Source organism: Dendropsophus ebraccatus, chromosome 3 (genome assembly GCF_027789765.1).
Source record: "Dendropsophus ebraccatus isolate aDenEbr1 chromosome 3, aDenEbr1.pat, whole genome shotgun sequence".
Lineage (NCBI taxonomy): Eukaryota > Metazoa > Chordata > Amphibia > Anura > Hylidae > Dendropsophus > Dendropsophus ebraccatus.
In genome coordinates this window covers 85,350,975-85,423,063 of record NC_091456.1, presented here as the reverse complement: position 1 = coordinate 85,423,063, position 72,089 = coordinate 85,350,975, and the positions used below count along the sequence as shown (strand labels likewise).

The following is a 72,089-nucleotide window of genomic DNA, read 5'->3' as shown; positions in this document are numbered from 1 at the left end:
TCTATTTTCCGGAACGGACACCCTTCCGGAAAAATCCGGAGGGTGTCCGTTACCAATTAAAGTCTATGGGTCCGGAAATCCGGATGGTTTTTCCAGACGTGTGAAGGGGGCCTAATAAGTTCAAGATAACACTGCTGCCATAGGCTCTGTATAAAGTCTCTTTCAGCAGTTCCTAGAAGATTCCAGATCTGATCCCCTACAACAATGTGACTGATCTGTAAGACACAGTAATAATGCTCAAATAATGCCAAATAATAATGTCCCCTTTCCCAATAATATATTCCCCTACCCCAGGAACAATCCCCCCTGTGGGCAGTAATAATGCCCATCCTTTAGCTAGATGCAGTGCTTCCTGTAGCCAGATTTGCCTCCTTTAGGCAGAAATTTCCCATGTGTTGGTATTTAATTACAGGGAAGGCTTCTACACATTTTTATGTAGATGTGGCCTTGAGTATGTCAGTTCACACCAATAACAACAAATTCATCTTTTTTGTAAAGGCCCCATTACATTGAACGATTATCAGCCCCATTTGCTCGATTACTGACCGTTCAGGCCAATAATCTTTTAGTGTAATAGCCAGCGCCGTATTTACCACTAGGCTCCCGTGGTCCGGTGCCTAGTGAAGCACCTTGCAGGGGGGCAGCACCAAGGGGAAGGAAACAACTTTTTTTTTTTTTTTAAGTGTCCCACCTGCCATGCAGACTTGGCAGTTAATCTTGAGTCTCTTCAAGAGGGGAAGGGAATAAGATGGTATGGTGGTATTTGTCAGGTCTGGTATGGCGGTATTGGTCAGGCCTCCCGAAGATTACATCATTGTCGCAAGATGGCGGACATGGGATTGACACAGGAAATTTCATGTGAGAATGAATCTGTGTCTTCCCCCTGGCATACGTAAATGTGCCCCCATGTGTTTAGTCTCTTTTTTTCATCAGCACACAGCTAAAATCTGCCTTCAGGAGACTGGACCTGGATTTCAGATGCTTATAGCTGGTTTTTACAGCATGATAACTAAAAAAAATAAAAAATGTATATAGCGAACTTTCTTTATTTCACATCTCCTGTTGATTTACATTTTGAAAGTTTTAACAACAGGTACACTTTCACCCTCGATTCACACGTTGTAAGAGTGCGGCTGTATTTGCGGCTGTAATTGTGCGGCGGTATTTTTGGTGGTTCGTGTGTATGCTGGGAAGTATAGGATATGCGGCTGCACAGTGCACACTATGTATGAATCTACGGCCCTATCGTAAACGGACCCGTAAAAAATGAACAAGACCATTATTTGCGGCTGGACATGCGGCCGAGGATTGACAGGCGGTCCGTACGGAGTACTTCAAAAATAGCCGGCAATGATGCCGAATGCCGATGCCTCTAATAGTTACTATATTAAATTAATCAAAGACATTTTATTTGTAATCAAGACACTTTCGTTGATCAATAATTTATTTCTAACGAATCCATCATTTTGCAATTAAATATACTGTTAAAAAAATAGATATATAAATAAATGTATATTTATCTATATATTTATTTTTTGACAGTATATTTAATTGCACAATGATGGATTCGTTAGAATTAATTATTGACAAACGACCGAACTGAATTTATTTCCAGAAAATGTGTTTTATTCATTAAATATTAATTAGTACAGGAGCTCTATAAGCCGGTAATTCATATGCCGGCAATAGAGCATTCTGTACTAATCATCACTTTACTTTAATGAAAACATCAAATGTTTCTTCTAATTATGTTATGACAATAACATTATTAGAAGAAACATTTAGAATTATATGTGCGCTCAGCTGATTGGCTGTTCGGCTGAGCGCACATATAATGAGCCGGTCCGCAGTACAGTGACTTCATTGTGCTGCGGACCAGCGAAGAGGACACATCGGGGTGAGTATAGAGCTCTCCCCACCCCCTCCCCGGCACTGCACCCCTCCCAGCAAGGAAGGGGGGTCAGTTAACCCCTTCCTTGCTGGGATGGGTGCAGTCTGACATCAGTCTGGCCCCAGGGGTTAAGGGGATGCAATACATCCTCCCTTAACCCCTTGGGGGCCAGACTGTAAGCAGCGATCTGTAAAGATGCTGCATACTGTAAGGTGCACAACACCGCTCACAATGATGGGTGTTGTGCTCCTGTTTGTGTGTTTTTGGTGGTTTCTCCCTTTTTGTTTTTCAGATATCGGTATCCTGTGGATTACGTCGGATTCCGTGGACTACGTCGATGACCAGCGGTTGTTCTTTGAATTTTTTAAATAAAATGGAAATGAGGGTGTGGGGGTATTTTTATAAAATAAAAAAATTTTAAAACATTGTGTTTGTTTTTAATTTGAATAATTAGTAATTAAATAAATAATAATTATATATATTATATAAATTGCATTCTAATATTATCCTTAAAAATTTTTCCTACTTTAATAGTATATTATTTACCCACCTAATATAATCCCATTATGCCTACCAGGGGTATAATAAATGGGAAGAGCTAGTGTTAATAAACAATTTCAAAATTGTGCTCCTGAATGCTGGATGGTAAGAATATTACCTAGTGCCCTAAACCCATATTGTCTTCCCACCCTACCAGCTACCCTCCATGGTACTTTCTTTTTAGACCATAGCTTATAAACAAAAGACCTCTTATGCTCATTTTCATTTTTAATTGTATTTCAATTTAATTAACTAAATTCGCATAACACATCCCTTTGTTGCACCTTACACATCTCATAGGCATAACATTAATTAATACCACACCGCACAAGGGTAACTACCCACGCATGAATGGAAGCCTAGATGCCTCCAGGCTTTAAAATGTACCCCTTTCTATACCAGCCTGAAATACCTCTACATCTACTCTCAAATCTGGTGTCTCTGGGACCACTGGGAAACCGGTGTCCATTACTTACCCTGCTTCCCATGTATATCCCTTATATGCTATCCTCTGCCTCTTCTTTTTCCGGCTTTACTCTTATCTCTATTAATAGATACTATCCAATTCTTTCTTCTTAGATTGTACCCCTCTATTGTTTACTCAACCTTTAGTTTAAAAATTTCCATAAATACCCCTTGTAAACCACCTAAGTACCATTTCCCTTATATCTTCCCTCCCACTCCTACTAATTATCTTCCCTCCTAGTCCACGGCTTCCGTCTCACTCCACGGGATGCCCTATAATTACACCGCTCGAACAAGGAGCAACCTTCCCCACTCTGCATCCGCGTGCTCAACTACCCTACCCATGTTTTTCAGATCTTCTCTTATTGTTCGCTCTGTGATCAGGGGTTAAGGGAGATGTATCCCATTTCTATACCCCTGGCCAACTGATGTCAGACCTGCACCCTCAACTACCTAACCTGTTTGATCTAACCTTCACTACACTGCTGGGAGCTGTAACTACCTCTTATTATCATTCTATACTCTGGTCCTCTTCGCTGGTGCCTACAGATGAAATTACTCACTCCTTACCGGCTCATTATAATGCGCTCAGCCGAACAGCCAATCACCTGTTCGCACATAATTCTAAATGTTTCTTCTAATAATGTCTGTAATGAAACAATACATTTGAGCTTTTCTCTGTTTTGATTATTTCAGACACCTGTCATTATTCTACAATCAATGTATTGTATCTAAATAATATCTTCTATAACTCCTTGTCTATTGGAATACGACTTTTTCATAAATACAGTTCTTGTTCCTACTTTTGTCTCTAAGTCCATCATTTGCAATTTCTCTTGTCAATAAGTTCTATAAAATAATAAATTTATTACACGATACTATCATACTACCTTTATATTATGGTTGTTGGGGGTGTTTTTATTTGCAAATTTGTAACCTTGTGTCTTTCTTTATTTCTTTTTATTGACTTAGTAGGGAGCCTTATAGATGGAATCCATTACTGTGGGGTTGTATTAAATGTCTATATATTAACCATGAGGGGTACCTCGGCCGGGTGCTTCCCGCAGAGGTGCTCCTGACCGGGCCCGCAGGTGTATTTAGGCTGGCGGCCTCATGGCCTTCCCACCCTGTGTTACCAGGCTGCTGTCGTACCCGATGGTTATCCCTAAGGACCCTGGCGTTTTTTTCACTTTCTTAAAAATTCGCATGGTCTTTTTTATAGCCTGGTTAAAAACCGATTGGTACACCAGGGTGGGAGAGCATTGGTTTACCCTCGTAATCTTACCAGCCTTCTGCCGCCCGTCCAGGAGCTTGACGCTCCGGACGGCCCCGGCTTTTCCCAGTCACCTGGTGCATTGGTACTGGGTAATGGGGTTTATTAGCCATTGCCGGCTAACACTAGGCCCCAACTTAGTATGGTTCCATCCAGACGGCTTACTAAGTCTAGTAGATAAGCCATTTAAAGTTTCTTCAAATAAACACCCCCACACCCCTCTTGACCATTTTATTAAAAATCAAAGCACCGCTGGTCAGACGTAGTCCACGGCAGCCTTCCACAGATACCGATATCGAAAAACCAAAAGGGAGAAACACAAAAAACACCCAACAAACAACTGTTGTGCACCTTACAGTATGCAGCTCTTGCCAGCTGCTTATTGCTTAGGAGGATGTATTGCTTCACCCCGAAAGCTGCACCTCCGCATTTCCTTGCAAGTCCATGTGGATCTATACATCTCGCTTGCGCGCACAAGTGTGCTGCGGCTCATTCTATGTGTGCCGACCAGCTACATATAAGTCTAAATTCTAATAATATTGTGATCTAATTAGAAGATACAGTTTGTTTCATTAGAAGTTATACAGAAATTATTGGCCAGAATACAATAGCTTTGTCCTACATTTTCATTCACCAACACATTCTTTAACTAATACAGTTCTTTGTTCAATTTTTACGCTTGTGCAAAAAATATACTGACATATATATCTAGATATACATTTATTTATATATATTTTCTTTTAACAGTATATTTAATTGCAAAATGAGGAATCGTTACATTTAATTATGGAACTAAAAGGGACTTTATTAGACAGAAAATGTGTTTTTAATTCATATATTACCCATGAGAGACATCGCTAGTGCAGAGGATCGCAAACCCCGGTAATAGCGATTCATGTAACTGTGTTCCCTGCTTTCCCAGATGCATCCAGAGGTGTTTGCATCACTTTCTTAACTTTTATTTGTTATTTTAGTTGAACACCAAGTAAATGACCGTAGGTTTTGAGCCGCATGTCTATTTTTTCCCACGCCGGAGTTTCACCCGCACATTTACAGCCGCATAAAAAATACAGCCGCCAGTTACAGCGTGTGAAACAGCCTAAAGATGTACTCCAGCTAAAGTAAAAAAAATAAATCCAGCTGCAGAAGTATATAGCATTGCTACCTGTGTGACCCACTTCTGAAACTACCAAAATCCATTTGTTTTGGGGGCCTAGTTCTGTATTTTGGGCTGTACTTCTGGTTCAGCAGTTGCTCAGACTACCCCCGACATGAAATGCTTTCCCTCAGCTGTTCACCACAGTCTTCTACCCTGCCCAAAGCTGTTGCAGACATCTAGGCTGTGTTCACACATTGCAGTTTCTGAATTATTTGCAGTACTTTATCATTTAATTGTGGTCCCACCCACACAGCATGCTGTTACTACCTGTAACACCACACACCACGCTGTATTCTCTACCTGTAACCCACACAGCACCTGTATTCTCTACCTGTAACCCCACACAGCATGCTGTATTCTCTACCTGTAACACCACACAGCATGCTGTATTCTCTACCTGTACACCACACAGCATGCTGTATTCTCTACCTGTAACACCACACAGCACGCTGTATTCTCTACCTGTACCACCAAGCACGCTGTATCTCTACCTGTAACACCACACAGCACACTGTATTCTCTACCTGTACACCCACAGAGCACGCTGTATTCTCTACCTGTAACACCACACAGCACGCTCTGTATTCTCTACCTGTAACACCACACAGCACACTGTATTCTCTACCTGTAACACCACACACCACGCTGTATTCTCTACCTGTAACACCACACAGCACACTGTATTCTCTACCTGTAACCACACACCACGCTGTATTCTCTACCTGTAACACCACACGCACACTGTATTCTCTACCTGTACACCACACAACCGCTGTATTCTCTACCTGTAACACCACCCAGCACGCTGTATTCTCTACCTGTAACACCACACAGCATGCTGTATTCTCTACCTGTACACCACACAGCACGCTGTATTCTCTACCTGTAACACAACACAGCACGCTGTATTCTCTACCTGTAACCCACACAGCACGCTGTATTCTCTACCTGTAACACCACACAGCACGCTGTTTCTCTACCTGTAACACCACACAGCACGCTGTATTCTCTACCTGTAACACCACACAGCACGCTGTATTCTCTACCTGTAACACTGACACAGCACACAGTTACTACCTGTAACAGTACACTGTATTCTCTACCTGTAACACCGACACAGCACACTGTATTCTCTACGTGTAACACCACACAGCATGCTGTATTCTCTACCTGTAACACACACCACATGCTGTATTCTCTACCTGTGACATCGACACAGCACACAGTTACTACCTGTAACACCACACACACATGCTGTATTCTCTACCTGTGACATCGACACAGCACACAGTTACTACCTGTAACAGTACACTGTATTCTCTACCTGTACACTGATGTTGAAATAAAGTAATGATCTTTTTTAATTTAATTTGTACCCTTTTTTCTTTTCATCTTCACACACTTATTATGATCAAGTATCTTTTATCTTTGAAGTTGAGCCCCACAATAAGGACTTTATTCGATATTATCTTACATGGGATATACTGTTTATGCCTTGTTGCAGCAGCTGCTCCTATGACTCCTTGTCTGCTGCTCAGGTGTCGGCTGGGGGTGGTGGTCAGAGATGTTGAATTGGTGATCCACCAAGCCTCTGTGACATCAGAGATGATGCGCTGACATGGGAGAGAGAAGCTGGGGGTCAATAAATGTATTGTAGTCCTTTCCATTTCCTGTCAGTGGTGAAAAGACAGAAAAGCCTCTGAAGTGAGGAATATTGGTAATAACACTATATTAGAAAGTTGTATATATTGGGGTGATTGTTTTATTTAAATACAATTTACAATATCTAGTAATCCTTTAACTGTTTTTATCTTATCACCATTCCATCTTAAAGGTCCCCATACACCTTATACTAGGGGTCAGCATGATAAAGGTTGAGCTCTCTGACTGTGGCTTACCCCTCCCCTGCCTATAGAGACCACAGGAATGGTAGGCCGTGCCAAACGTTACTGTGTATGGAGAGAGAACTGGTGGCTGAATGATTATTCAGCCATCAGTTATTGAAAGTGTATAAGGACCTTTAGTTTCCTAATTAGCTCCAGGTCATATGAACATTATCTTTCCCTCCTATATATATGTTTCCAAACTTCTAGCTTTTCCCAAAGCACAGCTGCACCGTCCGCATTTAGGTGCAGCCCATCCTTACGTAAAAGCCTGTAGCCAACAGAAGAAGTTGTCCCAGTTCTCCAAGAATATAAACTCCTCCTTTTCACACTACGTCTACAGCCAACTGTTTACTTTCCTAATGTCCTGCTGCCTTTCTGGTGTGCTAGGTGGTACAGATAGCGGGACATTTTTTAAGACTGGCGTACAAATACACCATTCTTAAATGAAGCCCGACCCCATTTCCCCTTAGTACAGCCTGCTGGCCCTGTGCCTGGCACAGGCATTGCACGGCGATCTACAGCTGCTTTGGTGACTTTATTTTTGCCTGTTTTACGCCCGTTTCCAGACATAAACCTTGATAAGTTAGACATGGGAGGAGGCTTCAGGCGAGAGGGGTTAGGCAAGAACGTGTAATGCCTGTAATGTTTAAACAATTACTACAATTAAGGTCCTTTCCCTCAGCTTACGGCCTAGGTCTATAAAAGCATTTTTACTGGTGCCGGTTTGTACCATGATCTCTCAATGTTCAACAACACCCCAGTAAGCAATATGTTAAAGTGCACCTGTCAGTATAACTTTCAAAATCTAAATCAACAGTAAATGTAAGGTAAACATGATTGCAAATTAACTTCTTTAGGGTACAAACCCACTTGACGTATTTGCTGCGTGAATCAGTCTTAAAAATAAGCAGGCAAAACGCAGGTTGGCTTGATACGATTGTTCTGCGTTAAAATACGCAATTGCGTATTTTTGAAGCGTGAAGCTTGTTGTTAGCAAAGCATCAGTTGTTAACAACCTGTGCGAAAAACGCATGTAGCTTCACACTTCAAAAATACGCAATTGCGTATTTTAACGCAGAACAATTGTATAAAGCCAACCTGCGTTTTGCCTGCTTGTTTTTAAGACTGATTCACGCAGCAAATACATCAAGTGGGTTGTACCCTTAAAAAAAAAATTAGATTCACCTAGGTTTTAGAGAAGGAAAATGCGGATGCTTGTTTTCGGCTTGCGGATGCTTGTTTTACCATGTGGTGTCCCACCACGGGTTTGCTATTGGTTACACCCTTCACAAAGCCTGTTCTTATTGTAGGTCAGTGGTGATGAAGTAGTGATAGAGCTTCACCACTAGATGTCGCTATTTTAGATGTATGTGCTCAGATGCTGCACGGCTGAAGTATGGAGGGGGTTGTTTGTTTGTGTGTCACGTGGACCTGTGAACCTATGGTAGTATCTTCTGTCCTATCATCTTTCTCCTTACTTCTTCTTTATGCACTCTTCATCCACTCAGCACACTTTAGATACGTGGAGGTAGGAAGTCACATGGTGTACGCCTGGAGTAGTGGATCCACTGAACCGTCACTAGCGATGGCACTAACCTCACCAGGAGCGGAGTCTAAGGGGCCGCTGGTTTTCACCAGAGCCCGCCGCAAGGCGGGATGGGCTTGCTGTGGCAGGCGACCCCCAGGTCGCTACCCTGGCTTGGTTGCTAGTGACAGCAGGCGAGGCGTGGCAGGAGCAGGAGGCAGGAGATAGTGCAGGCAGAGGTCTGTAGGCATGATCGCAGGTGGCGGACAGGACTCAGGAACAATGGGAAGGCAGCGGGCAGGGACAAGGGACATGGACTGCGGACAGGAACAAGGACTAAGGTCAGGAACAACAGGGAGCTGGGCCAAACGCTATGGGAAGCATGCAGAGGCTCCAACACCTGTAGTGGGGCAGGGCTGGAATTAATAGGGAGTGATTAGTGCAGCTTCCAATTAGGGGCGGACTGGCCCTTTAAATCTGAGACAGCCGGCGCGCGCGCGCCCTAGGAGGCGGGGACGCGCGACGGCCGGCACGGACGGAGACAGGAGCGGGGCGAGGTAAGGCGCCCCCCGGGGCCGAACAGGTAGCAGCGCCGGGTCCCTGCACAAGGACCCCGGCGGCTGCAAGGGGCAGATAGAGGTCACGGCGGCCCGAGCATGGGACGCCGCCGCGGCCGTGACAGTACCCCCCCCTTTGGCCTCCCCCTCTTTCTTGCCTGCAGGAACCTCTTGATGAGATCTTGGTCCAGGATGTTAGCCTCGGGTTCCCAGGACCTCTCCTCAGGACCAAATCCTCTCCAGTCCACTAGGAAGAACCGTCTCCCTCTGACAGTTTTCATGGCCAGAATGTCTTTAACGATGTAGACGTCGTCAGAGACGGCTTGTGGAGCAGTGAACGAAGACTTATTGGAGAACTGGTTGAGGACCACTGGCTTTAAGAGGGAAATATGGAAGGCGTTCGGAATCCGCATAGTAGGTGACTTTGTCACCTGGGAGAAAATTCGTGGCAGGTCTTCTTCTCTTGTCCGCCTGGTCCTTCATACGGTCAGATGCCTTGAGCAAAGATTGTCGATTCTGTTCCCAGATCGACTGCAGGTCGGATAACAATTCCTCCATGGCTGGGACCTCAGAGGATGGAGAGAGAGGCAGAGGAGGACGAGAGTGATGCCCATAGACCACATAGAAGGGTGACTTGCCTGTGGAACTCGAGTCCAGATGGTTGTAGGAGAACTCCGTCCATGGAAGCAGACTGGACCAGTTGTCCTGGCGAGCGGAGACAAAGTGTCGAAGATAATTGCAAAGGACCTGATTGACCGTTTCCACTTGCCCATTAGTCTGGGGATGATAGGCCGATGAGAAGTCCAGCTTCACTTGGAGTTGAGAGCAGAGAGCACGCCAGAATCTGGAGACGAATTGTGAGCCTCTGTCAGACAGTATATGAAGAGGAAGACCATGTAGGCAGAAGATATGCTGAAAAAACAGCTGGGCCAGGCGAGGAGCTGATGGTAGTCCAGGAAGAGCCACGAGGTGGGACATCTTGGAGAAGTGGTCAGTAACAACCCAAATGACAGTGTTACCGCAGATGGAGGCAAGTCTGTGACAAAGTCCATGCCTATATGGCACCAGGGGCGGTCTGGAACTGGCAAGGGCTGAAGTAGGCCGGCAGGTTTTTGACGGGAGGACTTGTTTCTGGCACAGGTGGTACAAGGAAGCCACAAAGTCCTTGACATCTTGGAATAGGCTAGACCACCAGTAGTGGCGGGAGATCAGTTGCCCGGTCTTTAGAACTCCCGGATGCCCGGCCACCATAGAGGAATGACCCCATTTCAAGATCCGTCTTCGAAGAGCAGGGCGCACATAGGTCTTATCGGGAGTCAATCTTTGAAGAGTGGATGTGGCAACTGGCACTAGGCGATCGGGAGGTATAATGTGGCGAGTAGAGTCCTCTTGTCCCATGATGTCAGATGCTCGGGAGAGAGCACCGGCTTTCACGTTCTTCTCAGCCGGACGGAAATGGATAATGAAGTGTGAAAAGACGTGAAAAGAAAAACGTGAAAAGAAAAGCGACCACCTGGCCTACCGGGGATTGAGACGTTGGGCCGATTGGAGGTAGAGAAGGTTCTTGTGGTCTGTGTAGATATTTACCGGATGCCTAGCCCCCTCTAGGAGATGACGCCACTCCTCCAGTGCCAACTTAATCGCCAAGAGTTCTCGGTCGCCAATAGTATAGTTCCTCTCGGCAGGGGAGAAAGTCTTTGAGAAGAACCCACAGGTTCGGGTTTTGCCTGATGCGTCTCTTTGCGAGAGAACAGCTCCAGCGCCTACTGAAGATGCGTCGACCTCAAGTGAAAACGGCTTGGTGGCATCTGGGCGAACTAGCGCAGGAGCAGAAGCAAAGGCTGACTTTAGGTGGCCAATGCCTGGGATCCGCCTTCTTAGTGAGAGCCATGATGGGTGCGACCAGGGTAGAGAAGTGTGGGATGAACTGCCGATAGTAGTTGGCAAATCCTAGGAGGCGTTGGATAGCTCTGAGTCCCACAGGACGTGGCCACTGGAGAACAGCTGAGAGCTTGGCCGGATCCATTTGTAGACCCTGGTCGGAGACGATATACCCAAGAAACGGAAGACTGCGCTGATGGAAAACGCACTTCTCTAGTACAGATGATTTGCCCGTAGTCTTCGTAGGACCTGACGTACTTGTGTCACGTGAGTCTGCTGGTCAGGGGAGAAGACCAAAATGTCGCCAAGATAGACAATGACGCAGACATAGAGGAGGTCTCGGAAGATGTCGTTAACGAATTCCTGGAAAACCGCTCTCGTCTCCTTCACGAATACGGATTAAATTGTACGCTCCCCTGAGGTCCAGCTTAGAGAAGATCTTGGCTCCACGGAGACGGTCGAATAGTTCAGGGATAAGTGGAAGAGGATAACTGTTCTTGACTGTCACCTTATTTAGGCCCCTTTAGTCTATGCATGGGCAAAGAGAACCGTCCTTCTTCTGCACAAAGAAGAATCCTGTGCCAGCAGGGGATGTGGATTTGCGAATGAAACCCTTCTGTAGGTTCTCCCGGATGTAGGAAGACATGGCCTCAGTCTTGGGCACGGAGAGAGGGTACACGCAACCTCGTGGAGGAGAAGTTCCAGGAAGGAGGTCTATGGGACAATCATATGTCCGGTGAGGGGGTAGAGAGTCCGCCTCTTTGGCAGAAAAGACGTCAGCCAAGTCTTGGTATTCTGCCGGTATGCCGGGTAGAGGCTTGACGGAGTCAGGTGACGTCACAGAGCACTTGGGCTGAGGTAGCTTCAGACATCGGTTAGGACAGTCTAGACCCCAACTGAGAATCTCCCCGGTTCTCCAGTCTAGCTTAGGGGTATGTAATTGCAGCCAAGGTAGACCCAGCAGGATGTCGGAAGAGGAATGGCGCAAGACGTAGAAGGAGATCTTCTCCTGATGTAAAGCGCCCACCTGGAGGACTAGAGGTGCAGTCTGGTAGAGCACAGCTTCAGCAAGAGTCTTGCCCGTGACCGAGGAGATAGACAGGGATCAGGCTAGCTGAATCACGGGTAGCCGCCATCTTTGGACCAAGGTAGCTGCAATGAAACTGCCCGCAGACCCGGAGTCGATGAAGGCAGTAGTCTGGTGAATTTGTCCTGAGGGTGTCTGGATGGAAACTGGCATAGACAATCTTGGAGAGGTGGCATTCACACCTAGGGAGGCCTCTCCTCCCGGACCTAGGTGCGAGCGTTTCCCGGACACTGAGGACGTTGGGGACATCTCTGCCGGAAGTGATCAGAGCCACCACAATAGAGACAGAGATTCAGCTCTAGTCGGCGAGCCCTCTCATGAGGAGTCAGGCGAACTCGTTCTACTTGCATTGGAACCTCAGGAGTCGACTGGGGTACAGGAGCAACAGGATTCTGGAAAACAGGTGCTAGGCGGTGGATGGCGACAGGGCAGGTTTAGTCGCCGTTCTTGCCGGACCTCCTCTTTCGGAAAATCGGTTATCGACTCTGGTAGCCAGTAGGATTAGATCGTTCAGAGATGTAGGGAGGTCGCATGCGGAGAGCACGTCTTCCACCCGACTGGATAGGCCCTTCTTGAAGGTGGCTATTAGAGCGGCCTCATTCCAGTCTAATTCAGCTGCCAGGGTGCGGAACTGGATGGCATAGTCACCAACAGAGGAGCTCCCTTGAGAGAGGTTGAGGAGAGCAGTCTCAGCTGAAGAAGCACGGGCAGGTTCCTCAAAGACGGAGCGAAACTCGGCCAGGAAGATCCGGAGATTGGCAGCAACAGGATCATCTCGGTCCCACAGCGGCGTGGCCCAGGCCAGAGCTCTATCCTCCAATAGGCTGATGATGAAAGCCACTTTAGAGCGCTCGGTAGGAAACTGACTACTTAAGAGTTCAATATGCATGGTGCATTGAGTCAGGAATCCCTGCACAACTTGGGATCGCCTCCATATTTACTCGGGAGAGCCAGTCGAAGTCTCGAAGAGGCTGCAGGAGGTGGTGAGCGCTGAGCTGTAGTATGGTGCTGTAAGGCGGCAGTCAGTTGCTGGATCTGCTGCGACTGTTGCTGGATTTGTTGAGCCTGTTGAGCGACCACTCTGGCTACGTCACAGAGATCAGGCACCTCGCCGGGATCCATGGTTGGAGCCTACTGTAACGTCTGTAACAAGTAGTGGATCCACTGAACCGTCACTAGCGATGGCACTAACCTCACCAGGGAGCGGAGTCTAAGGGGCCGCTGGTTTTCACCAGAGCCCGCCGCAAGCAACCCCTGGCTTGGTTGCTAGTGACGGCAGGCGAGGAGTGGCAGGAGCAGTAGGCAGGAGATAGTGAAGGCAGAGGTCTGTAGGCGTGATGGCAGGTGGCGGACAGGACTCAGGAACAGTGGGAAGGCAGCGGGCAGGGACTAGGGACAAGGACTGCGGACAGGAACAATGAACAAGGACTAAGGTCAGGAACAACAGGGAGCTGGGCCAAATGCTATGGGAAGCATGCAGAGGCTCCAACACCTGTAGTGGGGCAGGGCTGGAATTTATAGGGAGTGATTAGTGCAACTTCCAATTAGGGCGGGACTGGCCCTTTAAATCTGAGACAGCCGGCGCGTGCGTGCCCTAGGAGGCGGGGACGCGCGCGCCGGCCGGCACAGACGGAGACAGGAGCGGGGCGAGGTAAGGCGCCCCCCAGGGCCGAACAGCTAGCAGCGCCGGGTCCCTGCACAAGGACCCCGGCGGCTGCATGGGGCAGAGAGAGGTTGCGGCGGCGGCCCGGAGCACGGGCCGCCGCCGCGGCCGTGACACATGGTTGAGAAAGTGTAGATGTCTTTCTATGTTGGACATTGTAGGGAAAGGATGCAAGCTAGAACGCTCCCTACAGTGATCCCTTTGGGCCCTGGCCCTCTGCAAGGTCCCCCTACCTTAAAGGATCAATCTTAGTCAGGCTCCTTTATGGTGAGGAAGCAAGACAAGACGCACCTAGTAGTTTTTCTTCAGTAACCTCATTAGAAATTATCCGGATAGAGCAAAGTTGCTCAGAGCCTAGGAACTCTATCTCGCAGTGCGATTATCAGCAGAAAACCATCAGCATTCTGCTCATCCCAGGTAACAAGGTCTGGTGCCTTGTGTCACCCCTATGTTGGTGCGAAGACCCAAAGGTCAAAACACGGGTACAAGTATTCTCTTCTTCTTAAGTATCTCTCTACCTCATCCTCCAAAATCCCGGCAGAGCACAGTACTACTTGGGTTGGGACTCTCACAACATCCTCCTCTGAAGGCAACTCAGTCAGCACGACTGTACTCTTCACTGTACTCCTACTGCAGATCTGGATCCTGTATTGTCAAGTGTGTTACCAAGTATATTATGAAGTGTACCATACCCTGTCAAAGCAAAGTTGTATGTTCTGCTGCACACAAGTACTTTCGGAGTAAACAAGAGACCAGCACAGTATACACACACTCCTTGGGACGTCTCCCCTTTCTGTGGGTGGCAGTACCGATAGTCCAGGAGGGTCACTATAATACTCCGGCCCACCGTGATAGCATCCCAAGGGACCCCGTAGCAACCCAGCAGGACACTGTCCACAGGGGAACAAGGTACAAACTGGCCCTCTAAACTAAAAGCAGGTGTGCCACCATACCTGTGTGCCCAACTGGCACTGGTGCCACGACATAACATCCGTGGGCCCGGCGGTTTTTTGGCCAGCCACCACTGGAGTGGCATCACAGTCTACCATCTAGCAAGTGACTGGCCATTCCTTCACCATAGCACCACGGGGGCTTACCACACCCAGGTCATCTGAGCGCTCACAGAGAGGGCAGTCATTAATTGATGGAAACAATAGAACCGTGACACTGTGTACTAGCCGGACTACATGTGTTTAGTCTTTTCAACCAGCACAAGACTAAAAATCTACCTTCAAAAGACTGGACCTGGATTTCTGGTAAGTATTACAGCATGATAAAAAAAAAAAATAATAAATATAAATTGCAAACTTGCTTTATATCACTTCTACTGTTGATTTAGATTTTGAAAGGTTTAAGTGACAGGAAAACAACAAACTTTTGATCCTTGTCTTTATAGCAGATCGCCCTAGTTGTTCCTGTAATAACTGACTTCAATTAAACAGTCCATTTAATATACTGTTTCAATGAAAAATATAATCAAATGGATAGGTCTACATATTTAAAAACTTTACACAATGGGGGAGATTTATTAAACATGGTGTAAAGTAAAACTGGCTCAGTTGCCCCTAGCAACCAATCAGATTCCACCTTTCATTTTTCAAAGAGTCTGTGAGGAATGAAAAGTGGAATTTGATTGGTTGCTAGGGGCAACTGAGCCAGTTTGACTTTACACCATGTTTGATAAGTCTCCCCCAATGTGTCCTTACTTTTTTGTATAAATGTGTCACAGACCAGCATAACACAGTGTAACACAGTAATAAAACCTTTATTATCAGCATAGTTTACAAACAAGACAATTTTGGAAGGTGGGGATTAGAAACTCGCAATATTAAGAAAAAGCTGCAAGAAATTTAACAATACAAAAGAATGTATGCACAGGGATACTGCAGAAGAAGAATCATATACAGTGGTAAACACATGCTGATGACTGAAGGTCACTAATTTTTTTATGTGAACTGCATTACACCAAACTACTGACATACAGTATGGTATGTCAGCATGACTCTGCAAGCTGAATACTTTCTCTGACTAGGCAGATGTATTGGCACAAGCTCAATGATGGCTTTGGCACTTTCACTACATGAGGATTTTCACACCATTCAGTAACAGTAATGCAAACAGATTCTAGTGAAATCCACGTATACATGTATTCAGGTGTAGGCCTTATATGCTCAGACATTTGTGTCAAGTGTTCATAAATAATACTGACATAAATTTCTTTTCAAATGACTTCTATAACATAAAGATAAAAGACTACTAAGCTCTTTACTGCCTCTGCTACTAACCTACACCACTAATCCATGGAAAAACGATGATGGTCCACAAAAAGAAGTCCACGTCTACACCAGCCAGGGAGGGACCCAGCGTCAAAACACACTTCTTTGGCTCCTCTTCCTTACAGTCTACGCCAGCCATTTGTTTCAGGATGACGTTGGCGTTTTTTCATCCTCCACACAAGGCGACAACCTGACCCACTCCAACTTATCCTTGACAGACAACCGTGCAGGTAGACACGCCACTTTATGAAAAAGGAATCTGCAGCCTCTACATTAAGCAAAGGAGTCGCACTATTGAAGACTTATATGCAGTCAATCTAGCTTTCTAGGAATTTTGGAATGACTTACAATTGAATTATGGCATGTCACGATACATATAGTTAGCAGTTTACTATCAGCTCCGGTCATAGTATATACAAATATGAGAGCCCAATCTTCAGTCTACGCAATTATGATTGGAGAATTGGCTATTGTTGCGCTACTGGCGCATGCCAGGCAGAAGTTGCAGATTTGCCTTCTTTCCACGGTGTACACCTGCCGTGTCCCCTGCTTACCTGATGGGCAGGTAGGGAGGCGCGGCAAGGCTTAAAGCAGGTAAGCAGGCTGGAACCAGTGCCTGCGCCTGGTGCAGGCACGGTCTAGTTTACTAAGAGGCATGCGCCTCTTATTAATCCGAGTGAGAAAAAGGGGAAGGGGCTTTAAGACCAGCATTCTCTGGTGCCTCTGTTCACACTGTAGGTTGCATGCTGCATGTGGCTTAAAGCGTAACTGTCATGTTTTTTTTTATTGCAGAAATCAGTAGTATAAGCGATTTTAAGAAACTCTGTAATAGGTTTCATCAGCCAAAAAAGCCTCCTTCTGTACTCAAGAAGCAATCTCCCAGCCTCCCCCTGACTCTTATCTGTGCATTATCAGGCAAACACGTCTTCATTACAGAGAAGCCAGTGAAGACGGGCTCTGCTCTCTCCATTGTAAGCCTATGAAGGGGGGAGGGGCTGAGGGAGCAGGAAGAGGTGACATGAAGGTCAGCTGTTTGTAGACTCTCTGGGCACCTAAACCGCAGGATTCTGGGGTCAGAAAGGTCAGTGCTTATCTATGAACTTACTGAGAGAAGATTCCAGGGTGTTGTGCTGTGCAGAAATCCTCCGTGCTCAGTCACTCCTAACAGCCCCTCCCCTCTCCATAGCCACATAATGGAGAAAGAAATCCTGCTTCATTTGATGTGAGGGGGGAGGCTGGGAGATTGCTTTTTCACTACAGAAGGAAACTCTTTTAGTACATAAAACCTATTACAGAGTTCTTACAATCGCTTGTACTGTTGATATTTAATGTTTTCAGAAAAATGACCCTGAAATGACAGTTACGCTTTAACCCCTTAAGGACCGGGCCTAAAATGGCCTTAAGGACCGGAGCAAATTTTATGAATATGACCTGTGTCACTTTATTCATTAATAACTTCGGGATGCTTTTACCTATCCGGCTGATTCTGAGATTGTTTTCCTCGTGACATATTGTACTTCACATTTCTTGTAAATTGGAGTCGATACTTATAACGAATCTTTATGAAAAAAAACCAAAATAACGTGAAAAATTGTAAAAAAAATGCCTTTTTCCAACTTTAAACCTTTTCTGCTTATACAAAAAATGGTTATGCCACATAAATTATATATTAACTAGCATTAGCAACATGTCTACTTTATGTTGGCAGCATTTATTAAACTATATTTCATTTTTTTTTAGACAATAGTAAGCGTAAAACATTAGCAGCAAATTTCCAAATTTTCAGTAAAATTTCAAAATCAGATATTTTTAGGGACCTGTTCAGGTTTCCCAAGTGTATTTGAGGGGCCTGTATGTTAGAAAGCCCCACAAAGCACCCCATTTCAGAAACTGCACCCCCCAAACTCTGCAAAAGCAGATCCAGAAAGTTTTTTAACCCTTTAGGGGAGTCACAGAAATAAAAGCTAAGTGTGTAAGAAATTAGAAAATTTTAATTTTCTGTGCAGATTTTATTGTAATCCAATATTTTTCATAATTATAAACTTATTACCAGAGAAATGCACCCCAATATTTATTGCCCCGTTTCTGCAGTTTATAGAAATACCCCATATGTGACCCTATTGCGCTATTTGACGCAACCACAAGCCTCAGATATAAGGGAGCGCCTAGTGCATTTCAATGGCTCCGTTATATTTGGTCATTTCTGACTGTATCACTTCAGCTTGGCAGAGGCTCTGGGGTGCCAAAACCTAAAAAACACCACTAAAGGGACACCATGCAGAATACTACACCCCTCAAGGAATGTAACTAGGGGTGCGGTGAGCATCTGGACCCCACAGGTGCTTCACAGATTTTCCCAACAATATGGCGTGAAAAAAGACAAAAGTATTTTTTACACTAAAACGTTGTTCTAGACTTCAATTTTTCATTTTCACAAAGGGATAAAAGGAAAAAAAAAACACAAAATATGTAGCGCAGTTTCTCCCGAGTACGGAAATACCCCACATGTGGACATAAAGTGCCAAGCGGGCGCAGGGCAAGCCTCCAAAGGGAAGGAGCGCCAATTGGCTTTGGAAGCTGGATTTCACTGGAATGGATTTCAAGGGCCACGTCGCATTTACAGAGCCCTCGTGCTGCCAAAACACTGGAAACCCCCCACAAGTGACCCCATTCTGGAAACTAAACCCCTCAAGGAATCTGACAAGGGGTGCAGTGAGCATATGGACCCCACTGGTGACGGGCACAAATGTGGAACAATGTGATGTGAAAGTGAAAAATGTCATATTTTCACTTTCACGGCACAAATGTGCCCGTCATCAAGGGGTCCATATCCTCACTGCACCCCTTGTTAGATTCCTTAAGGTGTGTAGTTTCCAGAATGGGGTCACTTGTGTTGGGTTTCCACTGTCCTGGCAGCACAAGGGCTCTGTAAATGCGACATGGCGTTCATCATCATCATCAGCCAAATCCAACCTCCAAAATCCAAATGGCGCTCCTTCCCTTGAGAGGCTTGCCCTGCACCCACATGGCGCTTTATGTCCACATGTGGGGTATTTACGGACTCGGGGGAAATTGCTCTAAACATTTTGTGTGTTTTTTTCTCTTTTAACCCCTTGTGAAAATGATAAATTCAAGGCTAGACCAACATTATAGTGTAAAAAATGTAATATTTCATTTTCACGCCACATTGCTCCATATTTGTGCCCGTCACCAGTGGGGTCCATATGCTCACTACACCCCTTGTTACATTCCTTGAGGGGTTCAGTTTCCATAATGGGGTCACTTGTGGGGGGTTTCAACTGTCTTGGCAACACAGGGGTCTTTTAAATGCAACATGGCCCCTCGAAATTCATTCCAGCCAAATCCAGCCTCAAAAAACCAAATGGCGCTCCTTCCCTTTGGAGGCTTACCCTGCACCCGCATGGCGCTTTATGTCCACATGTGGGGTATTTCCGTACTCAGGGGAAATTGCTCTACAAATTTTGTGTTTTTTTTAGTTTTTAGCCCCTTGTGAAAATGAAAAAATCAAGACAAGATCAATGATTTAGAGTAAAAATTTAAAACAAATTACACCAAATGTTGGTCTAGCCTTGATTTTTTTCCATTTCCACAAGGGGTTAAAAAAGAAAATAAACACAAAGCCTGTAGGGTAATTTCCCCTGAGTACGAAAATACCCCACATGTGGACATAATGTGCCATATGGGCACAGGGCAAGCCACCAAAGGGACAGAGCGCCATTTAGAGGCTGGAATGGAGGATGGAGGCCATGTCGCAATTACAAAGCTCCTGTGCTGCCAGGACAGTAGAAATCCCCCACAAGTGAGCCCATTCTGGAAACTACACCCCATAAGGAATCTAACGAGGGGTGCAGTGAGCATATGGACCCCACTGGTGATGGGCACATATGTAGAACATGTGCCGTGAAAATAAAAAATAATTTTTTTTTTCATTTTCACGTCCCAAATGTGGCCGTCACCAGGGGGCCATATCTCCGCTGCCCCCCTTGTTAGATTCCTTATGGGGTGTAGTTTCCAGAATGGGGTCACTTGTCGGGGTTTTCTACTGTCCTGGCCGCACAGAGGCTTTGTAATTGCATCATGGCATCCTCTAATGGGAATGGCGCCCATACCTATTTAGCTGGGGAAAAAGGGACAATTCTAATTTATTTGGGGGTATTAGGCCAATTATTAGTTTATAAGGTTGAAAATGACAGGTGTCCATCAAATTCAACCTGTGTTGATCCAGAGCAAGGCAAAAAACCCTCGTAAGGCAGACGACAGTAGCCTCATCACAGGGAAAAAATTCCTTCCCGACTCCATAATGGCGATCAGAATAATCCCTGGATCAACGTGACCCCTGAAATAGGAATAAGGGACAGGATTTAGATAATGTAGAACTCCAATGACGTGTGGTACGCCTTGAAGCGATCCAGTATGCAGAGGCCGGGGTGATCAGGACAGGCGTCACACTGGAAAATGTTGTCCTTCCTGATCCCCTGTTACACCACACTCTGCACTTCTTCTGGGGTCTCCTGTTTTCCAGTGTGGGGGACGTCACCTGGAAAATGTTGTCCTGGTGCGATACGGGGTCCTTTATATCCAGAAGCGCTGGGTCCGCTCCATGGCTGCTAAATATTAGGGCTCTATTACTACTTCTGATATTTTCGGATCGTGCCGCAAGCTACAGGGCAGCGAGGGACCGGAAGATGGGGTGCTGGTATAAAAGTTATCCCTGTACAGGTGGTAACCTTTATCCAGCAGTGGGAAGATCAGTTCCCGAACGATCTCCCCACTAACTCCGAGGATGGGGGGGGGGCATCTGGGGGCAGGATTCGGGTGTCCCTTCCTTCATACACTCTAAGTGCACGTGCACACTGCGGAATGGCGAAGGATAACCCTTTGTGCATTCCGCAGCTGGCACCCACCGGCAGATGCGGGCGCGCGTCTCCGTCCGTGTCATAGACTCCATTCTATGCACGGGCGGATTCCGCTCTCCGTCAAATGTGTTCATTCTTTGGACGGACGATGGAATCCGCCCAAGCATAACATGGAGTCTATGACACGGGTGGAGACGCGCGCCCGCATCAGTCTGCCGGTGGGTGCCAGCTGCGGAATGCACAAAGGGTTATCCTTCTCCATTCCGCAGTGTGCACGTACCCTAAATCTGTAAGTGTACCCTGAGGTACTCTCACAGAGTTTGTAGAATTTCACGCCATACCGTGATCTCTTATTGGGACGGTACTGGCGGAAAAGACGTGTCTGGGGGGCAGCGTACGCTACGCTACCCCCAGATACGTCATTGGATGATGAGGATGAGGATGAATGGAGGAACGAAGGACCCCCCATTCATCCTCACTGGCTGTTTCGGTGTCGGAGGCAATAATAGCGTATGCGTCCGACACCGAAAACACCCTGGGGGCCATCTTTATACGGGGATTGGTATATGGGGTATGTAGTGGTGTAGTGTAAAACTTTATTCCGTGTAGTGTAATTGTGTTTTTTACATGTTTTTTTAACATTAAGTATAAAAAAAAAAACTACGCCAAGAAAGGAGTTGCTGATAAATGCCGCACTTATGTGCAGCACTTATAAGCAGACCGTGGCTGTAGGATATAGGAAAAAAACACTCTACGCCAAAAAGGAGGAGTTGCTGATCAGCGGCGCACTTACGTGCGATGCTGATCACAACTCAGCGACGATAGGGTGCGGAAAATAGAAAAAAAAAAATTGGGGAAAAAAAAAAAAAATCTTTCTTCAACCCTATAGCTACTGATATGTGTATTATATACACTTATCAGCCGCTAGGGGGCAGTAGAACGCCAATTCCAGAAAAAGCCGAAGTTTGATGACGCTGGAGCCGATGATTACCGATGGGGACCGCCGGAAAAAGACGAAGACGCCGACGAAGACGAAGACGCGTTCGGAACCCGGAAGACGCGATCGGGACGCTGGATCCGGTGAGTATGGGTCAATACCTGCTCTGGACACCTCAGCTACCTAGCTGAGGTGTCCACAGCAGGTATTTAACCCTTTCATGGGGTACTTATATCGCTCCTAGCCGGCCGGTCCCGGCGATCGGGACGTGGCACCGTGGCCACCGTTACTTTTAACAGTAATGGCGGTCGGTGTCGTCCTCGGACAGCACCGACCGCCATTGCTTTCCGGGCCATCGGGTCACCGATGACCCGGAAAGCTGCAGATCGCCGCCATATGCTGATCTGAATTGATCAGCCAATAGCAGCGATCGTCAGCACGGGAGGGGTTAATCACCCCCCATGCCGACAAGCAGGGATGGCCTGCTATACATTATAGCAGGCCATCTTCCCCGATCGCTGCGTGTGTAAATGTACGCCAGTTTGCGTTAAGGCACGGGTTTTGGGGGCGTACACTTACGCCCGCGGTCGTTAAGGGGTTAAATACAGAAATACAGATCAAACTCTGATCAAATAGTTTGCTAAGATCCTCATCTATAGAGCAGGTTTTTATCGTGTGTACGCCGGGGGGGAGTATGTATGATAAGCCTTTGCACTTTCTGTTTTTTTTGTCTTTAAAGAGACAGAGAAGCTGAACAAAATGATGTATCACTTACATTGTTCTGTGCATCTGATCTAGAGATATCCTTCTGAATAACACAGACATTACATAGCCCTCTCCATGTGCATGAGCCCAGTAGTCCTAAATATTCATGAAAAGCAGAAACCTCCACCCACCAGCTGCTGGTTGGTAGTTATCTATCCATGCTGTGTATAGGCAGTCACCTGTCAATCAGCAGCTGAAGACCGGGGGGAGGGGCGTGGCAAGAATCCTATTCTACATTTGAGGAGAAGTAGTACACCAATCTGTTCAGCCTTTTTGTCACTAGTTTATGTACTTATTTAAGATGGAATAAACCTAGTGACAGATTGCCTTTAACAGTTATTATCCTTTAACTACACCACACTTTCTAGATTAAGGGGACAAAATCACTTGCCGGATCCGCAGCGAGTCCTCTCGCTGCGTATTTGCAGCTAGACTCGCTGCAGATCCCGGCCCTATTCTTTCAATGTTAGACAAAATCGCAGCAGGGATGTACATCACCGCTGCACGTTTGTCCCCAGCTCGCCCGGTTAACCCCCCGGCCGCCGGAGCATATACTTTACCTGATCCCGGCTCCGGCTTGCTTCAGCGGTTCCCGAAGGGGGTTGATCAGGCGGCCGGGGCTGCGGGGGGCACTGTAGCAAGCATATACTTTACCTGATCCCGACTCCGGCTTGCTGAAGACTCCGGGAACCGCCGAAGCAAGCCGGAGCCGGGATCAGGTAAAGTATATGCTCCGGCGGCCGGGGGTTGACGGGCGGGCTGGGGGTTAATGGGGCGGGCTGGGGACAAACTCGCAGCGGGGATGTACATCCCTGCTGCGATTGTGTCTAACATTAAAAGAATAGGGCCGGGATCCGCAGCGAGTCTCGCTGCAAATACGCAGCGAGAGGACTCGCTGCAGATCCGGCAAGTGTGTTTGTCCCCTTAGGACATATATAGTGGTCTTGAAGCTAGTAAATTTGTGGAGGGCACTATAACTATAGCCCACAGCAGTTACAGTAGGTTTGATTACCTTTTTATTTTTTTTCTAAAACCTCTAGAGAGGGATGGTCAGTATTTAATCCACTTGCCAGTATATTGGATGCTGGGTGCCTGAGGAATTCGACCTAGTGCCATACTTGTTGATTTATTAAACCACAAGATGTACCAGGCAGAAAATGATCCCCTCTATATGGCAATTTCCACACAAATTCAATCCATGTTGATACAAAGTTAAGTACAAAAGTGCTAGCCCTTTGGTTTTCTCTACATTCCTAAGAGCCTTTTTACATGGGCTGATTGTCAGCAAAAAAACATTGTTAGAAACTATCATTCGGCTGATAATCGGCCCCTGTAAATTGCCCACTTGTTGGCTGATGGCATCTTTTGTGCAGGTCTATAAATTATTGTTTATTGCCCGCACATCTCCCTGTGTGGCCCATAGCATTGCAACAAGATTAGTTGTGCCGTGTAAATGCTTCTCACTGATCAGTACTGAATTGTGCCTTTGGGCGACCAACAATCTTTATATGTAAAAGGACCTTAACCTCATACACAAGAAACTGGTGGTATTTCTTGGAGGATGTGAAGCCGTGTGCAGTAAAATAAAAAATAAATTACCTATCCTCGTGCCCCATAGCACCGCTCCCAGGTCCAGCTGACAGCAGCCAGTGTCCTGCAGCTCCTCCAGCTGCAAAGTCACATACCTGGCTGACCGGTGGCTGACCGGCTAAGCAGGCAAACGCAAAGCTAGTCTTTGACGTTACAGCTGGAAGAGCAGGGTATGTGATCTACCCCAGTTTCCAGCAGAAAATGACATACGGCAGCCGTCAGCGTGAATCGGAAACGGAAAGTGAGCGTCAGGATCAAATTCCCCCTTGCCCCTGCCGGCTGACAGATTTGAAAAATGCCCGGACTTCTCCTTTAAGTGCTATATCGGACTTCTCCTTTAAGTGCTAATCGTCTAGTACAGGGGTAAGAAACCTTGGCTCTACAGCTGTTGTAAAACTCAACTCCCATCATGCCTGGACAGGCAAAGCTTTAGTTATGGCTGTCCAGGCATGATGGGAGTTGTAGTTTTGCAACAGCTGGAGAGAAAAGGTTCCCTACCCCTGTTCTAGTACATAGGCAGATTGTAATAAATAAGCAGCTTGAAAGTACACTGCACTACAAGCCATCAAAGGTTTTCTTGATCAAGTCTTCTATGGGAACTAAAAATGTAACACTACGGCTGGGTTCACACTATGTATATTTGAGGCTGTATTTGTGAGGCTGTATAGCAACCAAAACCAGGAGTGGATTGAAAACACAGAAAGGCTATGTTCACATAATGTTGTAATTGAGTGGATGGCCGTCATTTAATGGCAAATTTTTGCTGTTATTTTAAAACAACGGCTGTTATATTGAAATAATGGCAGTTATTTACCGTTATATGACGGCCATCCACTCAATTTCAACATTGTGTGAACAGAGCCTTTCTGTGTTTTCAATCCACTCCTGGTTTTGGTTGCTATGAGAACCTGACTTGAGGACCAAATACTGCCTGAAGTATACAGTGTGTGAACCCAGCCTAAATGTGAAAATGTAAATTGGTAACACTGTATGTGAAAATTTTCAACCTATGAAAATATTATTTATCCAGCACATGAATTGCTGTTTAAAAAAATTATGGAAAATGAAGAACATCAGTACAGTGGATAGCTACCTGTATGTGGTGAATATATGTGAGAAACATTGGTCTGTGTATAATGGTTTCTATTCAGTAGCAGTTTGCTGGTATTATTCAGTAATTATGTGGTGGTAATATGTGGTCAGGCTGTGGTGGTATTATTGCTTCTTGTATGGTGGTATTATTGGTAATATAGGTCTGGGTATACTGGATTTAGTCAGAAACAGTATGTTGATGATATGTATGTGAAAATATCTGTTCATTCTGTACTGTTATGTGGTAACTGTATGATGTTATTAGTTTAAAAGTTTACAGTATTTTATTTCAGAAACAGAAGATTGTCGTACAGCTATGTTGCCTGTGTTATCTCTATATATTCTTTTTGGGTAAAAGGGGGTTGCAAAACAGGCCACTTGGTGGTCAAAATCTAGCAGACAAATGCAGCTCTACGAAATATGCAGAGAGGTCACACTGAATCACATTATGATTTATGCAATCTCTGATTGTCTGGTGTCTGTAACTGATAGTAGGGATCATCTGTAATGAATGATGTGTTGACATTACAGCCCCTATTGGAAGAATTAGAAGAAAATGTTATTGATACCACTAGAGGGTGCTGTTGCACTAATTGGGTTGTAGATTTTGTGTGTGTGTTTGTGTGTGTGTAAATTGTAAATATTTTTAGAATTTAAGAATACAAGATAAAATGAATGCTAATTCATGCTTATATATGAATGTACCTAACCTCTTTTTATTGTATTTTAATTAAAATGATAATAGTTGTTTAATGGCATGAGTGTGAAGAATAAAAAATATCTGCAAATTTAGTTTAGATACAGCTAAAAAAGGGGTTTGTATAAGCCAAAGCATGACTTACAACTGAAATGAATAGAAAAATAATTGTTGTATGCTTTAAAAGGCTATGTTCACACGTAAAAAAAAAACAACAACATTTGCTATTTAAAATGACCTCAGTTTTTGCTGCGATTTAATTGACTTGCAATGCATTGAAGTCAATGGGATATCAGATGTCCAGTGCACACAATGTATTAAATAACGGATGTTGTTTGCGCGGATGTCAAAATAATGATCATGTCATTTATTTTCGTACATCTACTGCAAACAGGGGGCGTTATTTTTTGTTGGTCACACACAGTTTTTCTTTTGTCACCGTCACTGGGACTAGCCAGATATCCCTCCAGGTAAGGTGACTTCTGTAATAGGACCACTAAAACCACCATAATAAGTTGTCCTTTTAGTCAACATCCTACTCTATTACAAGTCTAAGGGCCCCATTACATGGGACAATTATTGTGTGAAAATTCGTTATATCGTTTGAATTTAAGCGATAATCGTTCTGTATAATTGCAGGCAACGATCCAAAATCATTCGTATTTCGTTGATCGTTGATTTAGATCTGAACCTGAAATTATCGTTGATCGTTCGCTAATCGCTTGCTGTAATTTCACATTCGTTCGCTGAAGTCCCGCATTTTTTTCACTAATTGTTCACTGTAATTGCACATTGTTTTTCTGGGATCAGAAGGAGTAAACGATCATAGTAATGATCTCAATAACGATCGTATTAACGACCATCATTCTGTGTAATATGGTGATCGATTTCAGGTTAACGATAAATAATCTGGTTTGCGATCGTTGATCGTTAGTCGTTAATCATTAAAAATCGCTCCGTGTAATAGGACCCTTAGTCTAAGCAAAATATACTTATATCGTTCAAATTAAATCATTTCCTTGTGTATGCAGGCAACAATCAAATGACTAACAAAAATTTGCTAACATCTGGTCATTGATCGCATCTTTTGAGCTGACTATAAAATCATTGGTATTGTTCACAAATCTTTTGGTGTAGTTAAAAATGATTTGTTCGTGATTACGAACATTCGTATACGAATGATTGTAATTGCAATTGTAACTAACGATTATTGTTCCATGTATTATAATGAATGATTTCAGGTCCTTCCCAAAAATGCTTGCAATTATTTAGCAGTCATCAGTGGAAACGAAAAAATCTCTTTATCTAATAGGACCCTATGGACATGACAAGCGAAATACCAAAGCCAGGTATCCAGCCACAGACAGCTATTTTGGAGTGTTGTCCCTCATCAGTGTGGTGTAGGATTTTGGCTAGGTGGGAGCAATGACTAGGAGACCACCATGGCTAAACAATCACTGACCACAGGGAGACCAGCCAAAGAAGACACTGTAAGCTGCTAGGTAAAGCGCTCAACACAGTTAAATCATCCAGGCAGCCTATAGAAGATAGGTGGAGCGACGACAGCAGAAAAATATAAAAAAATCTATTAACATTGTGCATGTCGCCTGATCATTGCCTTTTATTGCACAAGTCATTATCTGCCGAATGGGGGATAATCGGCCAAATACGGCCAATAATCACTTCTTGTAATAGCCTTTAGTAACCAAAAAGCATTTCCTGTTTTGCTTCTCCTCGTATTCTAAGTAATTTTTTCCATCTACAGAGCCATATACTGTAAATACTTGATTTTGGCAGAGTCAATTGTACTTTGTAATAAAATCTTTCATTTTACAGTAAAATTTACTGGAGGAGCGGGAAAAAAGGCATCCTTCACACTACCAGAAAATCTGTCCAGATCTTTTATCAGGAAATCCGTATGGATTTCCAGACCCGTTGGGTTATATTTAGAGATGAGTGAATTGGGCCAAGGTTCGGGTTTGTACGAATATGAACCATCGGCATTTGAATCCTGCTGTTTTCCCGATCCATAGGAAAAGTGGAGACAGCCCAAGTCCACCACAGCCATAGCTGTATTCCTGTTTTCCAGACAGGACTCCCCATGGAACGGGAAGACAGCATCCCGCAGAGCCAATCAATGCGCTACACTGACACAGCCACTGATTGGCTGAGCGGGAACTCAGGATTAGGGATGGTCCAAACATGCTGAGGTTCGGGTTCGTACGAACTCTTGGCAATAATTCCCGCCTATGGCTATGGCTGTATCCCAGTTTTCCAGGCGGTCCTCTGGCTGTATCCACCCTCTCCACGGAGGTGGAAGACAGCGGGAATCATTGTCGAGAGTTCAGGTTTGTACGAACCTGAACCTCCGCAGGTTCGGACCATCCCTAGTCAGGATGCCGCAAGCCATGAAAACAAGCCGGAGCATGAACTGGTAATGTATACACTGGGCAGCCGCGGGTTAAGGGGGCCAGTGTTTACATACTCGCAGCAGGATGACTCTTTTACTTTGGCATAGAGAACAATGTACTAAATAGGGGACCCACTTTATTAATTGGAGTAATTGAAAACGTTTTTTTTTAAATAAACAAGACATCCCCTTGAGTATGTGATAGTGGCCCTGCATACTTACGGAAAGGTCCAGTAAGCCTGCCTTCATAAAAGTTATTTACAAACTATATTTGTTATTTACAAATCTATAATGTCCATCCACATAACATTAATTATAACACCGGCACAAGTCCTAGTCTGAGTTAAATCTAGGCCTGAAACAGGAGGAGTTTAACAATCTTACTTATTTACTATGCATATGGATAACTGAAAATATTTTTTTTAGTATCCTATTCGTCTTCATTTAACTTTGGCAAACTATTTTTTTTTTAGTGTGATGCATGATGCAGAGCTGCTAAAACTTGATAAATGTAGCATGACTGTGCTAAAAATAAAGCCACATGACTTGACTAGTAAACTGATAACAGGTTCTCGATCCATCCTGGCTTTTCTAAAGACCGTTAGTGCAAAGTCAGCGCAACTTTATCAATAGCTAGGTAAGGAAAAATGGCCTTTTTTAAGACCTAAAATACAATTTGATCTAATTTGAATGTAACTTAAAATCTTAACCTCAGTAAAAGTTGAACTAACACACACACAAACAAACAACACACACACACATATATATCTTTATACATTAATCAGATATAACATTAAACTTTATATTATGCAGGTGCCCCTTGCTTTACAAAAGCAACTTAAGCCCCTTTTAAGCCCCTATTACACGGGGCGACAGTAAGGAGCAAACGAGCCCCGCTCGCTGTTGGCACTATTACACGCGTTGGCAGCGAGTAGGTGAGAGACAGGGGCTGCCTGGGGGATCGCTAGATCGCCTGGGCAGCCCAAAGAGAGGAGCGGCGGTCTGCTGCCACTGCTCCTATTCCACAGAGCAATGGCAGCAGATTGCTGCTATTACAGTCATTTGTCTTTCAACATGTTGAAAGACAAACAACAGCAACGATCAGCGGACATCATTTATGTCAGCTGATTGTTGCCTTTTTTTACACTGGACGATTATTGGCAATAAAGGGCCGATATTGGCCGAATATGGCCGATATCGTTTCGTGTAATAGGGCCTTTACACACGCTCTTTTGACTGATAATTGCCCTGTGTAAAAGTGTCAGCATAAGTGGCTGATAATTGCCCTGTGTGGCTTTAAAATGTATCACTATTAGCTGTGAATCTCCCTGTGTACACATAGTTAAAGCAGCAATGGAGTATTTTAACTCCTTTTTTATCACAGCCAGCCTGTAAACAAACTAGCCTCTATTCCAGCGTTTCCCAACCGGGTTGCCGCGGCACACTGGGGTGCCGGGAGAACCCGCCAGGGGTGCCGCGGGATCCCGGTGGGAAATGTGCGCTGTCTCTTTAAGCATCCAGAGAAGCTGCGGCCGCGCAGCTTCTCGGGATGCACGGATCACTTTCATGTTCCGCCCGCACTATGAGCGGGCGGAACATTAAAGTAAGCAGAATATAGGAGCAGAAAGTGTCAGCGTCCTGCTCCTATATTCACTCCCATAGGCCGCCGGCACTTCATACCAGCAGCCTATGGGAGGCCGGGATGTGACCTCTCCGGCAGGCGTGATGACGTCACATCATCACGCCTGCCGGAAGTCCCGTCCCCGCGGCTCGCAAGATGGAGCCCGAAGAGGAGGAGAGCTGCTTCCTGCGACCACAGCGCGGATTAGGTGAGTAGGATGTTTTTTTTTTAGGGGCAGAGCAGGGGGCATTATTAGTTCATGGGGGGCACCTCTGGGAGCATTATTAGTATATGGGGGCACCTCTGGGGGCATTATTAGTATATGGGGGCACCTCTGGGGGCATTATTAGTATATGGGGGCACCACTGGGGGCATTATTAGATAATGGGGGCATTATTAGTATATGGGGCACCTCTGGGGGCATTATTAGTATATGGGGGCACCTCTGGGGGCATTATTAGTATATGGGGGCACCTCTGGGGGCATTATTAGTATATAGGGGCACATCTGGGGGCATTATTAGTTCATGGGGGCACCTCTGGGGGCATTATTAGTATATAGGGGCACCACCGGGGGCATTATTAGTATATGGGGGCACCTCTGGGGGCATTATTAGTATATGGGGGCACCTCTGGGGGCATTATTAGTATATGGGGGCACATCTGGGGGCATTATTAGTATATGGGGGCACCTCTGGGGGCATTATTAGTTCATGGGGGCACCACTGGGGGCATTATTAGTTCATGGGGGCACCTCTGGGGGCATTATTAGTTCATGGGGGCACCTCTGGGGGCATTATTAGTATATGGGGGCACCTCTAGGGGCATTATTAGTATATGGGGGCACCTCTGGGGGCATTATTAGTTCATAGGGGGCACCTCTGGGGGCATTATTAGTATATGGTAGCACATCTGGGGGCATTATTAGTATATGGGGGCACCTCTGGGGGCATTATTAGTATATGGGGGAACCTCTGGGGGCATTATTAGTTCATGGGGGCACCTCTGGGGGCATTATTAGTATATGGGGGCACCTCTGGGGGCATTATTAGTATATGGGGGCACCTCTGGGGGCATTATTAGTTCATGGGGGCACCTCTGGGGGCATTATTAGTATATAGGGGCCACACCTGGGGCATTATTAGTATATGGGGGCACCTCTGGGGGCATTATTAGTATATGGGGGCACCTCTGGGGGCATTATTAGTTCATAGGAGGCACCTCTGGGGGCATTATTAGTTCATGGGGGCACCTCTGGGGGCATTATTAGTTCATGGGGGCACCTCTGGGGGCATTATTAGTTAATGGGGGCACCTCTGGGGGCATTATTAGTTCATGGGGGCACCTCAAGGGGCATTATTAGTTCATAGGGGGCACCTCTGGGGGCATCTTTAGTTCATGGGGGCACCTCTGGGGGCATTATTAGTTCATGGGGGCACCTCTGGGGGCATTATTAGTTCATCACAGCAGGGGATCCTACATACAGGGGGCATCCCACATTCTTACTCGCTTTACTGCACATAACACCAAACAGCGCAGTTACTTTGGGAGCCTACAGGAGGGAGAAAGGATAGGAAGTTGCTAGAAATGTGCGGAGCCTAAATTGTTTGTCTTGCAGGTTCTGAAGAGATGAAAAGTAGCTGGAAGAAATCATCATGGGGATGGAGAGGAAAAGGGAAAGTGACTCCTCAGATCAAAGAAGACGTCACCTGTGAGTCACTGTATGACGGTTTTCTTATTTTGTAGAACATTATTTAGTAGGGGTGCCCCGAGGAAATTTTTTTTTATCAAGGGGTGCTCTGAGGTGGAAAAGGTTGGAAAGCACTGCTCTATTCCATATGCACAAGCCTTAGGCACCCATGACTTTGTTGCCAGTTCACCGGTTGCCACAAGGCCCGTTTTATTGAGGTTAGATGAAATGCATATTACAATATTGATTGTTGGAGTGTGTGAGATGAAGAGGCCAGGAAAGTTGAGTTTTCTTGGTAAACTTCACTTAAACTCTGCTAAGTTTTTCTTCTGAGCCTAGAGTTTTAAAGCAAATTTGTATCACCAGCCACTGTCCCCAAACCCCCAATACAATTTTTTGTTTTTCTCAATCCACTGCTTGGTCCTGGGCTTCCCTTGTATCCTGGTGCCGGTATTCTGGTAAAAAATACTTTTTATTCTGGCAGCGAGGTGTCAAAGAGGTGGGGCTAGAGCATCCATGCCCTAGGCCTGTAGGGCCTCTCTCTTTCTTTTTTGTTGGCATGTTCCTGGCCTGGATTTTCATCTGCGCTAGGGCACAGATGTTCTAGGCCCTGCCCCTTGACAAAGCGCCGCCAGAATAAAAGAAGTCTGGTTGAGTTTGAGGTCTGTTAGCAGTGTCACTTCAACAGTTACAGAGGGAAAATATAGGCCTACGGCTGCAGAAGTAACTGATCGGCACCCTGCAATCACGTAGACAGGACCGCACCTGTCATTTGGACATTTAAATTCTGTAATCACTATTGGTTACGACATTTAAATAGGTACATGATTGACATCAGCGGGTGTCTGCTGCTCCCCTGCCAATACACATGAAATAGTCTCTACTACATCACTGACTGGGCGCCCGGTTAGTGATATAGTAGAGTTGCAGAGGGGTGGTTTCCAATGGTGGCCACTGATTGGCCTTTACCCTTGCGATCCTGATTGGGCATGTCATCCGGGCAGCAGATTGGGACGCATCTACCTTTCATTCATGGTGGGAGTGGAGAGGTGCGTCCTTCTTACCAGGTTTCTGTGGGCTAGTTGGCCTACTAATACTTAGGGGCACAGGAGGGGAATTATAACCACTTTGGGGCAATGGAGGGGGGATTATTGCTACTTTGGGGCCTAGGAAGAGGGATTATTCTGAACTTTGTACAGTGGATTTTATTTAGTAGCAGTACTGTGGTGGTAGTTTTCAGTCATGATCAGGATGTGGCGGTATTATTTTTGCCTTGTGTAGTGGTAATATTGGTGATAATATTTAGTCACTATAGGGTGGTAATATGTGGTCATTGTGTGGCCATATTATTTGTTGTTTATATGATGTTGATCTCAGTACAGTGGCTTTGGTCAGTAGCTATATGATGGTTATATATATATATGGTGATATTATTTGTTCTTTGTATAGTGATAAAAGTTTGTTACTGTAGTATTATGGTATAGAATTATATGGCCAGTTGTGCCGAAACTGTTGTGTACTGAACGCTATCTTACTTCCTTTCTTACTTTAGATTTTTTTGTTGGGGACGCTATTTCAGTTTTTGCCTCAGGGAGCAGAGAATTTCAAATCGGCCTTGCATGCACTGTGGTGCTGCTGATGCAGAAGATCCCTATCCCACCTGTGCTGGTATTTCGGTAAACTGTTTTATTTTTAAGTAGAGATGAGCGAAGCAAATCTGACGAATTCAGATTCGCATCAAATTGGGCGTTAAATTCGCCTCGTTGAGATTTGCAAATTCGCCTCATTTGCCTCGTTAATCGTTCACTAATCGATTGCTGTAATTCAACATTCGTTTGCTGTAATTCTACATTCGTTTGCTGGAATTCCACATTTGTTCGCTGGAATTCCGCATTCGTTCACTAATCCTTCAGTGTAATTCCACATTGTTCATTCTTTTGCTGGAATCTGTTGGAGTAAACGATCGCAGTAACAAACAATTCGCGAATAATCGTAATTTGTGCAAATATTTCTCTTTCAATAGTTTTTATTAAGAGTTGTTTTAAAAAGTTTTTACAACAGTACAATTCTGTGTACATCAAAACAAATGAAAGAAAAACAAATGTGCATGGTTTAGATGATATGTTACATAATTATGAGCGAAAATTGCGTCCAGCAGGCTACCTTAACCTGGCAGCAATTAATAAGGCAGACAAAGGAACAGTTAAACAAATAGCAGTGTTAGAAGTCCCACCAAGAGTCCAACAATCCTATAGGAAAGAAGTTGGTTAGCAAGATTTAATATATGATGATATTTATATAGTGAAAATTGTGTATAAGAATCGCAAAAGCCTAACTTGTGGTAGAGGAGAGGTAGGCCTAAGGCTTTAAAGTAAGGCGACGTACGCCAAAGTTCCCAGATTGAGTTAAATTTGTCTATATGGTCGGAACCTCGGGCAATAATTTGTTCATAATGAAAGGTTTCATTCACTGTGTCCACAAATTCCTACGTGGCAGGTATGGCCATAGATTTCCAATGTCGCGTTAGTACTATTTTAGCCTCTATGAGAAGTAGGCTAGTTAATGACCAGTATTTTTTAGGAATAATATGGAAGTGTAAGAATAGGAGGGCATATTGAGGAGTTTTTGGCACTGGGGAGGGTATGATTGTCTGTATTATAGAATAACATGAATTCCAATAGCATTGTGCATGAGGGCATGTCCACAGGATATGGAGCAGTGTACCTCTAGAGCCACATCTCCTTCAACATTAATCTGAGGCATCCTGATATATAGGAGCTAGGCGGTCTGGGGTAAGATACCACCGTAGTAGTGTCTTTGAAGCGACTCCGTACCCACAATCTGACCCCCCAAACCACTTGTACCTTCAGATAGCTGCTTTTAATCCAAGATCTGTCCTGGGGTCCGTTCGACAGGGGATGCAGTTATTGTCATAAAAACAACTTTTAATTCGGCAGCGCTGTGTCTAACGGCCGGGGCTTACATTTGTATATGCATTAGGCTGGCACAACCTCTTTGTCCTTCCTCTCCACCCTCCTCATCATTAGGAATACTCCAGGCAGTTTGCTTCCTATTCCCCACCTGTGGCAGCCCGGCACATAGGCTGGATCGTTAATACACCTGTGCAAAGCTCAAACAGCAGTAAATGTTACTGGATCATCCCTAATAATGAGGAGGGTGGGGAGGAAGAACATAGAGGTGGTGCCAGCCTAATGCATATACAAATGTAAGCTCCGACCGTTAAACACAGCGCTGCCGGATTAAAAGTTGTTTTTATGACAATAACTGCATCCCCTACCGAACGGACCCCAGGACAGATCTTGGATTAAGAGCAGCTATCCGAAGGTACAAGTGGTTTGGGGGGTCAGATTGTGGGTACGGAGTCGCTTTAATGCAGGCTCAACATGTGAGCTACATCTGAAAGAGGAATGAATTATTCTTAATGCTAAACGCCAATCATCCTCCGTTAAGTGCAAATTTAGGTCACCAGCCCATCTCTCAAACTGGCCGTATAACTGAAGGTATGATATATCATTCATATTGTTGTATAAAGGTACCCAAACCTCTCTTGCAGGACTGTAAAAAAGTGAAAACAAGCGGGCCTGCTCGAAACCTCGTATGCGATAAATCATTTAGTAGATATTTTAAAAATTCAGTTTTGGGGATACCGTAAGTCTCTTCTAGCCTGTGAAATGGCAAAAGATTGTCTACCTCCAGGATTTTGGAAACCTTCTGGATCCCCTGGTCTTGCCAGGTCGAAAGATCTAGATCTGCTACACCAACTGATAAAAAAAATAGGTATTGTGCAAATATTTCTGAACTTCCCAAATAACTTTCCGAGTGAATGGCTCATCTCTATTTTTAAGGCGTTTAGTCTTATAATACCCATGTTACTTTGCTAACACCTATACCTTCCAATCTTCCCATATACATGCACACCGGGGAGGAATAAGCCGTTGCCAGACTCCTGGCTGTTTCTCATCTCTCACATATTTAAATGATTGTTCCTGTTGAAATACAACAAGCCTTATGCCTCATTCCAGTAACTTCATCTGTTAGGGAATGGTGTGGACACCCACATACATATTGTAGTTAGCCAAGCCCACCAAAATTAGTTGAGTTGACTGGCATATATGAGTATATAACAATTAGCATAGATTTTGTAACCCTTAAAATTAAATTCTTTTAACCAATTACAGTTTGTTTTTACATAAAATGATGAGTGTATTTTAGGTCCATGTGGGGGTATGTGTTGTTATCTGTGCATTGCAGCATTGCTAAAAAAACAAACAAACAGGTAAAGAAATCATGGTTATTATATACTAAGGGCAAGTGCTAAAAGCAAGTGCTCATTCATTGGCTGATTCATTGCATATAACTGTTAGTTTACACTAGAGGCATGCTCAAGCCATAGGCTCCTTTACAGCTGCCAAATGCTGCTTAAATAATATATTAACAATGTAACTGTGCTAAAATGACACTAAAATGTTGCATTCGGATCATATTTAATGTTTAGCATTAGGCCTTATTCCCACGTTCTGCGTTTCACGGATGACAGAGATGTGGTCGGCCTGTAGTGGATTCCCCCCTACACAGCAGCATTTTCCAATATGATGCTGGGAGCAGGAGACTGTATGAATATGCGCTGCGCAGAGATGAAGCAGCCGTGTGACAGCATCATATTGGAGATGCTGCCCTGCAGTCAGTGGGGGGGGATAGGGATTCAACTACAGGCCTTCCACATCGTCCATGAAACACAGAACGTGAGAATAAGGCCTTAGTTCATGTAGACCTTTGACAGCACTTTTTAACACTATTTAAAAACTTTCACATATCACATTTGTAAAGATAACCTCCATCATAGTTAGCCAGCATGTTGCACCACGGGCCAAAACCAACCAGCCAGACACACACCTATTCGTCCTGTGATAAGGAATCATTACTGGCCTCCTGTAATGGCAAGGACTGATAAGACACTTTGGGCGGGAAGGAAAGTTTGCAATGGACACTCCCTTTTTTCTAAATGCAATCTTATTTTTAAATAACTGTGCAAAGTGCAAAGGAGACCGGAGCAGCAGTTTCAGTAATAATGGGTGACTTTGACAAGGACCACCACTATTCCGAGCATTCTGGAGCGTCTGCTCTAGCAACTGGGTATCATCAAGAAAAGCAAGAGAGTCCAGGTAAGATGTGGAGGTCTTCAGTAGTCTGCAGAATGTATGATTCCTTCTGTATGTGGCATATTGTGGCTTATTGTATGGGTGTGCATTATTACACAATTGCCTATTAATAAATGTATTCTTGTTCTATATCTATGTTATGTTTTCACCCTTCTGTGGCATACAGAACATAATTCAGGATTTTTTAACACAATATTCTATTTATAAGCATGGTATCTCGCTCAGTGGTTTGAAAACACAGAAACTGTGCAAATCTTTCCATTATATCTTTGTCCTGTTAGTTCCACTCCTAATTTTGGCTACAAATACTGTGTGTGAACATAGCCATAGTGTGTTTTTCCATTTCTAAATGTCATTTTACAGTACACATATAACTTTGCACATTATTATACGTCTCTTGTACTTATTCCATGCATGCTACTCATTATGCTCAAAATGCTGAAACTGAACCAAATACAGTACATCTATGGCACAGCATAGGAACGCTATTAATAGGGCATGCTATAATAAATGTAATCAGGGTTTGCAGCATTCTGGATCTGGCAGCTATATGACCATATTTCCAATATTTTTATTATACTGATTGTTACTCTAGATTATAGATTGGGAAATATCTGCATGTTACTGTCCATGTGCATTGCTGCACATGCTTATTTGGCTTTGATACCAGATTATACGGTAAACCACATGCCCCAGGCATATTTAGAATTTATTTTAGTAACTTATGAATAACCCCTCCTGTACTGGTCTTGATACAGCTCTAGCTTCCATAGGTACAAATGTAATCTATATATTGTTGGCAACGCACTGCAACACAAGGTCTTGGACAACATAGTTTGTTTACTGCTACCCTGTATACAGTATCTAAGAAGATAAGGGACATGCACACCAGTTAATGCCATGAATCGACCCTAAAGATAAGATTCTGTACAGTTTACAATTCTAAATATACATGAAAACTTCAGTGCACACAAGGTGTTCCAAAAGATAGAATGGGTGTATAACTGAACAATCTCACATTTTTAACTAGTAGTAGGTGGAGGGCTTTATCTCTACAGAAGAAACCTACTTTTTACCCACTTTCTTTTTTCTTTCTTGCTCCTTGTTCCCCACTTGCTACCAGCCCTATTACACTTGCTGACAGCGAGCGATCTGCTGCCACCACTCCTTTTAAACAGAGCGATGGCAGCAGATCGTTGCTATCTGCATCATTGGTCTTTCAACGTGTTGAAAGACAGCAATCAGCCGACATCGTGTAGGTCGGTTGATTGTTGCCTTTTATTACACACAGTGATTATCGGGCGTATAGGCTGATAATTGGCCAACTACGGCCAATAATTGCTTCATGTAATAGGGCCTTTAGTTTAATAGGGCCCTCTGTTCTGGGTCCTCTCTACATGTTTACTAGTCTGCCGCTCATTTACTTTCTGTTTTTGTCTATTGTTGGGTACTTAAATCCATTTTCATATGTACAGCGCCGGCACGAGGAAGCTGGTTCCTACACCTCTATATATGGGGGTGACAGTGTTGCTTTAATGAAAACAAAGTCATAATCTTTCTCACTATTCTAAAATGTATTTGTTTCCTATAATGCGTAGATTGATAATATATTTACAAGGTACCTCTTAAGAAGTAACTATGGTAATTAATGTATTTATTCCATCATAATTTTGTTTCCTCATTTTCAATTCCAGTAGAAAATTCTGTATAAAAATGTAAAATAACAACAAAATCAAAAAAATCTCATTCTTGCTGGTCTTCTTTTATCATTTTTTTCAATCTGAACACCATAAAGGCAGCTATGTATGTGGACTGAGCAGAAAAAGTCATGTCTCAATAGCATCAAAGGTCCATAGTAAATTAGCAGGGCGATTTGTGTACTTTAAAGGGTACCCCAGGCTGGGGGCCTTTTTCACGTATAGCCAGGGAGGAGGTGGATGAGGGAAACAATGTCCCCCTGCTTCCCCGGTTCCAGCGCCGGGTCCCGGATCGTGCTGCTCCAGTCCGCGCTGCCCGCTCTCTTCCTGGTCTCTGACACGGGCTTGAGATGTGATGTTTCAAGTCCGCTCAGCCAGTCAGTGGCAGAGGCGGGATCGGGGGCCTGGCGCTGGAACCAACGAGGTAAGAGGACATCGTTGCCCTCATCCACCTCCTCCTCGCTCATAGGCAAAAAAGCCCCCCAGCCCAGAGTACCCCCTTTAACTGCAGAACATAATGCCTATATATTACGGATCAATCCAAAACAAATTATTTAAAAGCAAATCAGAGTAAGAGCAAACCTGTAAAAAAAGAATATCTTATGATCATTTCAAACTATCTGCTCCGAAAATAAATACATTATAATGAATAAATCGAAAATATTTAATTCTGTATGGCTGCTTTGGCGATGCCCAGTTATTATATTTCCCTGCATAGAGGATTTTTTCCATAAAGTGAATGCTTAATGTTATATGATTGGCTGACTAACTAAAACATTGAGAAGGAGAGGTGAATGGGCACCTAATTTCCTAATTTTTAAAAATATCACTGCCCATTAAAGGCTTCACCTGGAATAATAGTCTATTAGGGCTATGTTCCCAATCCAGGATTTCAGCGAGGAAAGGCAGCTGTCTTTTGATAATCACTGGCCCTCATTATCAACAGATGACCACCTTTTGCCATTAAATGTGGCCTGTTCCCTTAATGGGAATATAGCCTTATAATGTTTAAATATTAGTTATTACTATTATAAGGCAAGTGACCAAGAAGAAAGACCACAGCATGGAGATTTGATTGCTATTTTACATTTTTTTTAAATTTGTGGACCTTTTCTTACAGGGGTTGAAAATGAGGAAGTATGCATGTTTTGGCAACTGTGAATCTTAGAAAAAGGTAAGGACTGCTTTTGTGGAGGTACTTTTGTAATAAAACAGTATATATACATATTGCAGAATTAAGTCACTCTTGTAGTTGGAGAGTCACCTCTTCTGTACTGATGAATACCTATTTGCACACTGTCTATATCTCATAGGATTACATTCATAAACTACTGCCAAATATTGCTACTACTAAGCACTATATGCGCTGTCTTCTTTTACAAAGAACCCACATTTTTTTACTTCTTGCATTGTGAATTTTGCCATTCCCGGCAGTTAAACCTTCACATGCTGGTTGGTCAGTAGGGACTACCCGGCATGTGAAGTATCTGACTGGGCTAGGGTGCTCCCCCTCTCACCTTTGGCAATCGCTATGTCCTGATAGTTTACATGGCACCTGTGAGCCTAACAAATGCTCTCAGGGCTGCTATAATCAGTATTAGGTTGTGCCAGAGGCATCGCCTAATGGTGCGTTTACACAGAGATATTTATCTGACAGATTTTTGAAGCCAAAGCCAGGAACAGACTATAAACAGGGTGCAGGTCATAAAGGAAAGACTGAGATTCCCTGTCTTTTTAAGTCCATTCCTCACTTTGGCTTCCAAAATTGGTCAGATAAATCTGCCTGTGTAAACGCACCATGAGGCTGGGTTCACACTATGTATATTTGAGGCTGTATTTGTGAGGCTGTATAGCAACCAAAACCAGGAGTGGATTGAAAACACAGAAAGGCTCTGTTCACATAATGTTGTAATTGAGTGGATGGCCGCCATTTAATGGCAAATATTTGCTGTTATTTTAAAACAACGGCTGTGGTATTGAAATAATGGCCGTTATTTACTGTTATATGGCGGCCATCCACTCAATTTCAACATTGTGTGAACAGATCCTTTCTGTGTTTTCAATCCACTCCTGGTTTTGGTTGCTATGAGGACCTGACATGAGGACCAAATACAGCCTCAAATATACATAGTGTGAACCCAGCTTATAAAACAGTATATTGCCTGTCAGGGTTGCACAATGATGCTTTGGTATTCTCAGTATTAAAAGTATTTTATAAAATTCATTTAAAAAGTTTTAAGTGTAAAAGTAAGAAGAAGAAAATAAAAAAAATATAATTAAAAAAAAAAAATTACCCAAAAAATAAAAATATTTTTTCATAATTGTTTTATTTGGTGTGTAAGCAATATAATAATCATAGGGGGACATTTATCAAACAAATTGCGCCTGTTTTTAGTCTAATATATCTAGTTTGCGCTCAAAATAAATCTAATATGAATTTATGAAGCTTTTTTAGACAAGAATATCCAAATTAGATGCAACTTTTTGAATTACATTTTTTGTTGTTAATTAGATCGAAAGTGCGCCAGAATTCTTTTTTAGCTAAATTTATTAACCGCTCAATCAACACATTAGTTTGGAAATTATGCCAAAACATCTTTGACAGAATCGTGTTTTTAGATTTGTTAGTAAATATCCCCCACAGTACTTAAGTGTCACATATAGAAGAAATTGGCGAACGGCACATCACCTTAAAAAGATTCCACCTTTATTTTTCCATCAGACAGTACAACGTAGAAACATCTGAGAGGACCACACTCCTTGCCAAGGAGTGAGGTCCTCTCAGATGTTCTACGTTGATTGTCCGGGCAGCCCATAGCATATATAAGCGGTCTGCTGCCGCCCCTCCTATTCTATGGAGTGGCAGCAGCAGATCGCTGCTATATGAGTCGTTTATCTTTCAACTGACTACAACGATCAGCCAACATCAATCATACACAGAATGATTATCGTCTGTAACGGCTGATATTGGCCGAAAATGGCCTTCAGGACACATCCATCAAAATCTGCCAAGTAAACACAGCCATTTTAAATTTAAAAGTAATATAATGTGTGCAAATTTATAAATATCTGTTTCTGCTTTTTTTCAGTGAATATAAGAAGACGTTTAAGAGATCGAGACATGTTGAAAAGAAAGAAGGAAGAGGCTCAACAGAAAGACACTTACCAGTGGGTTTTTGGGTAAATTCTCAGGGGAAAACCATGGTACTTGGTGCTATAAATTAATACTTTTATGTTTACAAGATTGTGCAATAAATAGAAAGAATGATGCTTTAAAGCCAAAATAAAATATAATTAAATGTGTGCTGCACGGAGACTCTGGGTCTGCCAGAATGAGAGTCTTGGGGCCGCTTTAGGGTCTATTTACACAGAAAGATTATCTGACAGATTATCTGCCAAAGATTTGAAGCCAAAGCCAGGAATGGATTTGAAAAGAGATAAAATCTCAGTTTTTCCTTTATGACCCGATCTCTGTTTATAGTCTGTTTCTGGCTTTGGGTTCAAATCTTTGGCAGATAATCTTTCTGTGTAAATGGACCCTAACATGACCCAACTATAATCAAAGGCAACATATCGTCCCTCGTCTGCAGAGCCCTAGCAAGGCTAAACCAATCGTAGGGCCTATTATCTTCATGGCAGTTGCCTGCACATTCCTGTTTACATTGGAAGATGTGAGAGCAACTACCGATGATTTTATGCCTGCAAAAAAGATGCCATCAGCCAATAAATGAGATTTCTCGATGGCTGATTGATAACCCTTTTACACAGGCCAATTATTGGCAGTTAGGGTTCCTGCCTGCCAGTAATAGGCCCTCTGGTCCCAGTAAATGGGTTCAACTCTTGTGACATCCATCGATGCTGTTTATTTGCACAATGTGCTTGATAAGATAACCCCTTTTAAATGTGTTTTCTAAATGAGTAATAAAGTTTTCAAGCATTTCTGGCATATCACAGCTCACAAGTGTTTATGGCATATCACAGGTCACAAGCAGGCCCGGATTGGTAATCTGGCGGAGCGGGCGAATGCCCGCTGGGCCGCCAGGATTACCAATCAGAGGGGCCTCTGGTCCCCGTGCACACTTCCATCAGCCCCTGCAGTGGTTGAGAGAACAGCGCTGCTGGTCGCTGCGCTGTTCACTCAGCCTCTGCCAGATTAGGATGGGCCGGCATATTCCTCGGCCCCCCTCCCCCCAGAACAAAGGGCCGCTCTGTTCCTTTAGTAGAACCCAGGTGTTGTGGAGGTGCCGCACAGGCATGTCTGTCTACTACAAACTTCTCTATGGCAGCTGACGTCATTTCCTGGACGCGCTGTAGAGAAGGGGGACAGAGGAGAAGAAGCTGCAGCACAGGAGGGGGACTGAGGAGTGACTCAGAGGGGGCCTCTTGCTGCTAATAACAAACAGCACTGCTCGGTGAGAATTTTCTTCCCACCAAGCTACAGCCAGAGCCTGCTCTCTCCCCCTGTGTAAGGACGGCAGCCAACTCTCCCTGCCCCCACACAGGGACTTCATCATCTCCTTCCTGCTGAGCTCTGCTGTCGGTGCAGGGAGGAAGAGGCAGGGGAGCACGAGCTGGCTGTGAGGGAGGAGCTGTCACAACCTGAGATGTAAGGAGCTTATTGATGGAGAGTGAGTGACTGTTTCTTTTCTTTGAGTGTGAGTGCATATGTAATATATAGTGTATATCTATATGTATATCAAGTATGCAATGTGCACAGTATGTGTATTGTGTGTGTAGGGATTTCTGTATGTATAGTGTGTGTGTGTGTATATATGTATGTAATATATGTGTGTGTATATATGATATATGTATGTACTGTAAGTGTGTGTATATATAGTGAATGCATGCCTCTTTAGCATGTTTATGATATATGCATGTATGTATGTACAGTATATATGTGTGTTTACATGATATATGTGTTATGTACAGTGTGTGTGTGTATATAGTGTATGCATGCCTCTGTATTATACTTATGATATATGCATATATGTGCAGTAGGCATGCAGTATAATGTATGTTTGTACAGAATGTGTTATTCTACTTCATGCAAAAACTGTGTCTTTTTATTCTGACATATTGCACATACAGTATTATATATATTTTGTATATGCAATGTGGTAGAATATGAAAACACATTTTTTGCATGAAGGAGATGCTGTCCTAGTGTATAGTGTACATTGTGTGACAGGGATGCCATGGGTTGGTTGTAGTGCAGCCAGCCCAGGGAATCTGCAGTATACAGCGCTACCAAAGTGTATTCTGCCTGTATTAGAAAAATCGTGCTGCCATGTGACCATACACGAATTGTAGCGTCTGCACAATCTGTTTAATACCGGCTACATGTGTACGTATGTATGTATGCACAGTGTGTGTGTATATATGATATATGTATGTATGCACAGTGTGTGTTGTGTGTTTATGATGTATGTATAGCATGCATGATGTGTGGATACAGGTGAGCAGCACATCCTACAGCACTTACACCACTGCAATAATCTGTATTTAAAGGGAACCAATCAGCACAATCTGATATGGTTCCCTGAACTGCTGTATACAGCTCCTGCAGCAGCTGTGGCACATACTGGCCACGGCTGCAGCAGGAGCTGTATACCCGGAAAAAGCACTTTAATCCCCCGGGTGCATGACAGGCATCGGGAGGTAGTCATCTGGGCTGCTCCCCGCCCGGATCTAGTCACCACTGCCTGTCAGCGCGCTCCAAGGAGATGAATGACAGGCAGAGAGGTCCCTTACTGGCCTCTCTGCCTGTCAATCATCCCTACGAGCGCACTGACAGACAGAGAGCGGTGCCTTGATACAGGCAGGGAGCAGCCCAGATGACTACCTGTCACGCGCCCGTGGATTAAAGTCCTTTTCTCGGTTAAACAGCTCCTGCTGCAGCCGGTATGTGCTGCGGCTGCTGCAGGAGCTGTATACAGCAGTTCAGGGAACCATATCAGCCCGATTGGGCTGATTGGTTCACTTTAAATGTGACTAAATGTATGTAGGATTCCAGATACAAAAGTGCAGCACTTTCTTTCTGTGTAATAATATTCACAACTCTATAGTAAATCCCTGATACAACACGCCATTACCATCACATAGAGCATTTGTTGGTAACAATGGTGTCGTGCATCATGGACCTGTTATAGAGTTGTGAATTTTAATACACCAGATTGAACTCTTGGACTTTTGTCTGTCAGGCTATGTTCACACACACTTTTTTGAGTCATACAGTAGCTGCTCAAAAAGTCCTTAATGATCCTTTATGGTGTATGGCGTTCAATTAATTAAATTTGATCTTAAAATGGCTGTTTGTGCACACATGTAGTAACTTTATGGTCATAATTAGAGATGAGTGAGCCTGGCCAAGGTTCGGCTTCATACAAACCTGAACCATTGGCATTTGAATTCCTGTTCCACAGAGGTGGAGATAGCACGAGTCACACCTGTAAAACAGCAATGCAATACAGCCAAGATCATAGGCTGTATCCCTGTTTTCCAAGCGAGACTCGTGCTATTTCTACCTTCCCAAAGGAACAAGAAGACAGCGGGATTCAAATGCATCCGAACCCAAACCACGGCCTGGTTCACTCATCTCTAATTATAATCAATACTATAAAATTAAAAGGATTATCCAGGATTAGAAAAACATAGTTGTTTTCTTCCAAAAAGCGGGCTCAGGTTGTATGTGGTATTGCCGTGCTGTTTTTGGGAGAAAGCAGACATGTTTTATCTAATTCTGGATAACCCCTTCGCAAGGAGTGTCATCAGGAGAAGGGCACACTACATCCTCCTGATGACGCTCTTTGCAAGTGAAACTAGTTGAGGGGCTATGCAGCTTTTAAGATATCACTTGGTCATCAGTATTCTGTTGATAGTAGTCTGCAGCTACTACAGTATAGGCAGAGGCTGTGTAAGCCGCCATATCCATACACTTCATATACTGGTGACCTGGAGTGTATTTTTAATAGTGTCACATTCATCTTCATGTTAAACTTATACTTTTATCAGGTATTAATTAACAGTATGTTTTAATAATAGGGTCATGTCCAAGGTGTGAGTGGGCCATTGGCCCTTTTGTTAAGGGGGCCACAAACACTTTGGCTGTATGGGGCTCCAAAATCCCTGTTGGCGGCCCTGCCTATACCATGTGGAGGCTCAGAGAGGACAATTATAAAAGTTTACACTGGACTTGTCGCTGTCGCTTATATCTCCCCTGCACCTTTCTGCTGGGATCTACAGCTCTGTACCTGGTATGGACCTCATAGATTCCCTTTAAGTGCACTGACACTAGTAATCCATTGATGCTGCTGAAATACATAAATATGCAACAACAAATCCACAGCAGATTATGTTGTTTTTTTATGTGTTGATGGTAGGGTTCATATATTTAATGAAGTAGTGAGCAGAATTTGCTACAGCATGTTTAGAACACTGCTATCTATGATATATCGGGGGGGGGGGGGGGGATATATGTTATGTGGGCTGCTGAGGTTTGAGTGCCAGGGCTGATTTTAAGTTCCAGTCCGGCCCTGGTCACAAGTGTTCATGGCATATCACAGGTCACAAGTGTTTATGGCATATCTAGAGATGAGCGAACCTTGAGCATGCTCGAGTCCATCCAAACCCGATCGTTCAGCATTTGATTAGCGGTGGCTGCTGAAGTTGGATAAAGCTCTAAGGTTGTCTGGAAAACATGGATACAGCCAATGACTATATCCTTATTTTCTACATAGCCTTAGGGCTTTATCCAACTTCAGCAGCCACCACTAATCAAATGCCGAACAATTGGGTTCGAATGGACTCAATATTCAAGCATGCTCAAGGTTCGCTCATCTCTAGTCATATCCATAGAAAATTATGAAAATAATATTTATTTATTATTTATTAATCTTGTACTGCTTTAATGCAGACTAGCATCCCATATAGTAAGACTGGATCAGATAGCATCCCATATAGTAAGACTGGTTCCCAGCAGTGATCTGCTTAAACATCGGAAGTAACTAGATCCATAAGATCTATAAAAAGTAAAAAATCAATAGCGGAAGTCACCAATACTTGACACATATCTTCTTTTTATTCAGTGCATAAATCTACTGCGGTGGATGCACAGACATCGGGTACGTGACCTAATAGCGGCATAGAAATATAGAAGACTGTCAAAAGAAAAAGACCACTGGGTCCATCTAGTCTGCCCTTATATTATTTCCTTTCTTATTATCTTAGGATAGATATATGTTTATATTTATGTTTAAATTTAGTTACTGTGGATTTACCAACTACATATGCTGGAAGTTTATTTTAAGTATCTAATGCTCTTTCAGTAGTAATATTTTCTAGTATTGTTTTTGATCTTTTCCCCCAAATAACCTCAAATTATGTTCTTTTTTTCTTGAATTCAGCTACTTCATAAAGATACTTCCCCTTGAACCATATTTGGGTTTTTAACATATTTAAAGGTTTTGTCCCCCTTTTCCCATTTTTCCTCCAGACTATACAGATTTACATCCTTAGGCTGGGTTCACACTACGTATATTTCAGTCAGTATTGTGGTCCTCATATTGCAACCAAAACCCGGAGTGGATTAAAAACACAGAAAGGATCCGTTCACACAATGGTGAAATTGAGTGGATGGCCCCATTTACCAGTAAATACCTGCCATTATTTCAATATACTGTAACAGCCGTTGTTTTAAAATAACAGCAAATATTTGCCATTAAATGGCGGCCATCCACTCAATTTCAACATTGTGTGAACAGATCCTTTCTGTGTTTTTAATCCACTCCTGGTTTTGGTTGCAATATGAGGACCACAATACTGACTGAATATACGTAGTGTGAACCCAGCCGTAAAGTGACACTGCCATCCCCTTTGTGCATTCTGACTTCTCTACACAGGTGTAAAAGGTAAATGTATCAGTTTTCAGACCTTATTTTATATCAAATGTCATGGTGCTTGTTTAAGTAAAAAGTGACATCACCACCGTTGGCCCCCTCTGTGATGTCATGGGCACATAGGCACCGCCCCCTCGCTAACCATCGGAACAGCCACAACACCCACATCAACACCGTTGGCCCCCTCTGTGATGTCATGGGCACATAGGCACCGCCCCCTAGCTAACCATTGGAACAGGATGGCCTAATGGTCTAGGCCCCACCCCCCTCTAGGTTGGCCCATACTAATGAGCGTTCGAGGGGGTGGGGCCTATGTGCCGATGCTGTCATAGAGGGGCGTGGCCAACAGTGGGCAGTGCTAAGTGGCGCTATTGCCATGAAGCCCTGCCCACTTAAAACAATCTGCAGTTGATGAAAGATCACTTTTTACTTAAGCAAGCACCATGACGTATAATATGAAATAAGGTATGAAAACATGAAAACTGCTAAATTTACCCTTTACACCTTTGTAGAGAAGTCAGAATACACAAAGGGGATGACAGTGTCACTTTAAGGAAGTAAATCTGTATAGTCTGGAGGAAAGAAGGGAAAAGGGGGAGAAAACCTTCAAATATGTTAAAAAACCAAATATCTTTCCTTATATGTTTATGCTTTAGGCCAGCCAGCATTTATGTAGTTATTCTTTGCACTCACTCTATTTCATTAATATCATTTTGTATGTGAGGTACAACTGAACACAGTATTCCAGATGTGGTCTCACTTTTATATAGCAGGATCACAATCTCCCTCTTTCTACTGGTTATACAGCCAGCTATACAGCCCACCATTCCCTACCACCTGGCGTCACTAATGTTAAGGCTGTCAGAAATCACGACCCATAAATCCTTCTGCTCTGAAGCCTTTGCTAAAACAAAACTGCTGACATGATACTCGGATAGAGCATTCCTTCCTTTAAGTGCATTATTTTACATTTGGAAACACTGAACTGCAGTTTCTATTGTTTTGACCACTTGCCTAGCAAAGGTAAATAATTTTCTGTATTACTGACACCTCCAGGAATATCAACCTTACTGCAGACTTCTGTGTCATCAGCAAACAGACAAACCTTCCCTACCAAACCTTTTCCTATGTCACTTACAAACATATTAAAAGAACAGGACCAAGAACAGACCCGTGTGGCACACCACTTGTAACCAGTCTCTGCTCGGAATACACACCATTAACAACAACCCTCTGATATCTCTCCTTCAGCCAACCACAAATCCACTGAACTGTCCAGGGATTAAGTCCAATTTTCACTAAAGGCCCTATTTCACCAACAGATCTGACGACAGATTATCTGCCAAAGACTTGAAGCCAAACCCAGGAGTGGACTTGAAAAGAGAAGAAATCCAGTCTTTCCTTTATGACCTGTTCTCTGATTATATTCTGTTCCTAGGTTTGGTTTCAAATCTTTGGCAGATAATCTGTCGTCAGATCTGTTGGTGGAATAGGGCCTTAACTTAGCTGTCAGCTCTTTATGGGGAACTGTATCAAAAGCTTTGTTGAAGTTCAGATAAGTAATATCCACAGCACCACCTTTATCCAGCAGTTTTGTGATGTAGTCAGAGAAATCAATTAGAATAATCTGACATAATCTGCCCACAGTATAGCCATGCTGGTTTGGTGCATCAAGTTGTTTTTTAGATGATTATTTATCTTATTTTTAGAAGAGTTTCCATTAGAGATGAGCGAACCTGGAGCATGCTCGAGTCCATCCGAACCCGATCGTTCAGCATTTGATTAGCGGTGGCTGTTGAAGTTGGATAAAGCCCTAAGGCTATGTGGAAAATATAGATATAGTCACTACTAAGGCTATGTGGAAAATATGGATATAGTCACTACCTGTATCCATGGTTTCCAGACAACCTTACAGTTTTATCCAACTTCAGCAGCCACCACAAATAAAATGCCGAACGATTGGGTTCGGATGGACTCGAGCATACTCGAGGTTCGCTCATCTCTTGTTTCAATCAGTTGTCTATTCATCTCCAGCTGTGGATTCATGCACTAAATAAAAAGAAGATATTTGTTAAACATTTGTGAGTGCTGTTATCTGTGAGTGACTGTAAGCAGGCTTGAAGGGAGCCAGGAGGCCCCTAATCCTGACATCAATCTCCGCAGATCCTGTGGATATTCAAATACCCTTTAAAAACTTAGTTCACTAGATTTTAGTTTGTTGAGATTCTCTGTAAAATATTATTTAATATTATTAAAAACTATATATTTTATAAAAATACTTTGCAATTCTCAGAGAGCAGACTAGCAGCAAACGTCAAAGGAAAACCAAAGGAACTGGACGTGGGAGAAAAAAGCAAGTCAAGGAATCTGAGCCCGAACCACAGCCTGAACCTGAACCAAATCCAGAGCCACAACCAGAACATGAACCAATGCATGAACTGCAACATGAACCAAGGTCTGAAGAGCAACACTTTGAAATAGAGGCAGAAAAGAAGTTTGAGTTTCTGTCTGATGTACCGCAAGATCATGTTGAGCAGAAGCAAGAACCCCTGGTGCACCAAGAAGACTCGGCACCCACTGTGACTAAAGGAGATACTGCTGATGTGACTCTTCTCATACATGAAGATGCTGATGGACATGTATCACAAGAGTCTACATCTTTGCTACAAGGTAATAGCTTTGTGGATGTAACCATAGTATTTTCCTAAAAAAAAAGCAAATAATGACTTTTCTCTTTCTAAACTTATTTTAAAAGGAAATATTCTGGTCAGCATCCAATTATATGTATTTGCACTCTATACATACCAATGTACATAATTATTTAAAGGGGGACCTGTCATTATGAATCTTCAAGTGATTGGCATGCAGTCACTCATGCCACCAAGTAACAATGGATACAACCACCCTGGGTGAGTTGTATTGGAAACAACAGCACATCAGTCGGTGTAGATTCCTAATGACAGGTACAATTTGATACTTCTATTCACTCTTCTTTTTCATATACCCTCAAATACTATCTATTATAAAATTCTTTTTGCAGTACAGGTTTTATGAGGTATATATGAAATTGGTTTCCACAAATTTTATTCCTGCAAAGCAGTATCTTGGACCTCAGGAGAGATCCTGGTTTGATGCAAACTTCACAATGGTACACACGTTTTTGTTTTTTTTCACCATAGTACCCGAAACGGTAGTTAAACCCATTACATGATGCTGTCAAATCATGACAGCGACATGTAACAAGTTGTGTTGGTATAAGGGTTAACACTTGCCGATCGGAAGTCCAGCGGCAATGTGTAGGCTTCCAATTGACTCCATGGCAATCCCGGAGGCCTTCTGATGGTCCCTCTACAAAGGCATGCCAGAGATTGCCTGTCAGCATAATGCTGACATAAAAAAATACACTGCACTACAGTAGTTATAAACTGCAATAAAACATACTAAAATAAATCCCCCCAAATAATATAATAACATTATATACCCCTTACAAAATAAACTGTTACATAAAACATAAGACACAAAAACTATACATGTTTGGTATCACTACATCCCCAATGACCCAAGATATAACACAATACCATTCTTTTTACCGCAAGGTGCACATTTAAAAAAAAAAAGCAAACAAAACATGAAGCAATAAACAACACCAGAATTGCTGATTTTTGTCAATCTGCCTTGGAAAAAAAGGTCATAAAAGGGATCAAAAAGTCATAGTATGTGTAAAACTTGGTATCAATAACAAGTATACATCATTCCACAAGAAATCAGCCAAATGCAAGTTCTGTCATGTGAAAAATAAGAATGCTATAGATATTGCAATGTGGCAACAGTTGTTTTTTTTGTTTTTTTTTAGGAAGATAGTTTCTATTGTAAAATTATACAGATATGGTATTGCTCTGAATCGCTAGTATACATTGAAACATGACGGAGCTATAACTGCATTCGGATAGACAGGTCAAATTCTGAAAAATGAGTTTGGTCATTAAGCCCTAAACTAGGTGCAGCACGAAAAGGTTTACAATGTGATCTGTGGGGCTCTTCTTGCTTTATAAACAGCCACTTCCTTATTGATGACGAGGACTAAAAACAACCTCCTTCTTGAGGTTTTTGAGGTAAAGCTATTACCGTCTGTATTTGGGTTGGTGCTCATTTGCTCCTGGTGATCGCCCCGTGTAAAAGGGGCTTTAGTTTGGTAGGGTAGCACTCAGGAGCCATTCAGGAGCTCACTGAATCACAATTCATTATCTTGTAGTCGATCCTGTTTACAGGGAGGGGTTCAAACCATGAAATGCAACCAACATAGACCGTATTTCAGATGTGTGAAGGGAGATACAAGCTGTGTGACCTGTGAGGTGGCCAAAGTTGCCATGTAGTTTTTTTGTTTGTTTGTTTTATCATACACATTTTAAGATATTATAAGCATACACAGTAAACCCTGCTTTTGTCTTTGCAGATAAAGAGGAAGTAGTGCCTGATCATACACTAGCTACAGAAACACCTGAAATTCTTGCCTTTCCTCTGGATCAAGAGCAAGTTGAGAATCAGTACTACACACCACTGCTTTAACTTTACTGTTAAACATTATCATATAAAAGTTATATTTTTGGAATAGAATATTTCTTCATGTGACACTGGAAAACCAGAAAGGTCAAATCTCTTATCTGCAGAACAGAACAACTATTGTCTATTTCTTTGCTTTCAGTGACGGACATATTATACATAGATTTCCGATTATGTAAAACACTTTGTTATGCTATTGTCTTTTAGTTCATTCTACTTACTAATGTGTACAATGTGTATTTTTAATTCATAGCATTTATCAAATGAGATACGTAACCAATGACATGAAATAAAAAAATAAAAGCATTTTATTCTTACATACTCAGTTTTCTAATTTTTCAACATGTGTAGCAGATATTTTATATGTTCCCTTTTCTATAAGTTTTATCTAATAAGCCAGCAGCATGAATCTGGTTTATTTACCTGATTTGTCAGAAAGTGGTCTGTATCAGTCTGTGTCGGGGGAGGGGGGAGTTTAGGGGGACCTAAATAGTCCAATAGTTTGCCAGCCAGGTCAAATTGGTATTTATAATTAACTAGAAAATTAAAAAGAAAAAACACAGCAGACCAAGAGAATACCACTCTATATTATATAATTTATAGGAGAGCAGCATTGGGTGCACAAAGCCTATCAGAGGTTAGCTAGTCAAGCTACAAGAAATACAAACAAGATTTTCCTTCTGTAGAACTGATAGTTTTGGTTAATCCTCAAAGGAGTCAGTCTGGTCAGTCTGTCCATAAGATGGCCGACATGGAGGAGCATGTGACCATGCCACCCCCCCCCCCCCCCCCCAGTGTCCACCACTGTATATTCTGTATATAGTCTGTATATTCCTATGGAGGACACTGGGGGGCGGGGTATGGTCACATGCTCCTTCATGTCACCTATGTTATGGACAGACTCACCACAAAGCAGGGAGCATGGCCTGGAGGAGGAGAGTCTGATTTTAGCTCTATGAGGTACACAGGAAGCTGCTGTCAGCAAATGCAGTGAGAACACTTACTAATACTGTACACTGAGCAATTTTACTATAAAGTGTCCCACCCCTTTAAGTTTCAATTTTCAGAGCTGGATAATATGAAAATGGACGAGAACAGAGAAACTATATACAAAATTGCTGGTATCCCCTTCTTTTATACTCAGCAGCAATGACATAGATGGATGCAAAACCTTACACCTTTTAAAAGTAACAAAAAAAAGTAATGAACTCACTTCATAATTTACACTCAATAAAATATATATTAAAGAATCAGTTATGCCATGAGTACTTGTTTTTGTGTGTATAATACATCAATATGGCCAGATAGTTATAGGTTTGAGGATTAAAAGTGATCAACAAAGGGTGAGGAAGTTCAAAGAGGCTGACCCAAAAAGATGTAGACAAGGAAGAGGAAAGATGACAGCTCCCTAAGCTCAGACATAATACTCTTTCTGTCCTCACAAATACACATGTCACATTATGAAGTAACTATTTGTATATACAATGGGGGGGGGAAGGATTTGCTACACTAACGATTTTGAAAGTTTTCCGACCTACAAAGTATGGAGAGGTCTGTAATCTGTATTGTAGGTACACTTCAACTGTGAGAGATAGAATCTATAAAAAAAAAATTCAGAACATCGCAATGTAGGATTTTTAAATTATTATTTTTCATTTCATTCCATGAAATAAGTATTTTATGCAATAGAAAAACAAAACTTAGTATTTGGTACATAAACCTTTGTTTGCACTCAGAGGTCAGACGTTTCCTGTATTTCCAGATCAAGTTTGCACACACAAGTTTGCCAAGACTGGACAGCGGCACAGTCAGTGATTGGCTGAGTGGCTAAGTGGCCTGACACTTCAGAAGCAGCTTCAGAAGCTTCAGTGGTGGCTGCAGTGAGCGGGGGGAAAAGGCAGCAGGAATCGGGGAATGTGGAGAGGTAAGTATAACGTTTATTGTTTTCTTTACGGTCACCAGCTGTCAGTTGTACATCACTATTACACACGGCCCATGATTTTGAAAGTTGCTTAAAGACAATAATCAGATAGGTTCCTTAGCTAATCGTTGTCTTTATTACATGAAGCAATATCTGCCCACATCATCCTGATTGTGTGCAAGGCCTCTTAGGGCCCTGTTCCACCGGACGATTATCGTTTTCATAATCGTTAACGACTAACGATCTCAAACGACCGCTATTGCAAAAGACCTGAAAATGTTCACTCATTTCCACGGAACGATAATCGTTACTTATGATCGTAATTGCGATCGTTTTTCTGCGCTATTTATTCGCTATTGCGTTCGTATCTATTGGGAACGACCGAACGATGTCTTATTCAATGCGAACGATTTGCGAACAAGCAACGATAAAAATAGGTCCAGGTCTTATAAAGCGATCAACGATTTCTCGTTCGGTCGTTAATCGTTAAATGCATTTCAACCGAATGATTATCGTTTAGATTCGAACGATTTAACAATAATCTGAACGATAATCGTCTGGTGGAATGGGGCCCTTAAATGGAAATTCTCCTTTTATTTTCTCAACTATGCCTATGGCTGGTACAAGTAAGCAAAGACCTTTGCCCACTCCTTTACTTCTCCTAGACCTTATGTCTAAAGCCTATGTGCCTCCCAGGTAAATTCTTAATCCTCTCATGGGTGGACTAATCTGTATCCCTTCCAGCTAAAGTTTTAATCCTCACAACAGCAGACTATACTGGTTAATGTCCCAGCAAAGTAAGTTCTTAATTTTCACAACAGTAGACTATTATGGTTCTAACAACTACTAGAAGTGTCGGCAGATTACAACTCTATTTCCAGTTTTTCCAGTTATTCAGGCAACTATGCACTCTCAAGAAACTATATTAAAGGGGACCTTTAATTGACATGTCATTGACATGACATTGGATAGCGGCGTGCGCGTGAGACATCCTATTGAATCAATGGGACAGCCGCTTGACATTCTGCGCTTATTCCGTAGTGTGAATGGACCCTTATAGTGTATAAGCAGGATAAAGGGGATGGATGGTTCCCCTTGCCTTTGCCTGAAATGGAAGATGGTTAGTCTGATTGTGCTGACCTGAGAAATGGAGAAAATAGACCAGACTAATAAATATGTTTGCTGTATTCTTTCAGTGCTCCTAATAGCCAAACAGCATAATTTTTGTTGACCTGTAGCTATCACATGCTGTCCTTATATTAACCTGACAGTAATGTTTAAATGGAACTTAAAAGCCACCTCTTCTAACAGGTATATAAACTTCCATAAACATTACATTTTGATTGTAAGCTGGTTATGGGGGTTGTCTAGGATAAAACAATTGATTGCCTATTCATACCTTTTAATCAAGTATTAATGGTTGATCGGTGAAGTGCCGACACCTGGCTCCCATGCTATCCAGTGCCCACACTACAGTGAGACTGGAGCAGGAAGCAGTTGGCTTTGTTCCATGTAAGGAGTTTTCTCATCTCAACTAACATAGTTATACATAAAGGACTTGTCAAGTTAAATATTTTTGCAAATGCATTCATTAAGCAAAATTGTGTCCTTTTCCTGATATACCACTCTTTTCCTGCCATTGTTGGCAGTTTGTTGTCTAGGTTACCAACTAATCCTCTGCTCTACAAGCATTGGTCTGGCTGGTTTGTATATAGCTATAATGTAGCTGTATAGAGATACAGGGGGACATTTCTCAATATCCCACAGATTTATCATGATTTATACCCACTCATATACACTTAATGTTTTGGAATCAAGGACTCTGGATACTAATAATATAAAATTCTGTCTGGGAAAAGGGGGGTGGGGCTTTATTTAAGACTGGTGTATAAGTGCGTTAGTCTAGATAAACGTTCCCCAACAGTGTATACATACTATAAATTATAAATAAATATGTATTCTATCTATCTATCTATCTATCTATCTAGCCCAGTAGAGCAGTGGTCTGTAACCTAGACAACAAGCTATCAACAATGGAAGGGAATATCATGGAAAAGGTGGAAGTTTGCTAAATCAGTTTACCACTGTGACACTGCATTTGTATGTATCAATAAAAGAAATGTGACTTATGATTTGCACCAAGAACAACTTGTTTATCCACATTTTCAATCACTTTTCTACTTAGAAAAGTGTACAAAATGACTTCAGATCTTGGCCTTTCTTTAAAAGTATGAAATACCACAATATAAAGAGGCCACACGTTGGGATAAATCTGCTTCACATTGCACTACTACTCTGACTGGCATGCTACACTATCTGGGTGCATGCCTGGATCCATTGCTGGCACAGCACTGTATTGCAAGTTAATGAAGGAATGTCAATCTATTTTCTAGTATACCCATATATTACAAGGAATTACTGTTCCCTTAATCTGTTAATCATTCATTTGTACAGTGTAACAAAGGTTAAGCAGACCTACTTTTAACTTGGCCAAACAGAATTAACAGATTATTGTGAATCAATGATGTCCTGTCAACAAAACCACTCCCAACAGTATCAGTTACATCACAGGCTCCACAGTTTTCCTAGTCATACAGCAGCATGTAAGTAGCAGTTCTACAATGTAATGTTCGCCAAGCAACAGCTAAATGAACAACTGAGAACAAACATATAAGTTCTGTGGATCCATTCTTTTTCCTGAAAATGCTGCCAATAATGGACATAAATGAAGCATTATCTAAAGGGGATTTTAACCTTTTACGAACTCTAGTGGTATCAGGCGCTGATGTTAATCTACAAGACAAGGAAGGGAGATCTGCTCTGATCAACTGCTGTCTACATGATGGAGAGAACTGGGCTTTGGGATCAGCAAGACTTCTACTGACGCACGGGGCAAAGTTAAGCTTATGCGACAAGGTGGGTCGAAATGCCTTGATGTATGCCGTCATATACAGAAGAGAAGGTCTTGTCAAATTGTTCCTCAGTGCTTTAGACTGTGATTTAAACCACAAGGATAAATGGAAACACACAGTGCTCTGGTATGCAGCCTTACCTGGAAATGTCAAAATTGCAACTATGCTAAAAGAAATTTTTAAAAAGTATGGCTTAGATGTAAAAGATACCTCAAATACTTTAGAAACCAAAGACAATTTAACTACTCGTCGAACACAGAAGAAGTTACAGCAGAATTCTGAAGCAAAGGTCAATAGGACACAATATACACAACCATACAAAACTATACCAGCTGTAATTTGGGAAAAAAGGACAAAATTCTACAAAGTCACCAAAACCAAGGTACAGCAAATTGCTAATAAACTAGACTGTATTGCATTGACCCAAGAAAAATTACCATCTCCTGACAAGATAATCCTGACAAGTGAAAGCAAGTCAAACCAGGGTGATACACAGGATTCCAGCTGGCGGCAAGACTTGCAAAGACTAACCGCAACTCTTCAGATGCAGCTCAGTTCATCTTACTGTAGAAATGCCAGGCTTTTACCTTCTAACATAAAGAGATACCCCAAAATAAGCAAGAGTGAAATGAATAGATACACTGAGAATGAGCTATATGGAAAAAGAAGCAGACGGTTATCAGTGGATGGCCTGGATGCTTTACAAAGAAAAAAGTCTACAAAAGGGTTGTTCAGAAGGAGATGTAGTGTAGCCGTAATTCCTTTAATCAGATTTCGATCTTACAAGTCAACTTTTTCAAATGAGCAAGAGCGACAAAAGATCAGAAGCTTGCTGTCTTAATCTCACTACTGAGGTGTATATCATAATGTCTGGTTTATATGGCACAAATACATAGTATAGTAGATGTCTGTGCATTTATACCTGCTTTATTGCTAATGGAAAGAAGAAACTAGCTATCGTTTGAAACAATTAGAGATGAGTGAACCTCAAGCACACAAAGGGGCCATTTACACAGAAAGATTATCTGACAGATTATCTGCCAAAGATTTGAAGCCAAAGCCAGAAACAGACTATAAACAGAGATCGGGTCATAAAGGAAAGCCTGAGATTTCTCCTCTTTTCAAATCCATTCCTGGCTTTGGCTTCAAATCTTTGGCAGATAATCTGTCAGATAATCTTTCTGTGTAAAAGGACCCTTAGGTTTGTCTGAACACAAGCGTTCTAATTACCAGTGGCTGCAGAAGTTGGATAAAGCCCTAAGGCTACCTGCAGCTACTTCTGCAGCCTCCCGTAATCAAATGCCCTGTGCTGGGGTTCAGACAAATCTAAGTGTGCTTGAGGTTTGCTCATCTTTATTAACAATACATGTGTGTTAGAATAGTTAGCTCTGCAAGATTAAAAATAATTAGAATACATTTCCTGTTACAGTATATGAATGTGTGTTGTGTATATTATTTGTGTTATAAACCCAAAATCATTAGTTAATCATAAATTGATTCATACATAACATATAATATTCATAGCAATGTTGATTTATTTGATTTAATAATTTAGAACAACTACTATCCATAATGATGGCCATTCACTTGAATACTACAATACTGCAGCACCTTGCACCATCGTTGGTAATAATGTGGTGGTTGCAGGTATAAGTGCTTATAAAAATTAAAGTGGTTGACCTGCTCTTAGAACGCCACAGACTCGTCATACAGCTGATTTATCAATCAGTCTAATACTGATGGCCAGGAACAGGCCATCAATTTTGTAATGGTGTGTTTACACAGAGAGATTTATCTGACAGATATTTGAAGCCAAAGCCAGTCTTTCCTTTATGCCATGTTCTCTGTTTATAGTCTGTTCCTGGCTTTGGCTTCAAAAATCTGTGTCTGTGTAAACACATCATAAGGCTAGATAAACTTTTTAAACACAGTATAGAGGGCATAAAACATCCTCTTCAGCAGCCACAGCCTGCACAGCTCTGGGTGTCGGGTCGTGACATCACCATGTTATCCAGGAAATGAAGCCTTGATGCAGTAGTAAGTGCAAGGAAAAAGCACTTTATAAGCATTTCCCATAATAAGTGTATATTGGGGATTTGTATAATTTTGGGGGGGCAATACAATACTTTAATAAAAATTTTCGCCAGACTTCTCCTTTAAGTAAAAATTCCCCTGTGGATTTTTGGTACTTCTGCAGAATACAAATCTATCACACAAATAAGTAGCATGGTATTTAGTCACTGCGAATCCTAAATAGAAAAGCTGAGGGTCCTATTACACCAGCAGATGAAGGTCCAATCAATATTGTAAATGAGCGCAGATCTGCTAGACCAGAGCTCGTTTACTGGGCCTATTACATGGCCTGATAATTGTTTAGCAAGTGCTGCATGGGCATTGTTATTGATGTCCGTGCAGCCTTTGCCCAAACAGTCAATGCTTTACCTTTCCATGCTCCTGGTGTTCTCCTGCACTCTGTATGAGCCCCGGCACCACACGCTGCAGCTGTCTGAGCTGACAGGCCACTCGATGGCCTGTGACGCTTACAGAGCGCAGGGGAAGACCAGGAGCCTGGAAAGGTAAAGTATTAACTGTTTGGGCAATGGTCAATTATGCATTTCTATTACATGAAGTGATGTGCAGTCGGTTTTAGAGTCTAAAGAAAAGATCAGGCAATGATCATTTCATCGGCTGATTGTTGTGTCTGTTAGGGGCCATTTACACAGAAAGATTATCTGACAGATTATCTGCCAAAGATTTGAAGCCAAAACCAGAAACAGACTATAAAAAGAGATCAGGTCATTCGGGAAAGTCTGATATTTTTACTCTTTTCAAATCCATTCCTGACTTTGGCTTCAAATCTTTGGCAGATAATGTCAGATATTCTTTCTGTGTAAATAGACCCTTACTTGGAGCAATAATTGGCCAAATCAGCCTGATACGTGTAATAGGGCCCTTTCTGCCATGGAGTCATATTGGAAAGCAACAAGTAAACATAACCTAATAATATTTCTGCAATGAATATTACAGAATGTGTGTATCAGGAAAAGTGCAATGCAAAGTGGATGCCTCATTTGGGCCAGATTGTAAGTGGCACCTTCTTAATAGATCTATTGTGAAACTAACACAACTTAGCTGAACAAACAAGCACTTGTTTGAATAAAACTTGTTCCTACATGTAACAATAAATAATCTCTACTCCTTTTGGCTTGTATGATATTTCATTCAATAGAAGATCATCTTGATAAGGGACTCTACTACATTACAAAATAAACATTTGAGAAACTCCATTTCAAAATTAGTGGTCTATGAAGAACAAACAGTATAAATTGTTTGAATACTTTTGATAACATTAATGGGGTACTCTGGCAATTTGTTTTCTTTCAGATGAACTGGTTTCTGAAAGTTAACTTCTCAAGGACCCATGACGTACCAGTACGTCATGGAATCCTGTCACTTAGGGACCCATGATGTACCTGTAAGCCAGTGGGTCCAGCAGCGCTATGAAGTGAGCTCAGGAGCAGCCAGGTCCTTACTGTTAATGAGGGGCCGCCGCAATCACGCCACGACCCACCATCAACTCCTGCAGTGCCGCATCGCGGCACTTACGTCAGTGACAGGAGCTGTGGTCCTGTCACTGACCAATCTTACCTTCCTCCCGGCAATGAGATCGGCGATCTATGCAATGATCGCAGATAACACTCATCAATCCTATGGCATTGCAGTGATCAGTGCATTAAATCCAATGTAAAAATGTCAAAGTCCCCTAAGGGGACTTAAAAAATGTTAAATAAAAAAATTAAAAAAGGTATTTTAAAAACACACCATAGCCCCTCCCCAATAAAAAATTAAATCACCACCCTTTCCCATTTTAAAATAAAACACATAAAAACAAAAAAAACAAATACCGTAGCGTGCATAATCATCTGATCTATTAAAATAAATCAATATTGATCCAGCACAGTGAACGGCGTAAACAAAAAGCCGTAAAAAGTCATCAAGATTGATGATTTTTATTACGTTATTTAAAAAAATAATAAAAATTGATCAATAAGCGCCATCAAAACAAATATGGTGTTATTCGAAACTAGAGATCATGGCGCAAAAAATTCCCATATACAGCGCCGTACGTGAAAAAATAAAAGCGCTATAAGAGTCACAATAGGGCCATTGTAATCACACCTATTTGCAAAAATATAAGTTTTACTATTAATAAAAACAGTAAAACATTACAGAAGCTATATAAACTGCATATCGCTGTATTCAGACTGACCTATAGAATAAATATATCACGTCAGTTTTAGCGTAAAGTGCATTACAGAAACCCCCAAAATTTGCAGAATTGTGGGTTTTTTTCCAATTTCCCCCCATAAATAATATTTTGGGGTTTACATCATACATGCTATGGTAGATTGAAAGACACCATTACAAAGTACATATGTTCCTGAAAAAACAAGCCCTTACATGTCCTTGTAGATGGAAAAATAAAAGAGTTATAGCTCTTAGAAGGCGAGGACGGAAAGACGAAAATGCAAAACTGAAAATTGTCCCAGTCCTTAAGGGGTTAAAGATATTTGTAAATTACTTCTATTTAAAAATATCAAGTCTTCCCATACTTATCAGCTGTTGTATGTCCTGCAGGAAGTGGTACTTTCCTTCTAGTCTTACACAGTGCTCTCAGCTGCTCTCTCTGTCTTTGACAGGAACTGTCCATAGAAAGAAACGTTTTCTATGGGGATATGCTGCTGCTCTGGACAGTTCCTGTCTTGGGCGTACTGTAGCTGATAAGTACTGGAACACTGTAGAGTTTTTAAATAGAAGTAATTTACAAATCTATATAACTTTCTGAAACCAGTTGATTTAAAAAAAATTCCAATGGAATAAAACTTTTCATTAATTGTGTTAGGTTTTATTAATTTAAACAGACAGCAAATGTGTTTACAGACTATACTAGTTATATACTTGATATTTGACTGTGTACAGAAGACTAAGATGTCAAGTAAAAAAGTGAAGTATTCAGTCTATTATCACTAATACTTTAAGAAGGGTATAAACACACGCACCGTATACGCAGCGTATTTACTGCTGCGATACGCAGCAAATACGCAACAAATACGCAGCAGATTAGATCTAAATAACTGAACACAGCATCAAATCTGCACCATCAAATCTGCTGCAGATCTGCTGCGTATACGCTGTGTGTGTTTGTACCCTAATAGTCAGTATTAAAGATAAGGAAAACATGGTGTTATTGCTCCTTAACCCCTTCCCCCCAATTTGATGTCCGGGGATGTCATAAAAAGCTGAGAATTCTTGCATTATGGCCTCCCCCCACCTTAATGCTTTTCCTGCCTCCCACCGTTGTCCCTAATGGGTTGGGAGACAGGAGGCTGCTGCAGCACATTGCCTTCTCCCGCACTGTTGCCAGCCAGTTAACCCCATTGACGCCGCTTTCGGCACGACAGCAGCTATCTATAGGGACGAAGGAGGGAGGTTCGCTCCCTCCGTCAATCCTTGTAGCTGTGCGATCGCTTGCACAGCTCTGAGGATTGAAGGAGCGAGCCGATCCATGCTTCTGGGTTGCTGGCCTGATCTGAGTATGTGAGCTTATATGACAGCTTATATACTCAGATCAGGCCAGTTACTAATACATTACAGCACAGATCATGTGGTTGATTCAGGGGACGTACTGTGGCCACATATGGGGTATTTCTGAAAACTTTGGAATACGCAGAATAAATATTGAGTTGAATTTCTCAGTCAGTATTTGCTGTGTTAGAAAAAAAATGGATTACAATGGAATAGCTGCCCCCCAAAAAATGAGATTTTTAAATTTCCCTTCCAACTTGCCAAAAATTGTCCTTTTAACTTTAATTTTTCTGTTAATAAAGGGTTAATGAACTTATAAATGTTACTTTAAATACTTTGAGGGGTGCATTTTTAATAATAGAGGGATGTATGGGGGTAACTAAAATACAGGCCCCACAAATCCACTTCAGAACCAAACTGGTCCCTAAAAAATAAGAATTAGAAATTTTTATGAAAATTTTAAAAATCACTGCAACATTTCGAAGCCCTCCAACATCCTAAAAAGTAAAAGGACGTTCAACAAATGATGTCACCATAAAGTAGACATGTTGTAGATGTTGCAGTAATTAGTTTATGTGACATAACTATCTTTCTTAGAACAAGAGAATTTTAAATAAAAAGAAATGTAAATTTTTGTAATTTTTGTGCAAATATTGCGTTTTTTCCAAAAAAACTCCTGAGTGTATCAACAAAAGTTTACCACAAACATAAAGAAGAAAATGTCACGAAAAAACACTCAGAATAACTGTAATAGTTAAAAGCTGTACAGAGTTATCACTACATAAAGAGAGACAGGTCAGATTTGAAAAATAGGCCCTGGGCATTTAGGCCAAAACAGGTTGTGGAGGCAAGGAGTTAATTTCTCTAAGGCTATGTTCATATATGGCTTTTTGCTGAAGTTTTCCTGCAAATTGTGCAATTTCAGTATAGCGCCACTTTTGCAAAGATTTTGATAAAAAAATTGCACAATTTTACCACAAAAAAGCTGGAAAAAAAGCATAAAAAACGTCATGTTTGAACACAGTGTAAAAGTGTAAAAAACGTCATGTTTGTTTAATGAAAACAAAGCCAGGAACAGATTTGGAATAAGCAGAAATCTCAGTCTTTCCTTTGTGACCTATCCTCCATTTATAATCTCTTTCTGACTTTGGTTTCAATAATTGCAGTTAAAAACCTGTGTGAACACACCCTAAAAGGACAACTCCAGTGCTAATAGAAATAAAAAAAACAAACAAACTCAGAATCATCTTTTTACTACTTACCCTAACTCCTGAGTCTGTCTCTGTTTAAAATTCCTGATATTCTTGGACCCCGCGGACCTCCAATCAGCGCCTTCAGATCTTCTACACTTCCTGTTTTGCTGCCTATGATGCCGTTGGGCTCCTCGTCGCGTCATAAGTTGAGGAATTGTCCTTTAATTTCCCAATAAAGATATATATGTATCTTTGTATATGACTGGGGGAAAGTGATCTAGGCGAGGGCTGGCCAGAGATGGTAACATCACTCAGGGGAGGGGGGAGAACTCAGAAACAAGATTCAGTCAAGCCTTCTGTGACATCAGAGGATGATGCATTGTCTGTAAAGAGAGGGAGGCGGAGAGCTGTAGACAATACTCAGGGCCCCTTCACACTTTATTATCAGGAAATCAGGATAGATTTCCTGACCCATGGGGTTCTATTGGGCATGGGCACCCTTTTGGACTTTCCCTGAAGGCTATTTGTGCCATAAAATACGCCCGGATGTTATAGGACAGCTTTGGATGCGCACCCCGAAACTGCCCGGAATTCCAGGTGCTTTGCTTGGCAGCCCAAGCCACCTTCAGCACCTGGGCAAGAACTGCCGGGTGATAACACTGGCCATTTAACGAAACATGCTCTTAATCAGGAGGGAATACAGTTAAAGGTGTATTCCGCCCAAAAGCTAAAAAATTAAATGCTTCCAAAGCATTTTACTTACCAAGTCCCCAATTATTTTGAGCAGTCTTCCGTCTTTCTAGCTACCGCCGATCCTGAGTTACAAGTTTTTCTAAAAGGCGCTCTATAACCAATATGACACCGGCTAGGAAACTACATTTCCCATCATGCAGGGCTTCTTCCTGATTGTCTGTTTTTGAACTGTGGTGTCCCACCACACGTGTTATTAGTATTTTACACACCCTGCAAAAGTCTGTACTTCAAGTAAAAGTGGTAATGAAGTAGTACCTAAGTCTTGCCACTAGATGTTGCTACTGTATGTAACTGTACTTATTATACTATATTGCACAGCTGTAGTAACTATGGGGTTATTGTTTGTTGTAATCTGCACACCAATGAGAGCCCTCTTTTCTCTTCACCTATCTCTGTGTTCCTTTTTCTTTGCACTTTCTTCTCCACCACTCACAGGGGATATTACACCTCCTGTTGGAAGTTGGGGAGAGGAAGTAAATGTCCCCACTTTGTGAATCTTAACTAAGTCTTGGTGGAGAGAGGACGCAAGATAGGACGGTCCCTGCTGTAGTTCAGCTGGGCCCTGGCTCTGCCAGGTCCCCACTCCAGTCCGTGTCCAGTGTAGTCTAGTCGGTGGTAGTGGATAGACGCACATGGGAGACACAGACACCAGTTTCTTGAAAGCAGCACTTCTACTTACTATGCAGTGTTAAGCCACTAAAGGAGAGGACAAGTCAGAGATCACCCCAACCCACGCTGTGAAAATCTCTAACAGTGCAGGACAGTATCCTGATAACAAGAGGAACTGATCCGGATAGAGCAAAGTTGCTAGAAGCTATCTCGCAGCACGAGTGTAGCCAGGTAAACTTGGCCACTCTGCTCAACCTAGGTAACGAGGTCTGGGGCTTTTGTCCCCCTTATCGGTTGGGTCACCCTACACTGTAGGGCAACAGGTGGTATAACGACAGCTAAGGGCACAATATACTTCTACTTTCAAGCCTTCAGTATTCTATTTTTCCTTCTTCTTCTAAAGTTCCGGCAGAGCACACTTCTACCTTAGGTTGGGACTCTCACCACTAACTCCTCTCCACTGTTCTGGACCCTCAGTACAAACTCCTCACCACATCCTTGGGTCATCTCCCCTTTCAGTGGGTGGCGATACCAATAGTCCAGGTGGGTCACAACTCCACTCCGGACCACTGTGATAAGCACCCAAGGGACCCCCTCACAACCCGGCAGGTCACCAACCACAGGGGAAAGGATATAGCCAGCCTTTCTAAAATAAAAGCAGGTGTGCTCCCATTCCTGTGTGCCCCACTGGCGTCTCAAAAGTACAACTACAGGTTGAGCTATTTTTCCGACCAACCACCACAAGAGTGGCGTCACACATCACCGTCTGGCAAGTGACTGGTAGAACGCCCACACACCACAGTACCAGTCTCCCTTAGCTTTCTTTTCTGCCCACTGCTCGTTATTACTATGTTGCACAGTAACCACAGAGCAGACCAATTCCAGACAACAGTAATTAGTGAAATCATTAAGAAATATAGAATTTTATACCTTCAAAGTCTTCAAACACCTCCTGACAATATTCCTGCAACACCTCTTGGCATTACTCCTACAATACCTCCTGGCATTTTCCATCCTGGCTTTACCAAGAAACTTGTAGACAATAAATTACATTATTATTTTATTTTTACACAGTTTACACAAAGTGGGATTGTAATTACTGTTGACCAAGCCCACTATAATAAACATTGGTAGTGATTTGAACTCAAGCACTACCAATGACTATTACATTACTCACGCAAGCTTTGCTGTAAGGTCATACAAAGTGCTCACGAGTGGCGGGGAGGTAGGGGAGAACGGGACGGAGGTAAAAGGAGAGAAGGAGACAGAGGGGGCCGCACAGAGTGCTCATAAGTGGGGAATGGGACAGGGGAGGAAGGAAAGGTGGAGGGGGCCACACAGAGTGCTCATGGGCAGCAGGGTGAGGGGGTTACTGGACAGAGTTGGAAGAAGAGATGAAGGTGGACAGAGAGAATGTGAGGGAAGGGGAAGGAGACACAAGGGAGGGGGATAGAGGTGGGAGAGGAGAAGGAGGGGACCAAACAGAGAGCTCACAGGTGGCAGGGGGGTTGGGAAGAGAGGATACGGGGGTGGGCGGAGTGAAAGGAGAGAGGGTGACAGAGGGAGAAGGAGACGTAAAGGCAAAGGGAAGAGAGGGGGAACAAGGCAAAGACAGACAACATGTAGTCACAAAAACACTCTGCTCAGCTTACTGCTTACTGAAGGCACAGCCCATTAAGCAGATGGAGGATGCATGATTCACATAGCCGAAGGTGGGGGCTCTTTTTTGCATTCAGAGCACATAATTAAATGCCTTGACCAATATATGAAGCTATAGGTGGGTTATTACATAAGGTAAAAAAAAGTTTTTGGGTGGAATACCTCTTTAAATGCGGCAGTGTGTTTGACAGGGCTGGGAGCCTTTGGCTCCCAACCCTGACAATCAATCTTCTAGCCACAAGAGGCCACTCTCTTTCCCTTCCCCAGCATTGTGGCGCCCAGGTGATGTCAGTTGGGCTCTCACAAACACCGAAGACGAAGAGGGAGATGCTGGAGAAAGTTACCGCTGTAGCCTGCAGTAGGTGAGTATGTTTGTTTTTTGTTCCTCATCCATTTTTACGAACAGAAAACAGATGGTTTCCTGAAGCCTCCTGAATGGCTTCCTGATTAGGGTTTCCTGACCGTAAAAAAACATGCCACGAAAGAGTGAAGGGAGGCCACAGTTTGTAGTTCTTCCATTTTCTATTTCCTTTCAGTGTTGAAGCACAGAAAAGCACACTGAAGAGTGGACTGTTGGTGATAACACTTTATTAGAAACTTATAATAGTGTTGATTTTTTGACACGTTGAAAGACAAACGATCAGCAAACACTCGCTTGTCAGCTGATCGCTATATCTATGACACAACTTTCCTATTCTGCAAATAGTTGTTCCATTTACACTGAAAGATTATCTAAAAGATTATCTGCTAAAGATTTGAAGCCAAAGCCAGGAATGGATTTGAAAAGAGAAATCTCAGGCTTTCCTTTATGACCTGATCTCTGATTATAGTCTGTTTCTGGCTTTGGCTTCAAATCTTTGGCAGATATTCTGTCACATAATCTTTCTGTGTAAATGGACCCTAACAGGGGCTTTACTTCACTTGAACTTCTGTATGTAGGTTAACAATTGCCATACATATTATGACATCTGTTCAATATATGTTGCTTTTTATTCCTGATTACGGCTAGATTCACACTGGATGTATCTGCAATGGTTTTCACGGTGTGAATTCGCAGCGAAATGTGACTTCCAATGTGATTACATACTCGCAGCAGGATTGTCATCCCGCTGCGAGTATGTAAGTCCCAGCCCCAATAACCCCCTGCCGCTGCGATGAGACATTACCTCTTACACAATCTGGCCGCATTTGAGGCTCCCAGGTCCTGGCAGACCCACGCAGCCAAATGATGCTGTCCCCAATAAACACTGCCTGCCTCCCCTCCCTGCTGGCCCCAATAAACATAATTTTTGGTCTCTTGCTGCACAGAGGATGTCAGGAGAGGAGGGGGCTGATCTTATAGGGGAGGTCACAGAGTCACAGCAGCACAGAGGATTTCAGGAGAGGAGGGTGCTGATCTTATAGGGAGGTCACAGGGTCCCAGCAGCACAGAGAATGTCAGGAAAGAAGGGTGCTAATTTTATAGGGGAGGTCACAGCGTCCCAGCAGCACAGAGGATGTCTGGAGAGGAGGGTGCTGATCTTATAGGGGAGGTCACAGCAGCACAGAGGATGTCAGGAGATGAGGGTGCTAATCCTATAGGAGAGGTCCCCCTCTTCCCCCCCTTATACATGATCCCCCTCTTCCCCCCTTATAGATGGTCCCCCTCTTCCCCCTCTTTGCACAGCAGTCAGCAGATAACACCAAAAAAACAAAACACAAAACACAACTCACCTGCCATCCGTTCCCCCGTCGAGCCTCACGCCTCATGGTCTGCTAGGACGGGACACCCCCGGCAGCCGCACAGCAGCCAGGGGTGTCCCGTCCTATCCCCGGCAGCGCACGCATCAGAGAGCTCCCCATGCGCCGGAAGTCACAGCCACAGGCGCACGGGGAGCTTTCTGATGTGCGCGCTGCCGGGGATAGGACAGGCCCCCCCCTCTGGCAGCCGCGCATCAGCCGGGGACAGTACAAGAGAGTCAGTGGCAGATTATAATGTGGGCAGCGTGGCACGGACCCCCCTGGAGCCTCAGGCCCCGGGCGGCCGCCCAAACCGCCCACATTATAATCCGCCACTGCGCGGCAGGGCTCCTAACAGTGCAGCGGAGCAGAGTTTACCCTAACAGTGCGGGAACGGTGCTGAGAAGGAAGGTAAGAGACATACCTTCCCCCTCAGTCCCAGGCACTATAGGGGAGTATCAGAAGGTTAGATTCCTCTAACCTGATAATAGTTTCCCCATATCGGTAGCTACACACATACCACATCTCAGTGGATTTTCAAATATGTCAAATCTGCTGCGGATCCGTGCAGATTTGATGCTATGTTCATTCATTTAGTCAAATCTGCTGCGGATCTGCTGAGATATGGTACGTGTGAAGCTACCCTAAAGTAAAAAAGAAAAGCAAAAGCAAAATATAAAGTCTACAGCTCCAGCATGAACTGATAGGATAAGCATGTAATATTATAAAAGAAAAGAATAAAGAAGTATGTATATAGAAATGTGCACACCAAAATTAGTAGCAAAAAATGTTTATACTTTATTAGGGATGCAGCTCAACCTAAAACATTTAAAAACATGCCAAACAACACCCTGAGATAAAGGTTGTACATCCCACTGAACAGGAATCAAATACATCTGGGTATAGGATAGAAGTATACAAAAATGCACAATAATAAATATATTATCAAAATGAATGCATGAGGGTAGATGTATTCAAAAAATGCAAGACAGCGAATATATAATCTAAATAAATGCATGAAGGACAATACAACCTGTAGTAGGCAATACCCGGGTGGTCAGAGGGGTGAGAGAACCCCAGCTGTTACACCGCCACCTTGCAGCTTTGTCAGGAGAGGAATAAGGCTGTATGCGATTCATATACAGTGGGGCCTTAGATTACGAGAATAATTCGTTCGGACTGTGCTTGTAATCCAAATCCACTCTTAAACCAAAGCACATTTTCCCATAAGAAATCATAGAAATACAGACAATTGGTTCCACACCCCAAAATAATGATTTATTATTCTGAATAACATAAAACAAATGGATTAAACATTCAGAAACAGCAGAATATTTGATATTATAAGTTACTGTACAGTATTGGAGAAGATGGGAAACACAAGGACTGACAGTGACTGCAGGGAGCATGAAGGAATGAGCAGGGCAGATGTGGGCACATACATGCAGCACTCTCTGTCCGGGGAGAGAGGGGTTACAGCTATGAATACATCACCTCCACCGTCCTGTCCCCTGATGCAAGCCCCAGCCTGAATTGGATCTGCTATGATTTGGAAGGTGAGGGAGACTTCCTGGGTCAGAGTGCAGTGCTGTGGACCCTGCTATGCAGACCATGCCCCTCCCCCACTTGCGCTCCCACCCAGTACAGGGAGTTCTTAAACCAAAGCATTGCTCTTAAACCAAGTCACAATTTTGAAAAACTGAGAGCCCTTAAACCAAAACGCTCTTAAACCAAGTTACTTTTAAACCAAAGTACCACTGTATATGATGCAAATAATCACTCACCAAACCATGGCACAGATTTTTTTAGAGAGAGTTTTGAAGCAGAAAACAGGTCATAAAAGAAAGACTGAGATTTCTCCTTTTTTTTTTAAACCATTCCTCGCTAAATCTGTCAGAGTAAACACACCATGAGCATACCTCCCAAGTGTCCCTCTTTTGGAGGGACAGTCCCTACTTTTGACCCATGTCCCTCTGTCCCTCTTTGCCCCTTACATGTCTGTCTTTTTGACCTAGAAATCTATGTTGCTCTAGAAAGTGTCTGGTTTGATACTTTATAGACCCAAACCTGCATATTATTCTATCATGTGGCGCAAGTTGGATCATATTCATAGTCATAGTCATATTCATAGTCATATTTGGATGAATTATGGGGCATTATGGCCCTTTAAACATGCAGACTCATTTATTTCTATGGCTCTATACCCACATTTGTAAGTGTTACAAATCTGTTTTGGGGACATGATCTGTGCTGCAATAAATGATTAAGCCATTGTGCAGTGAGTGTCACCTATATGACAGTGGGTCCCTGCAAATGCGGACACACATTTGTAATCCTGTGCTCAGTTGTTGGTCTGCAATTACAGACAGGGTTACTGTTGTGTGAATGGGACCTAAGGATGCATTCACACATATAGGATCTTTTGTCTATAAAATTTTCCTAGACTGAATCACAAGTGTCCCTCTTTGGCCGTCGAAAAGGTTGGGAGGTATGACCATGAGACACAATAGAGGCAAGCGGAAGTGGGAGCTGCAGCTGTGCAGAGCCAGAGGCACAACAATGCAAAGAGGAAGTACAAACCCCTGCCAGTTCAGGTGTAGTTTGCAATTAAAGGGGTTATCCAGCGCTACAAAAACATGGCCACTCTTTTTCCTTTCCCCCCTTTCTTGTCTCCAGATTGGGTGGGGGTTGGAACTCAGTTCCATTGAAGTAAATGGAGCTTAACTGCAAACCACACCTGAACTGGAGATAAGAGAGGGGGAACAGTGGCCATGTCTTTGTAGTGCTGGATAACCCCTTTAAGCTCTATTCACTTCAATGGAACCAAGCTGCGAACCCCACCCAAATTGGAGACAAGAGCGGTGCCATGTTTTTGTAGCACTGGATAACCCCTATAAGGTTACTACTGCTGAAAAGCAGCCCTGGCACACAAACCCCACCAGCCCACATATATATATCACCATACCTCCCAACTTTTGCTGGAAGGAAAGAGGGACAGTCACGGCAATGTGCCACGCCCCCTATAGCCACACCCCCATAGCCACACCTCCATAACCGCATAACCTATTACCATTATATAGGAAACAAATATTACCACCAGATCTTCTCCACATAGTGACGTATCCCCCCCTTATACCATTACTACATAACATCCAGTATACACAGAGCAGTCCTCTCCCTCAGCAGTCACCATATAGCGGTTGATAAGGCTGTACACAGAGCAGTCCTCTCCCTCAGCAGTCACCATATAGCGGTAGATGAGGCTGTACACAGAGCAGTACTCTCCCTCAGCAGTCACCATATAGCGGTAGATGAGGCTGTACACAGAGCAGTACTCTCCCTCAGCAGTCACCATATAGTGGTAGATGAGGCTGTACACAGAGCAGTACTCTCCCTCAGCAGTCACCATATAGCGGTAGATGAGGCTGTACACAGAGCAGTACTCTCCCTCAGCAGTCACCATATAGCAGTAGATGAGGCTGTACACCTGCTGACCTTATAGGTGATTATAGTGCAGTTATTCAG

At 43.0% G+C, this 72,089-nt stretch overlaps 1 protein-coding gene across 3 annotated transcripts; it reads left to right on the top strand.

The window, feature by feature from the left end:
* Positions 1 to 36,897: 36,897 nt before the first annotated feature.
* On the top strand, positions 36,898 to 52,533 carry HEMGN (hemogen). 3 transcript variants are annotated; one of them, XM_069964336.1, is made up of 5 exons: positions 36,978 to 37,064; positions 39,879 to 39,932; positions 41,848 to 41,938; positions 49,946 to 50,322; positions 52,106 to 52,533. In XM_069964336.1, exons 3-5 carry the CDS (start codon positions 41,880 to 41,882, stop codon positions 52,216 to 52,218), a joined length of 549 nt encoding a protein of 182 aa, XP_069820437.1. In that variant the 5' UTR covers positions 36,978 to 37,064; positions 39,879 to 39,932; positions 41,848 to 41,879; the 3' UTR covers positions 52,219 to 52,533. The 3 variants fall into 3 exon arrangements, with proteins under 3 accessions (XP_069820434.1, XP_069820436.1, XP_069820437.1); XM_069964333.1 differs by lacking the exon at positions 39,879 to 39,932 and having other exon boundaries at positions 36,898 to 37,064; XM_069964335.1 differs by lacking the exon at positions 39,879 to 39,932 and having other exon boundaries at positions 36,902 to 37,064; positions 41,848 to 41,926.
* Positions 52,534 to 72,089: the final 19,556 nt, after the last annotated feature.

Coding starts and splice junctions, on each gene's coding strand:
- HEMGN (XM_069964333.1), top strand. CDS start 36,971: ATGGGTGACTTTGACAAGGACCACCACTATTCCGAGCATTCTGGAGCG. Junction 37,065..41,847: donor AGAAAAGCAAGAGAGTCCAG/GTAAGATGTGGA, acceptor GCTTTTTTTCAG/TGAATATAAGAAGACGTTTA. Junction 50,323..52,105: donor GTCTACATCTTTGCTACAAG/GTAATAGCTTTG, acceptor TTGTCTTTGCAG/ATAAAGAGGAAGTAGTGCCT.